Raw genomic sequence first — 61,724 nt, 5'->3', positions numbered from 1 at the left:
CCTGCTCTGTAACCCCGCTCTGGGTGGCTGGAGACTGCGGTGACGTCCCTCCTCCTCTCTCCCAGCCCGAAAATACAATTTCCACAGCCTCTCTTCACACACCGTATGCTCTGGCCCCCCCAACTGTGCCAGTGGCCCCCCTCTGAACTCCCTCCACTTTGTCAACATTGCTCTTCTCTTTCAGTGGCAAAATTGGGCATAATTCCCTACCTTAGCCTTCATTTTTGGGGAAAAGGCCGACAGACAATACTTAAATTGGGTTTTAAATTCTGTGCTATAAGCAATATCATCCCATTCATGAGCGCATCGACCTCGGTTTTACTGGGAATGCAGGAGCATAGGCAATGTCAGCAGTTGGAGCTCTCCTGTTGGATCCTCAATTATGTATCATGGGATTTCTGTTTCTGGCTTCCCAACAAGTCCGGTTTAGTACTTTTCAGGGACAATAACACAGATCTTGAAATGCGACAAGCACCAGAGTCAGGAAATTTTGTCGCACCCAGAGGGCCGTGCGTGCCACAAACAATAAATCCAGAGGAACAATAACAGTATCTTTTTTGTACCTCCTGCTTTTACATCAGTTAGTCAGAGGGAGGAAATCCGAGACACAGTGGAGGCATCCCTTTTCTATCCAACCAGAAAATAAAAGGATTAGCTTTTATTTTTTTTAACGAGATTAAAATTATGGAATGTAACATCAGTTTTAGTTAAGAAAATGCCAGTCTCTGATGATGGGCTGGAACAGCGAGAGAGAAGATATTAAGCTTCAGTTACAGTGTTGATTCTTACTGGGCTATGTCACTCGGCTTTTATATTCACGCTTCACTGTGCACATCGTGCGCTCTGAAGAATTAGCTGAGCCACCCTGAAGCTAGATTTTAAAGGATACCAGATGGTAAGTTCAATGCATGTGGTAAGCTTTTATATGCTTTTCCCCTACGGCCAATCACTGACTGATCATTTATTTCAAAACCCTCATAAAATAAATCACTTTGAAAATGATGCTGTCTCTAGTTAATAAGTGTTCTTTCTCAAGGCAGAGGCTTGTTGCCATGAAGATAAAATCATAAAACTGGTTCAAAGTGCGTTGGGATGGCAAATGCACCCTATTGAAGAGAGGAGATAAACTGGATTGGACTGGAAAGGAAGCATGGCTGCCTGCTTGTTGTGAACTTACGGGCAGGTGAGCTGTCGTTGAAGACGCTTGGGCAGTCACTGGGGGACTGACACGCGGGTTTTCTGTCACAAGGAGCGAAGTCTTTGGGTATGTTTTCCTTCCACAGCGGTGGACATGTAGAGCCTTGAGCATGTGTCAAGCTTGAGTTTGTTTTCAGATTTTGGAGCTAGTGATTACGTCTGGCAGCAGAAGACGGAGCTCTCTTCACTTTTTCTTGTTCTTCAGTAAATAAGAAGTAGAAAATTCCTCTCTGCGTGACGCCAGCCAAACCCACCCCATCGCCTGTCCTCTCAGAGAGGCGCCCACCTTCTCCCCATCCCCAAAGAGAGAACCACGGTTCCCGTGAGGGATCTGAAGCTTTATCCATCCCCTCTCTCTCCTCCCAACTTCCTCCACAGGCCCAATCCCAAACTGTGCTTCCTGCTGCGGTGTTGCAATCCTGGCAGCCTCTCAATGAGTTTTGTGACATTTGCTGTTTGGCCTAGCAGCCACGGCTCCGACAGGCAGTTGATAATAGGAAATTATGGCCCTTCGTTCTCTGAAGGGTCATGTTTTCAAGTGCTCGCTGCTGTGGAGACAAGCTGGAACAATTCTTTTTTCAAAAGCTTGAAAAGCAAATAAAAGGACCCCTTATTTTATTTCGCTCTTATTTTGCAATTGTAAATGAAGCTTTTTTTCTGGAGAGGGAGAAGGAGGTGAGGAGTAGCTGGCTTGTGGAGGCTTTGGCCTGGCAAGGAGGGCAGAGTTGGTTTTTCCTGTAGCCCAGATTCTCTAATGGATATAAACACATAGACACACACACATCCTCGGTGGAGAAACTTAAGAATAGTCATAGCGGGACAGACCAAAGTCCAGCTGGCCTGTGGGCAACACCAAATACTTAGGAAAAGGAGAAAGACAAGAAATGTGGAATGATCCTCCCCCTGCAAAGCCTGCGAGCCCCTAGCAATCGGCAGTCTGGGGTGACATCTGCATCGCCCACAGCCGGAGACCCACCGAAGGCAAGGCCAGCGCTGTACGAAGGCGTCGTTCGTGCCGTGGGGTGCCTGCTGGTTATTATCTCCGCGATCCTGTCAGCAGCTCCCAGCAGGAAGGAGGTGCCCCGGATTGCTAAATCTCAATCGCTCAGTTTTTCATCACTTCCCTATGACGCCATTTGTGGCCGTATCTTTGTGCCTCGTTTTATCTTTCCGTGCAAAGCAGTTGGGATCTGTTTGTTCATCGAGAGATGTTTCTGCGCTCAGGCGCTTCTCTCTGCCTGGCACGCCGCGCTTCCTCTGCAAACCCTCCGAGATCTCCAGTTTTGCACAGCCACTGATGTATGCATTCCTATATATAAAATTAATCGTTCGATACCAAGTTGCTCATGTCTCTACTTCAGATGTATATTGACGGTGTAGCCATACCGCTAAGGTCAATGATCCGCTGATTGGTGCCAAAGAACACATTTACAGTCAAATGGCTTGTAGTAATTCAGGGAATGATGCACGTAAGGATCATTTGAGCTCGTGAAGGATCTGTAAGTCACTGATATGACAAAGGTGCCACTGAGGGGCGTGCGATGAATTATTGACGTGAGTATTCAGTATAAAACGCTGCGTGGCAAGCGTTCCATCCAGCGCTGATCCAGGGGTGCGTGGCAGCGCGGGCTGAGCTGCCCTTTCTGCTTGCATGAGGTTCGGCGGCGAGCCTGGCTCCAGCGGGCTCTTGGTTTACTCACACATCGGGGAGGTTCATAGCAGCTGAACAGAAGCTGACCCAAAATCCTCCAGCTGAAGACCAAGTTGATGCTCACCTGTTAATTTCAGTAGTTTTAGGAATCTCTCGGAGTGGGAGTATTTTCCCCCAACATTTCTATGCTTTTCTAAATGCATTTCTATACATTTCTATACATTTACCCTGGTGCGGCTGAGGAACTTTACTCCATTCCAGGACTAAGGTTTCGTATCTTACCTTTACCCTCCCTGCTCCAGGCAGGGACTTGATGGCCGCAATTGCCTTGGCAGTTTTGGGCTACCCCATCAAAAGAGCAGGAATTTCATCCGCTGCCACTTTAATACAGTAAAATCTTGTCACACCAGCCAACAGTCATTTAACGCTCGGAGAAAATCTGTGGGAATAACACCCATGTCATTCCTCCTCCTTCTCTTCAGGCCCTGATTCAGCAAATAGCTGAAGTGCTGAAGTGGTGCTGTTTAGTTGCTAATGCCATGCAAAAATGCCCTGATAATAAAGCAGTTTTCATGACCACTGCTAAGAATCTGCTTCCTTCTTTGGGTCTTGTTTTTCCATCAGCCTGCTGGAAGAGTACAGCCGGAAAAGAGATTAGCCCGGGAAAGACTTCTTCTGAACTAATAAACATACCGCAAATACCACTTCTTAGTCCTATTTTAAGTCAAATGGATTTGTCAAGTCAGTAGTCGCCCAAGTATGAAGGATTCCTGCAAATAAATGAGACTTAAATATTTTTAATAACTGTCTGACAGAGCTCCTTTAAAGTGCAAATGCAGCTGGAATTAACTGAAGTTGGGATCATTTCAAGCTAGAGTCATTAAAAAAAGAAAAGAAAACAAACATTTGAACTTTTTAACCTTGGGGTTGTTTCCAGCCACATCCCTAGCAATGACAATAAATTCAGAAAATTCCAAGAAAATCTCTATTCTTTGGACTCTTGAGGCATTTAGCATAATGTTCTCAGTTCCTCTTCTCTCTTAGGAAAACAGGAAGAAATTATGCAGGGTAGTAGCTGTTTAAATACTAGAAAGTCTCCCTGGGGAGAATTACAGACATTTCAGTGATAAATTGGAAGCGAGATAACGGAAGGTTTGGAATGAGCCTGATCCAAAGTTCATTTCAAAGCTGGCTCATTGATTTGGGGGCTTTTTGTATGAGGTTTGAGATGAGAAAGACTCAGCCCGGCTGAGTTTGGGTGAGAGGTCTGTCTTTGTGCAGGTTTACCCTAGGGAATTCCCACTGAAGCAGGGCAAAAAAATGTTAATCCGGCACTGGATATTTTTTTTCATGGAAGTCCTACATCCAAACTTCATCCTGAGTCTTCCCAGCAGCCGGGCCGCTCTCCTCCCTGCCAGAGGAGAGCCTTACAGCTCCAGGCTGAGTGAGCGTTATATATGTTACCTCGGTTCTCCCTGCCTGGGGGCGAGCGCTAGCCCTCCCTGTAAATATTTGCAATATTGTCTGAAGAAACAGATTTCAAATCCCCACTGAAAGCTCTTCCCCCCCCCCCCAGGGGTGAATGCATCCTAATTAATTAGCAGAAATACTCCTCCTATACAGCCATTTAGAAAGAAAAAGAACTGGCTATTGTGATAAAGTACGTTGCAAAACATGCTGGGCTCCGCTTGACAATATCACAGGGAGCCGAGGACATAATTGCCTCGTTATTTCGTGCTCCCCAGGGCTGTGCTGGAGGCAGTTTAGCAGAATGGGCACTTAAAAACTGCCTCCAGCAAACTCCAGTCCCGCTGCCTGCTTTCCCAGGCCCCCAGTTGCCTTTGCTCGGCTTGGCAGGAGCTCCTTCTCCTCCGGGAAATTCCCATCCTTTGATTCCCCATCCCACGACTGCTGCCCTGGACTGGGTTAGCAGCACTACTGCAGAGCCCGCTCCCTTCCACCACCTCCCCTATATTCATATATTGTTTCCCATTTTATGCTTAGACTTGAAATTCTTCGGGACACGGAGCATCTCCTTGTTTTAGTTTGGAGGTTAGCATATCGAGCCGCTGTTGCAATACAAATAACGAACAGGAATAACACTTCCTCGGTAATATTTCAGCCCAGCGTCACAGGGTCCAGGCCAGTTGGTGACCTGAGAAAACCAGTCTCGTTCTGGACCGTGTCACACTCCTTCCTTGGCGCTACTTTAGCTAAACACATTCTGGGAAAACAACAAGATGTGCTGCCAAAATAACAGAAAGAACCAACTCCCCAAACAGGAGGCCTTCCCCCAGCTCGCCTCTTTGAACCGCAGGTTTAATGAACTAACAGGAGGTAAAACCAACAAGCGCGATGCTATTTAAACTTATGAACAGCTCCTAATCACACAAATTGTTTCTAAAGAAGGAGCAGGTAGCACGGATTGCAGGATCAGACTCCAAAACGATTATGCTGAAGCGCGGTAAAAACTGAACGGACTCTTTCCCTCCCAGCAAAGATTTAATAGCCAGAACTGTAGTTAAGTCTGATACTGCTAGAAATTACTTTTCTTTTAGACAAAGTATATATTACATGCCTGCTAAAATGTATTTTCATAATTAAAAATGAACTGTAATTGGCAAATGAATTAAGTACACTTCTGTGGAGATCCGCTCTCGTTCATTCACTGATTTGCCGTCGTTTGTTTGCAATGAATCTCCCTACCGTTAGAAATTAAGACACGCTATCAGATTTAGACTGTAAAAACACCGGCGTGCAGCCATTTAGAGCCTCATTCAAAATAACTTCAGAACATTTTCACTACTAGCAAAGCTTATTTTGAGACAAGTAAAGCAGCCAGTGCTGAATTGGGGTGGCCACTACGTGAGCTGCTCTTCCTTGAGCCTTCACTTGTGGCCACTGTCGGGGACTTTTGGCCCAGCCTAGCATGGCCGTTCACATGTTCTGCTTCTATATAAAAATAAGTAAGCGTAGAAGTCTTGTATTAGAGTACAAATACAACGAAGCCGAAGCTGGCAGAGGCAGCAAAAGACAGAATTTTGGATGCTCGTGACAGTACCCCAGCCAGCGCGAGGTGGACAGAGGTGTACGCCTTTTTGCTTTACTGCCTACCACTGTGCATTTCAGGTTAAGGTGGATAAGCTACACTTGTGCTTTCAGCTGCTACAACACTAAATTTCATTTGCTAATGCCATATGTTATTTGTGTGATAACAAATGTGCCATTTTTAGCTCATAAAGCATTGAACAAATTTATCTGGAATGATTTCTGCCCTAACGTGGCCAAACATTTGACAAACAGGGTTCCAAAATGTGCTTTCGGGAGTGCTATTTGATTACAGCGTGTGGGTATCACAGCAGTTAAGAGTAAAACCTGGGGGAAGGAGGCCAGGAGATGAAAGAGCAGGGGCCCAACGCTTGGCTTGGGAAGCCCTTGGAAACGGGCGACTCCGGTTCCCCAGTTTCCCGGCCTCCCCCTTCCTTCCCTTTCGGTCTTCTCCAGCCTCCCCTTTCCCTTCCCCCTCAATAACCCCGCCTGCCCGCAATCACAATAAAGCAGCGCATCAGATAAAGCAAGGGATTATTTACTTGTGCTTTTGCTATTAAACGAAGAACAGCAGCAAAGTACGCAGCGCGTCCCCCCGGCTCGTGCGACAGAAAGGCTCCTTTTATTCGGTGGCTAGTCTTTTGTCGAGCCAAGAACCTGCCGCCCACTCAGGTAATTTGTGCCCACAGATCGTACCTGTGGTAGCAGAAGATCCTGTCAGGAGGGAACCTCCAGCAGAAGCCAAGCGCTGCTCGTGCGTGGGAAAGGCTGGCGGGGAAGGGGCGAGAGCCGATTTCTTTTTGGACTCACTTGGAGGAGAGGGGGACGCAGGAAGAGGCATTTGCTCAAGCAGGGAATGCTTTGGGTTTTTTTTTTGGCTTATCTTAACAAACACGTGTGTTCTCAGTGAATCAACGTAAAAGAGACAAAGGGCAAGTGCCTCATCTGGCTGGCATACCCAAACTCACACCCTCCCACTCGCTGCCACCTTTGGATATATCTTCCCCAATAAAACATCCTCCTATTTCCCCTTTACATTTGCCCTCTCTTTGGGCACGGGACCAAGATTCCTTGTGTACAAGGATACCAGAGCCAGCAGCGTCACACCAAGATATAATTTGGCTCGGGAAGTATAAAAATGACAGGAGTATAAAAATGACAGGATGTCCCCCTCGCCAACCCTGCGTTACCTTGGCGGCAGCGAGATCTCAGGCATCTTCTAGTCTAATGCCAGCGGTTTTGCTGTCAAGAGAAGGACAAGAAAAGCCTTCAGCTTGCCCTCGGCCTCCAGCTTGCCAGGTCAAAGGTGTCCTGAAAAAGGAGGAATTTCTGGGGAGATCACACAGAGATATTCCTTGTCAAAAACCACCAGGGCGGAGATTTCCCGTTCCTGCTGATGAGAGGTCGTAGCCAGCCAGACAGAGAAGAGTCTCTGAAGCGGCCTGCCTGGCGTCCTTCCTCGGTTCAGCCGTCACCCCAAATTCCCCTTTCGTGCTGCGCTTTCCCACTCAGGTCACCCTTCGTGCTCCTGCAGACACCCTTCCCTCGGGCTGACGGCACCCTTTGCCTCTTTGAAGCATTAGATGCCTCTGGAATAACACTAAGGTGCTGATAAAGTAAAGAAATTAAGTTTTGGGGGCTGCTCATTTCTAATGTGCTAAAACCATCAGAAAAAAATATCCACCAGCCTGAAATTATCTGATTTTGCAACTGTGCTGGTGGAGAAAACCACGACATCAGATTTAGTAGAGCTCTCCGCTTCCCCCTGCCCCTCTCTCCCCCAGAATTTTCTCGAGACCTTTCCTCCTTTCCCTAAGTCGGAGGACGCGACGTTTTGGGTGGCTCCGACCAAGCTGTATAGCGACACAGCCAGCGCTCAGATTGATTTTTCTTGACTAAATTTGCTTGATCTTTTTTTCAGGCTTCGGATATCAATTAAAAGAACACTACTCTTTTGTCTTGTGTGTTGCTCCCCTACAAAATAATGAACTGTTTAATACACTAGAGGCAATTTCAAATTATCTAGTTTAATGAGGAAGGTTGTGACAGAAGATTTATTACCTTTTCTGATCTGCTAATGTATTTTCCCAACCATCCCAGCAGAACCAATCACCGTATTTTCATTATACTCTCTATTTTCAGGGGTTCATTAGTTGTAGACTAAAAATAACAGCGAAGGTCTCCGTCTGAGAGCTAATCCAATTTTTTTAATTGGAAACAAAATTTGATTAGACAACTTTCTAATCATAACAGCGTCAAGCATCAAGACCCTTACTGGGTGTTTTGTCCAAGTTGAAACTTCATGTGACTACACATAAAGACCTGACCTAGAAATACAACCACATAACTGCTAGGAAGGACAAACCCAGCCTTTTCCTTGAACAAAAAGCCCCGCGTTAGCACAAGCGAAGGACTGCAGTCTATTCCAACTGATGCGCATTAAAAAAAAAAAGGTCTGGCAATGAACCCGTTCAACTGAGACAAACTCAGAGATGCTCTTTGCTACTGGCTGAACGTGAGACTTGAGAAATAACGAAGATTATTTTTTCCCCCCAAAGAATTAAAAAGAAGGAAAATAAGATGGAAGAGCTCCCAGATAGCCAAGAGGGCCTCCTGCTTCAAAGCTGGATTCAAATCTTTCTTAAGTTGGTGCTTTCCAGCAATGGCTTTGTGCTGTTGGATTACAGTACCTAACATCAGCCCGGCGTTCTTCCTGCTGCACCATTTGGATATGCAAGAGCCACAAGCATAATGAAGAAGACGGGCAGACAAACGTTTTTGGATTTTACAGGGCACGCTTTTTGCGAAAAAGCATCACCACTGTGGTGGGAACGTGGATCTGATCCCGACATCCCTCTGACCGGTCCCAAACACACGCCGTTCAAGGGATTCTCCCCAGCAAGACCATGACCGGAGTGCTCACGCGAGGACATCCTTGGGGCGCTCGGCGGTCTCTCCCAGCCCTGCAAGGATCCCCGCAGGAAGGTGTTCGTAACGGCCCGCCTGCGGGCAGGCTGGCCTGAGGACGCATTTTGGCCAGATAAGGTATCACTCAGACACCCAGGGGATTTTTAAAATGGATGTAGGGAAGTTATTGCAACGCACGTCAGCCCCATGCTATATAGATTTTAGATGCATAAATTATATATTTACGTTCAAAACTCTATTATTCATAGAGTTGAGTAAACAAGTATTGATTTTTACACTGTAGCACAGATGAATATTTCTAATGATGCAGACAGAGGCTCTTCTTCCATCCTCCGTAACTCTGACCTCATCGGCGCTTCCTGAGAGTAGTATTTAACAAGGACGATCAAGTTTAAAACCAGTTAGCTGCTGCTGCTTGGAATGGAAATCAATGTGCATTTCTTTCTGAATGGCCAACTTCTCCACCCGCACCACATCACGAGCGGCTCGTCCTACGACTGTTTTAGATGCTGAACCAGGCAGAAGGCCAGGAGATGAAAGAGCAGGGGCCCAACGCTTGGCTTGGGAAGCCCTTGGAAACGGGCGACTCCGGTTCCCCAGTTTCCCGGCCTCCCCCTTCCTTCCCTTTCGGTCTTCTCCAGCCTCCCCTTTCCCTTCCCCCTCAATAACCCCGCCTGCCCGCAATCACAATAAAGCAGCGCATCAGATAAAGCAAGGGATTATTTACTTGCGCTTTTGCTATTAAACGAAGAACAGCAGCAAAGTACGCAGCGCGTCCCCCCGGCTCGTGCGACAGAAAGGCTCCTTTTATTCGGTGGCTAGTCTTTTGTCGAGCCAAGAACCTGCCGCCCACTCAGGTAATTTGTGCCCACAGATCGTACCTGTGGTAGCAGAAGATCCTGTCAGGAGGGAACCTCCAGCAGAAGCCAAGCGCTGCTCGTGCGTGGGAAAGGCTGGCGGGGAAGGGGCGAGAGCCGATTTCTTTTTGGACTCACTTGGAGGAGAGGGGGACCGCATCACGTGCGCCTCGGCCTACGACCGTTTTAGGTGCTGAACCGGACGGATGCAGACGGAAAGGAAGCGAGGAAAGGATGCGCGAAACGCTCCCGGCTCACAGAGTAACCTTAGCTCTCCCGCCTTACGGGAAGAGGCGAGGACGTACTGGCTGTGTGAATATAGCAGAAAGAGTAAGCTGCAACGTATTAAAAAAGTCATAGGACTGCCGAGCTCATATTAAACCTTTTGAGAAAGGTCCTGCTATCAGTATGGGAGCTTGCGTCGAGATTTCTCTCTATTAAATGTATGATACTACCGTGCACATTTAGGGGTGGCAGGAAAAATCCTTTAACTGCGTTTTCCAGTACTATGTTATTTCAAAGGTTAACCAAAATCACTTACTTCATGGCTAACTTTGCTATATTGAATCAATGTACAAGTTCCTTATTGGATTTTTATTGCAGATAAAATTGACAGAGAAAATCACTAGGATATACTTAAAAATGGGAAGGAAATGTACGTTTACAATAAAAAGGTCTCTGAAGGTCTCTTGTTTCATAGGAAGGAAGCTGTCTTTATATTGCATGAACTATAAAAAATGATTAAAACCGAAGAGAGACAGGAAGCTGATAATTTGATTTATCATCTTAATGGCTATGATTCATGAATAAATAATATAATGGTTTATGTCTCTCTTGTAAAAGAAGTAGAGAAGAGCAATTTGTCTAATAAATGACTTCAAAAATTACAGCTGAGTCTTGTTTGCCACATTTGTTCTATTTAAAAAGAATGAGCGAGTATCTTATTTCTTATTACTTACTAGGACATTTGTTGTATTATTTATAAGAGTCAAAAACCTTAACTAAAAGCCACTCATCTCAGACCACAGTCTCCCATTAGCTTTAAATTCAGGAAAGAGAAAAGGATTGATCACTAGATCAATAAATCTAACCTTAGAGATGACTAAAAGCTTCCTTTAACCTCCTTCCTCCAGCATCCTTTTTCAAAATTAAAGTATCCCCCTTTTTAATTATTTAAGAGCATGTCAATTTTACAGTGAGGCCATGTATGACTGCATCATACAAGGATTTCTGCTTTGTATTGGAAACACACCAGCATCTTTAAAAGGAAAGCATTTAAATTATGATCACTAGTTTATTTTTTTTCCAAGTTGGATATGCTACTATAGATAAACAGATCCTGTTGCAAACGTGCCCTGGATCGCATCAAGACAAGTGCCGAGAATAGGAAAATCGAGAAGGAATGCGTGCTCGCAATTATCGGACACACAAACCACCCCAAATCCATCAATGATTCTGATGGAGTTGAGGTTGCTCTCTATTGACGGCACTGGGCCAACAGCTGACATTACTACAGAGCTGCAAAAAGTCACTTCAGGCAAAAGCAAACTCCACAGAACATTATTAATGGAAAGAGTGTTGAATTTTTTTAAACCATCCTGTAAAAATAGCTTGTATGTGTAGTTTGCCCAGTGTGCATCAAGAGCCTGACCTTTTTTTCCCGCCTTACATCAAAATAATTTACCAAAATCAGATCCTTTTTCTTACCAGAAGCTGTTCACACTGATTCAATGTGCTGCGTTTCTACTGTCCTCCTATGGAACTGCCTCCAAAACGATACAAAGCGCGGCCCGCAGACAAAATTCCTGATGCAAAACTGGCTGGGTGCCCCAAAACAGGGGGGCTGTGGCCAGGGCCACCTCTGGATTGTGTCCTCGCTCCGCCACTGACCTGCTGCACAATCTCGAGCACGTGTTTTTCCGCACATCTCCGTACCTTTCCTTGTTCCACATTTGATCTTCAGCCTGAAGAACTTGGGATCTCTGTCTTGCAAGAGCTTGGGCTTAGAAAATGGAAGTTCTTACCCTGTTTCTGAGGTTAATTTTTTAGAGGGCTTCAACACTGAACTTCAACGCTTGGTTATCTTCGGATCATACTTCAGATGCAAGGTGTTATGAAGTATTCTTGGAGGGAGCGGCACTGGTGAGGCTGTTAATGACAGCAGCGGGAGGAAAACTTTAGGATGACAATTCTTGGCATGCTGTAAAGCCAGTTAATTTCTACAAGGCTTATTAAAAAAAGAAAAAAAGAGAAAAAAAGGGTACATGGATTTAAGCAAAATAGATATTTCGAGTTCTCATGTTTCATAAAAAAAGCGTATACTTCGTGAAATGGATCCTTCTCGCAGACTGCACACGTATGCACACCTCGCTGTCACTAGGTACAAAAGGCACACAGGTATGAATGATCTGGACAAACAAAACAAGAAAAAATAGGGTGAACTTCCACAAAACCCCGTTCGTCAATATTTTCTACATATGATTTCTCTAAATAAATGCAATTAACTGGCCCACGGTCCAAAAGCACAATTTTTATGTGCCGCACCTTCTTCCCCCAACTGCAATATTATATAGGTCTCCTAAAATTGGAGTGCTCAAGACATTTTTGGGGTAAGTGATGCATCAACAAATGTCAAAACAATGTAGGCTGCATACAGAATGACACTGAAAACACAGCGTGTTGGGGAACTATACCCCAAAAAAGGTTCTTTCGTGCCCTTTCATTTTGAAGGGACAAAATCTGGGCTGGTTTTGAAAGCAATGGTGGCCTTCGCTAACTTCCAAAGCAAGTACAACTTTTGGTCGAAATCTACTTTTTGTGGTCTTGCGATAAAAATAATAACAATGCTAATCTCTGTCTAAAATGATGAGCTTTTTGCCCTGATTAAGAGTTTCTGAAAGAGAATTTTAATCAAGCAGACTGCAAATATCTCTGACGTCACTCTGTGAAGTCAGATTTTGAGCCAGGTACTATTACTTCGTACCGGAGTCACACAAGTCACAGGCCACCGTTCCACCACGACAGGCACGGCGTAAGAGAGCAGAGCAAAGACGATCCCTGCTGCTCGCTCACTTTGCATTTGGAAAATGGCGGCGATAGATAGAGGGAAAAATAGATTTACCAGCATGAAGCTGTCCTTGATAAAATACAGTTTACGCAAAAGGCAATGTCAGTGGAATGGAAGCAGCTCGAGGAAAAGATTACAGAAAAAAAGGGTCATTTTTCTGATATCAGTCATACAATTAGCATTTTCATATGGAGGAGGGAGAATCTCAGCTGGTATAAGCTGTTATAAGCGTATCAATAAAGCCACGCTGATTTATAGCAGCTGAGAGTTTGTCCTGCAGCGTATTCATCCATGTGCGATGCGATAGATGATTGATGCGTTAGCATTTTCTCCCTGGAGACTTTGGTTCAAAACCTATTTAAAAACACAGTGAAAACAACCGGGCTGGTCTCTAAGCAGATGTCCCTGGAAATCTGTTTGCATCATCACAGTGACAGCAGTTTAGTGGAAAGGGTATTCTCTGCTCGGGGGGGCAAGGGCAGGGCAGCAGGGCCCCAGTGGAGCTGCATGGCAAAGCTTCCGTGGTAATTCCCGAGCGCCCAGCTTGCAGGACGGATTTGATGGCCGCAAATCCATAGGATTCTGTACCAGGTGGAATTAAGAGAGTCAAATAGCAATATTGCTGAGTCTTAGGCTACAATCTGGGAGCGAGACCCTACAGCTCTGTGCTCCGCCGCTCCCAGCCTGCACACGTACGTAACCTCACGTGCACAGGTAATTGCTGATTTTTGATGAGATGCATGAAATTAAACACATTTGTAACGTGCAGGCTCGGGGTCTCAGTTTCAAGAGCATTTCAAGAGGATCCAAACGCGATCAAAGGAGAGGAAACAGCGCAGTTGTTGTAGTTACAATTACATCATCTCGCAGACTTTTGGCAGGGTAGTTCTGGGCCCAGTTTTGCGGGAGGAGATAAAGCACAGGCGAGCGACAGCAGAACTGCAGGGCACTCCTGCACCTCCCCGAGCTGCGCCCCGAGGCCGGCCGGGAGAGCCAGAGAGTTTCTTGCCCGAACCCAGCCCTGCTGAGTCTCACTGGGATTTCACCAATAATTCAGCAGCAGATCTGCCTATCCATGTAATGTAAGTAATGCTTTTAGGAGCATTATCCATGCATGGTTTTCCCGTACATGGAATTTGGCAGGAGGCCATTCGACCAAATGCTTCACACTGCAAGAAAAATCTGCAGACTTTTTTTTTTAACTATACTTCTTAAAAAAACAACCCTCCCACTAACAAAGTAAGGAAGTTATTCATTATCACCTCAGGATCAACCATGCAAGACCAGATAGTTTAATAAGCAGATTTTTAAGGAAATATCTTCCTTCTCACCCTCCCACCCCACGCTTTATCATTCCAGCAGCAGCAGCTCCTATAGAGAAAACTGGGTATTTCATGATACGAAATAGTAACATAGAAACAGAGCTACCAGCTCCAAGCCCCATCTCTCATGAGAAACTACATCCTTATCCCTTCCAGACCCTGATCAGATCCCAGTTTCCAAGGAGCTTGCTTTTTACTGCTATTATACAAAACGGAAAGCTGTTCCAGAACCCCGCTGCTCTGACGATTACGAGCCTTCCTCTTTTCCAACCAAAATCTTTTCACGACCAGTTTATACATGTTTGTTCCTGTACTGAGCGCTGTCCTTAACTTGAATTGTTTTTCCCCTCCCTGGTGTTTGGTCCCCTGATGTATTTATAGAAGGATCATATCCTCTTTCAAACTTCATTTTGCTAGGAATAGTTATGTTAGAAATAGACTGATGAATCTACTGTATTAGATATGGACGGACGGACATACACACAGACACAGAGGCTAGAGCACTCATTTTAAAAGAAATGCAGAAAATACAGATGAGTCAATCTTTAGTTAACAGTGCGCTATTTCAAACATGTCAGCAACATATGTAAATTACAATATAAAAGACAGATCAAGTTCAAAACTGATTTTTAGGGTTTTTTTAGATCTAAAGACTATCCATCTATAGAAATACCAGAAAGCCTACCTGAAATTCTGTAAAACTCTAGTTTGGGAACAGTACCAAAAGCCCACAATGAATATCATTTCTAAAAAAGAGAGCTGGGAAGACTCAAAGTACATTTGGATAAAAAAAGCCTTAGACAGAGGCTAGTTTGGGTGGTAAATAATCCACAGAAAAAGAAAAAACAATACAATTGCTATTAAACAAAACCCTAGAAGGAAGAAAGACTGAACATACTATTTGTCTGTTTAGAGACAATTTCATTCTTTCATAAAAATATTTTCTAGCTTTGCTGCTCTGGTACATCGATCCTGAGTACTCTAACTTTCGACTTATAGTGATATTCCTTCAGATACAGCTTCACCGATGGAGGAATGGGAAGTGCGTCAATACCATCGTAAGTTGTACAGTTGCAAATAACTGTTCTACATATATGTTGAAGAGAAAAAGGAAAAGTCCTGTTTAGCGGAGTGGATAAAAGCGGTTCAAAGAACATACAGGAACTTGGATCTTTGTAGTGCTCTAGGAGTCCCGTGATGTCAGGAGAATGGAAGACACAAGGATCGTGGGCATCGAAGCTGAAGTTGTGATTCCACTGCTCTATCCGCGCGTGGAGGGAACGACTGTAGCGCCTGAAGCTTACAGAAAACAAATAGTCTTCTTGGGCAGAGTCTCGTAACAAAAACGTTCCCTCTGGCTTTCCTTCTAGCAGCGCCTCAGCTGCGTATTTATCCATGACTCCCCAGTAGCAGGGATTGTTATTGATCTGAAGGAGGTCTGGGACGAGGCAGTGGACATAGTCAATCTGCGTGTGGTATTTCGGAGGCGTTTCCATCCGTAGCAGCTCATCATCCGTTTCCCATTTGGGCTTGTTTCTTTTTCTAGAACTTGTGCACAGTGTTATAACTTCATCGTCGGAGTCCATATCGCTCTCATCTTTACTGCTCCTTACCACCTTACCTGTAACCAGCTCAGACCTCGAATCACCCCTAGAGGAACCGCTGTCGGTAAAGTCGCAGGACCGGGAGGGAGAGTCCGTTCCCCCGTTGGCAATCTCATCGTCTCGCAGCTGATCCTCCCTTTCCTCATGCTGGGATAAATCAGCAATTATCCAGTCTTCCGCCTTTGGACTTATAGGGGCTGTATGTCGTTTGATCAAGTGCCACCGAAAAGCTAGCTCTGAGCGCGGAGGGAAAGGACACTTATCTAGCATTAACTCACTGATATGAATTTTTCTTTTTGATGGCAGTCCTGAGCCGTGCCGACTGCTACAGTTCTTTATGGGAAAGCACTGACCCACAGCATCTTGCAGCTTCTGTTTGAGAGACCGGCCTAAAAACCTGTGACCGCACGAACGGTCTAGATCCAGCTCAATAGAAGAGCAGCTATATTTCCTCTCTTGGCTCCTTAAATTAGTCCCTGATCTTCCTGCAGCACTTGCTGTTTCAGCGTCAGAACAGTGCTCACTCTTTTTAGACCAGGAGAGCTTCTTTCCGCTCCAGACGTAACCATCCTTTCTGTCCGCACTTCTGCTCCGGCTGCTTTTGGGTCTCACGTCTGCGTTTTTAATATTACTGTCCTTATTTTCTGCCATTTTGACAGCTTTGCTTCACAAGTTGCCAGAAAGCGCACTGTGTTTTTCTTGTAAGGTTTTTCTACGTAAGGAAGCTTCCTCGAGGAACTTTCTGGAATTATCTAAGGAAAAAGAACACACAGCTAAGTTAACAGTTATGCACGCACACAACACAAGACCAATGCAGGTGTATACAGGACAACAGCGACAATTAATTGCTAACCATGTAAAAATATGATCAAGCTGAATTCACCACAACACCCCACAAATACTGGCCTGATCCCAGACAAGGCTCTTTTAACCCTTCCCTGGGAAAAGCATCCTCCAGAACACACCATCTTAGGTGTTTTTAGAGCATCCATTCTGACTACGCAGCCGAGCAGACAGTTTTAGGTGCTGGCAATCCTATCGTGCCAGGGTCCATTTTAAGGGGAAGCACTTCACGTGGCAGGTGAGACTGCTTTAGCTGTTTACTGAGCAAATTCTGCATCTCTTCCAAATAACCTTTCAAGAAGGAACAAGGCAGAACAGAAACAACTAGGTCAGAGTACAAAGAGCTACTGTACCTAGATGATATGCCTGTTTGCTACTAATCCACAGGGTGGGATGCCAGAGATCTTTTTCTTAACTGACACTTTTGGGTCACTTTCTGGATAAAAAAAAAATTAAATTATATCAGTCACAGATTCCGTCAGTTTCTGAAAGCTGTTTTCCTCTGCCTTTTCAATCGGAGCTAGAAAATACTGAGCCCCTAAAGGATTGAAATATCTGGGGCTTTACATACTGAAAAGGATTAAAACAAATCCAGTCCCTTACTAAAAGCAATTTTAAAAGGCCATGAAAGATGGAACTGCTTATTACTCATTAGAGAAGAAAGTTTACATTATTAAAATCACTGTTGCTCTGAGACCTACGGTTGCTGATTTAATTCTCTTTTGTTTCCAAAAGTGTATTGAATTCTCAAATGGATAAGAGGCTTCCTTTTGAATGTTGCGCTTTAAGGAGGAAAAAAAAAAATCCTCTTTTGATTACTCAGCTGAAAGTAGAGCAGAATTTTTTCAAGGTACATAGACAGCAATATGTTATGTGTACTACACTCTCCCAAGGCATGGCAGAACATAGAAATATTTCTCATCACGTACCATGATGCTTTTGCACCAAAACGATGTACAGCTCCTCTATTCCACTGGGTTTTTTTGGCTGTGGTTTTTTTGTTGTGTTGTTTGTTTTGTTGTTTTTTTTTTTTTTTTTTTTTTTAAACTAATTGACATGGTAAATACTAAGCAGGAAAAGAAAAGGGCATCCACTTCCTCTCTCCATTCAATCCATTCTCATCATCAGGATTAGCCAGCATGACACAACCTCTCTGCCGTCCCCCGGGGCTGCACAGGCTGAGTTCTAGCCTCTGCTTTCAGTAAAAGAATAAGGCTGCGGTGCCAAAAGGCTTACATGCAATCTGTGGGCCAAATGCATCCCAGATGTAACTCTCACCCAGGAATTTTTGACATTGCATTCCTTCTTTCCAACCCACAAACCTGAGAGCTGTGGGGGAAAGGAAAAGGGAGGGAAAGGGAGGAGATGCAGAAATGTAGAATGAGGGTAAGACAGGTTAAATATTGCAAATATGTTGCAAAAACCTGGCATTAGAGCAATCGAGATGACTAGTACCTCACTGGTACCAAGTGGAATCACAGAACGGGGTCCATATTCCAGCAATTACCAACTGAAGATTAAAATAAAGATTTCTTTTTCTTCTCTCAGGATTTTGCAAACCACTGGTTTCCAGCAAAAACACTGCAGGATGCAGTACAGCTAGGAGAAAGGCAACATTCGTATATGAGACCCAAACCACCTTTATTTAGACCAAGATTCATTGATTGCTTTTGTAACATTGGTATTTTTCATCCAGAAACAACTAGAGTGGAGCACTGAATTTTCTCCACCATTAAAAAAAGAGGGAAAAAAGCAACCTCATTTACCCTGGTGATAATCTGAAGTATCAGACAAAAAGTTATTCTAGATTCATCCTGTGGTAAAATACATTAACTCTCTGTATATGGGATTTTTAATTGGACAGAGAGATATCATTGAGGTTGCAAAGTCAAGTACTTAAAAATTAGGATACGACAGTTTGTAATTGCTTTTGAAACCTTCAATTATCTCATTCTGCACATCCAGCCCGTATAAGGAATAAGAATACGCAGAATATGGGCTTTGAATTAAAAACTGCAAAACGTACAAAACCCCGCAGTGCTGAAAAGGCCCGTTATCTCCTCACGTCAGCCTTGCCACTGAAATAAGCTCAGCGGTTTATGTCATTTCTGGGTTGTTGTTGTATTTAACTGTAAAACCACTTTCTACTCTGTACCTTTCTTCTGTCGCGAGTCATTAGTGGTACCTGAACCCTGGAACTCAACCTGGAGGAATAGCACGTGATGCTGTAAGACACAGACCATTAGCCAGCAGCACAGAAGGCTGTTTCCCTGGGGTTTGAAGGCTGCTGGAACCGAGGCGCCAATGCTGCCACGTCAGAGCAGTAATTGCTAATCAGACATAACACTAGACCTGTGAAAAGAGCATGGAATAACTGCAGAAAAAGGGAGGTCATCCACCTAAAGTGGTGGGCTTGGCAGTGCTGGGTTAACGGTTGGACTTGATGATCTTAAAGGTCTTTTCCAACCTTAACAATTCTATGATAAAGCCAGGTTTGAAGTTGACCTTGCAAAGGAAGAGTAAAGGATGGTTCAGTGGTCAGCTTGAGACTCAGGAGACAAAACCTCGGTTTCCAAATCTGCTACAAACGTCTGCATGCTCGCAGGCAAGCTGCCTTCTGAAACAGGCACCAGCCACGGTGTATTTAGGTGCCCAAATCCCACCGGCTGGTGTTACAATAAGGGGTCATGCCTTCATACCTTTCCAAATCCGTGATTCACAGCCCCACCAATAAAACGGGGACCAAAAATAATTTGGGTGTCGGAAAGAAAAAGGCATAAAGGGCAGCGAGGCATTCAGTGCTGTATTACCACTTCAGGCTGTCTACCGAAACGAGCTATTCCTTGCGCTGCAAACGTCCCAGGAAAATGCCGTGTACCGTACATCCATTAATGGCTGGAACGCAACTGGAAGAGCAGGAGAGGAGGGCAAGGATAAAAGAGAGGGAAGACGGAGTGTACTTTTCCCTACAGGGCAAGGTTAAATGGAGGAGTCCAGCACTGTGCAGCTTACACGCATCGGTTCTGAGGTCCTTTGGGTAAGATGTAATTGGTCTCCTGCCTACAAAAGCCGCCTTCTATGCGGGGAGACCTTAGGCATCTCAGAAGCAGGCAGATTTGACAAAACCTTTATGCTTGAAACTCTTCCACCTAAGCAAACGGCAAAGATAAAGCAACGCGTAGGGATAAGCAGAGTTCACTTCGGGCCACGGGATCCGGCTTGTAGTTCAAGGTTATCCAACGCTGTCACAGCTTACAGTCCCTGAGGACAGAGCGCTGGGTGGTTTTTGTTGTTGTTTTTATCATGTGCACGGCTCCCTCCTTCAGAGGCAGGCGGAGGGGGGGCGCAGGCGGCTGCACAAGATGCTCTTTCTTTCAAGCGCTGATGCCTCAACGCTAAGACTTCAAGCCCAAACTAAAAGCAGTATCTAGTAGCTATTTGGAGGCAATATTACCTCCTAGCCAGAGGTAGGCTGCAACTGTGATAAGACAGTATAATTATGTATAATTAAATCAGCAGCAACTACCCAATAACTCCAATAGGAGAATCAAAACCGTAAGCGTAGACAGACCATTTTTTTTATTTATTCAACAAATACTGAATTGCTTTAACTAGATATTTATGTCCTAAGCCACTGGACCCTTGCCTCCAAGTCCTCTTCATCAAGCTGCTTTTGGTTAAGGAAGAAGCAGACGGTGGGGGGTCTCCAGCCCACCCTCCTGCTCGGAGCGGGACCGCTGCCAGCGTGGGCTCAGGGGAGCCACGGCACCGCCTGGCCACGCTCTGAAAACCTCCGAGGACGGAGATCGCACCACCGCTTCGGTGCTCTCACACTGCACGACCCCGCTAGAGAAGGAAATACTTTGAAAGTTTTCTGCTCAAGTACGCAAAAGCCAAAGCATCACTGTGTTATGCCTTTAATTAAATAAGAAAAGGAGACGCATACAAAGAACAGTAAATCAATTCTGGAATTGTTACAGAAGTTGATATCCTTCTAGAGCTGATAAAATCCTGAGAGAGAAGAGCAAGCCGTAATAAATTGGAGTACTTTTTCTTTTTTCTTTCAACTTACATAGAAGTTATTTAAAAAAATTCTCACCGGTCACATGCTGTTTTCATTAATTTCACCCAATTAGATTTTGGCCGCAAGACGGCATTTTAAAACCTGACCTTCCACTGAAGTTGAGCTGTTATTGACTTAATTTGGAAAAAAGCCCAACCTATTAAGGATAACATTAACTCTCAATTCCTCTGTCTTAACTTATTTTTCTTCAGTTTTGACTGTGTTTATTTTGATTTATGATACTGTCCAAAAATACCTAAGCTAGACTCCAGAGGCCTTTCCAGCGAATTAAAGCAATAATCGCACACACACACAAAAGAAAATGACTGTCTAAGGATACCAATGACAACCTACAATACTTCGCACTTGGAAATACCCTTGATTCGTCTTGGGGCTGTAGAGCCCCAGAAGTGTAGCAGGAGGAGGGCATGCGGCCATGCCCGCCTAACCCCAACACCGGGGCTATTTTATTCACACCCAGGAGGTCGAAGCCATCTGGAAGCAGGCGCCAAAGGTGAAGGCTGCTCATATCTACTGCTTTAATGGAGCTCGGCTCTGAAGGAGAGATGCACGCAGCGCTTGGCAGGCCGCGGCAGCACTAAATCAGTAAAAGCTTTATGGTCCGTGACCAACACTTCGTGCTCCACCCAGAAACCGAATAGGAGAGCAGCGCGATTCCCGGCTCCCGCCCCGCCGCTCTGCTCGCAGCCACTTCCATTTATTAATCAAGTCAGCAGCAGGTCGAGTTCCCGACCGGATTTAAAGAATAACCTTGCATTTAATGCCATGCCACTTCAAAGCCTGCAGTCCCTTGGCCAAGTGACCATGGGATCCCCCCACCCCCCAAAAAACCTCTCCCCAGTTTCCCCATGCCGTTCAAAGAGTTATCCCAGCAGGTAGCACCTCCAGACAATGAATTTAATTGTTACATAGAACTGAACTTAAAACGGCTTTGATATTGTAAAATATTTTAGGTGCGGTTTATATGAGAGTTTCTGCAAATTAAAATAATAAAGAAAAATAAATACAGTTGACATGCATTTGTCTCGGTCCCAGGCAGCGGCTTGCAATAAGGCTGCTGCAAGAAGAGCTTGCTCTTCCCACTCATCTGATAAGCGGTTCAGCTCGAAACATTTTGCTAGAACACGTTATCCTCACCAGAAATCACGATTTACTGAAATATGTCAGGATACATCTCTCGAAAACATGTCTCTACACAACTTCCACAAGGTCTAATAATAAAATCTGGTTTGTTTTTTTTTTTTTTTTTTGAAAAAGGAAAGAAGCGTGCCTGCTTTGTAATCCTATCACTTACTCATTCATGAAAGTACCAACAATGTGACTGTTACAGAGAGCCCGACCACATTTCCAATAAAAATAAATCACTCTGCTCACCCTGAGCACTGATAACTCCGCTGCAGAGCAAAACCGAAGATAAAAGGGTTTTGCCTGGAAGCAATTTTTCTTAGAAGCAGGAACAAACTGGGCCAGATCATTAAAGCTACATAAAGGGAAAACAGATAACTGATTTTTTTCTCCCTATTTCAGGTATGTCGAGCTCTAACGTTTTTTGTCGTTCAAGAAATAAACCACGACGGTTTCTTCCTATTTTTCAGCCCACAAAAGCTTAATGATTTTTGCGGTGCAATCGCTACCTGCCTAACTACAACCGCTGTCAACTCTATCTAGCACAGGCATCGGGGTGGCTGTAATTACCGAGTAATTCCCTAATTACCATAACGATCTGCACATGGGTTGGATCCTGCAGCCTTCACTGGGGCCAGAGCCCTCCCCAGCCTCTCCGCAACACTTTGCTGGCATGGGGATGTGGGCGAAGCGGGGAGCGCCCCTCGTTTGGGCTTTCCTTGCCATTCCTATGCTTCTTGAGGCACTGCCATTAAACAGATACGCATAAGTATACACAGTACATATATGTGCGCGCTGTACATTAAGAGATACCCACCGGGCACGCACCCACACGCAGGTTTCCACAGGAGAAGGGAACACCCGCCGAGGACGGAGCCCAGCGCGGTGACAGGGGCGCGGACGCCGCCTCAGCCGCCGGCCCGCCTCCTCCCGACCCCAACTTACGATCGTCCGGAGGGATCGTCCGCCCGAGTCGCTCCCTCACGCCGGGCAGGGCGGCCCGACCGGCGGCAGGAGGAGGAGGAAAGGCCGCCGGCACCTCGGCGGCCGCCGCTGTGCGGGCGGGCTCTCGCAGGCGGCGGGGAGCGCGGCGGCAGCCCCGGCTTCCCCTCACCCGCCGGAGCGGAGTCGCTGTGAGGCGGCCCCGGCCGCGCCTGCCGCCGCCATCCCCGCTCTCCGGCCGGCCGGGGCCGGGCCCCAGCCCCGCCTGCGCTCAGCCCCGCCCCGGGCTCTGACGGGGCAGGCCCGGCCCTCGGGGCGGGCCGGGCGGCGGGGCCGAGCGCGGGAAGGCTCGAAGCGGGCGGCCGGACCGGCGCGGTGAGCGGGCGGGAAGGCGGCGCGGCCCCGGGCCTCCCCCTCGCCCCGGCGGGCGGTGCGGGCCCCTTTCCCGGCGCGGGGGGAGCCGCGGCCTCTGACGGGGAGCGGGGGTCCCTCCCAGGGCCCGGCGGGCGGCCTGGCCTGGCTCGGCCCGGCCTGCTGCGGGCGCTGGGCTGCCTGAGGGACAGGCCCCCGGTGACCGCCGCCTCCGACCCCCCGTAACCCGGGTTTTCCCCCCATTTTCTGTCGTGGTTCGCTTCCACGGGCGGGCCCTCCCCACGCAGCCGCCGTGTCCAGCACCTGCCCGGCCGTGATCCGCTTAGGCCCAGCGGGGCACGCCTGGGGGCTCAGCCCCGTGGGTGGGTGGGTGTCGCAGCAGCTCTGACCTTGCCCTGCCATCTGAGTCTCTTTCCGAAGCTTTTTCTTCTAAAATTTATTTTATTTCTCCCCCTTTTGTCCTCTGTAAATAAACAGGTGAGAGTGAAGATGCCTTCCGCGCAAAAGCCGATGCGGTACGGCCACACCGAGGGCCACACGGACGTCTGCTTCGATGACGCTGGGAGGTAACTGCCCAATTCCTAGAGACCCCGGTGAAGTGTAGCCTGGGGGAGCGATGGGCTCCTTCCCATCTCTTGCCTTCTCAGGGGTTTCTGTACCGGCCACTGCTGTGTGAGACACCAGGATGGATTTATGGCCTTGCTTGGGCTGGCAAATATTTTGGTTTTTGCCTGTGTTGAGACGTGGCTCTGTGACATATTTTGATGCCCTGAGTTTTGAAGTGATTGATTTATAACTTAAATGTAACCATATATATATATATATATAAAATAATAGAATCATAGAATCGTTAAGGTTGGAAAAGACCCTTAAGATCATGGAGTCCAACCGTTAACCCAGCACTGCCAAGCCCACCACTAAACCATGGCCCTAAGCACCACATCTCCCCGGCTTTTAAATACCTCCAGGGATGGGGACTCAACAACTTCCCTGGGCAGCCTATTCCAATGCCTGATATAGATATATATAGATATATATAGTACGTATGAATCATAGAATGGCTTGGGCTGGAAGGGACCTTAAAGATCATCTAACTCCAACCCCCCTGCCATGGGCAGGGATGCCACCCACCAGATCAGGGTGCTCAGGGCCCCGTCCAACCTGGCCTTGAACGCTGCCAGGGACGGGGCATCCACAACCTCTCTGGGCAACCTGTCCCAGTGCCTCACCACCCTCTGAGTAAAGAATTTTTTCCTAACATCTAATCTAAATTTCCCTTTTTTCTCTTTCAGTTTTTTCTCTTTCAGTTTGTAAACTGTTCCCCCTTGTCCTATTGAAATATATATAGTATGTATGTATATATAGTATGTATGTATATATATAAAACCTTTATACGCACTTTTTATAGAGTGACTTCATAGAATCTAGAAGAAATCAGTGTAGCGTGGGAGTAAATATATTCACATATGCACTAAGCAATTAGAAATATAGTTGAAGAAATCCAATATTGGGCTTGCTATCTTTTCTTGTTATTGCGTTAGTTCTTGAATGTATAAATATAAACTGAGTATTTGCCGTTACCTTCGTATTGATTAAAAATAAATGGTAAACCAGAAAATAAGCCCTCTCACAATGAACTCAAGGGGTAAGTCTTATATATTGAGTATGGTTTAAGTCTATGTTCTCTTATTCCTTTCTTTAGTCCATTAGCCTTGGTACAAAGGCTGCTCTTAAGGGTTAGTCTAGTAACAATCCCTCAAAACCACAAAAAGCCATGCTTGCCATTAAAATGCGAATGATTAAAAAAGGGTGCAGACATCTCTGCCAAATAGCACTGGTCCACCACTGTTGGACTCCCCAGCATCAATATATTCAATGTCAACACAGTGTTGCTGTCAAAGTACAGACCTTACAGAACTAAGAAGAGCAACATCACAGCTTCACCACTGGCTTTGTAACATTTTGCTGCTTAATTAGATTTTTTGGGGACTGCAAACAACTTCAGAAAAAAAGAATGCAAGGCTTGGTTAGAGATTCATGATGTCTTTACAGAAGCTTGCATGGGATTTTTAATTATATTTGCTCTGTGACTTCTGGTTATTGTTTACCACATTAAAATTGTGGAAGTTAACTCCAGCAAACTTGAATTCCATATTAGCTATTTTTTAAGGGTTCTGTAGGCCTAGAACACGTTAAGCTTGTTAACTTCAGTCAAGCATGCGTTAACACTCTTAGTTTTGCCCTCGACTTTGTAATCAGCTGCAAGGCAAGTTTTCAAAGTCTTAAGAAGCAATTAAATGCCCAGTTCTTAGATAAATCAGTGCTAACTAACTCCTTTGAAAAATTTGCTCTAGGCCCTGGAAAAAATGGATTGACCGGTAACGTCTAAGGGTTGGTTCAGATGAGTGCCAGGCGTAGGTAGTTATCAGAGACTGGAGGTACTGTGTTATGCTGCCAGAGGTGACTTTTTCCCCCTATTTTTAATAAGTTACTTAGACATAATAAATGTAGGTATTTGCTATATCACATAGTATGTGTTGTGTTTCGATTTAAAAAAACAAAAAACCAAAAAAAACCCCAAACTAACACTTTAGTAACATCTTCATTTTGGGATTGAAAGTCACAGTGGCTGTCCTTTTCATCCCCAAATGTTAACAAGTCCTGTGTCTTTCCACAGCTGCATTGTAACTTGTGGCGGTGATGGAGATGTTAGGATTTGGGAAAACCTGGATGATGATGATCCGAAGTCCATTAATGTGGGAGAAAAGGCCTATTCATGCGCTCTGAAGGTATCATTGTTAACCAAACTCCTCTACATTTTGTCATGCTGGTGTTGGTCCCTGACTGTACAGATGTTGGATTTTCAAGCTCAGGGATGCTGCTCGTGTGCGTAACATTAAACACATACTGGGATAATATACAGAAAAAGGCAAGAATAACACTGTATGTAGCACATCTCAGTCTGATGTATGTTAAGTATGTAGATCTTTGTCTGATGTATGTTAAATATGTAGATCTGTCTTCAGATTAATGTATGGAAAAAGTAAATTGAATGCTGTTCAATGAGCAGCAGGTATTTAAATTTGAGCATATGAATATATTCTACCTTTATGTCCAAGTGAAAATATTAAAGCAGTATGGAAAACAATTTTCTGAAATACGCAGAAATTTAATTGATTAAATGTGCCTATAGACTTCTAAAACATTTAACTAAATTAAGTGTTTTATATAAATTTATATAAATCAAGAATACTTCTGACAGTTCATTTTACCCCATACAGGACTGTAGAGGAATTATTCCTTATACTAAACTTCTGTAATAATTATTTTCCTCCTCTTCCTTCACATTCAGTTATAGTAATTTCTGACTTTGATCTCCTTTCTGAGAAACAAACCCAGCAGATTAAACTAATTGTGCAGTGAACTTTTTAGGCCGTTTCAGTGTTTTCTCACAATGTGAGTTCCAAAAAAGTTTCCCAGTGTAAGATGTAATCGTGAAGTATTAGGAAGAAGAGCCAAGAGGTTGTTTTAGATGGGCCTGTTTTAAGGTCCAAGGAACTATAATCTATATTAGGCAAAAACTACTTTCACAAAGTCAGTGTCTGGTAATGCTTTGGTAATGCTTTTTTATAACTGCTTGATATTTCGCTCTCAAATTGTTGTTTAGCCCAAAGATGCCTCTGACCCGCCGTCCCCAAAGTCAGAACAGGATTCTTGCTTGCATAAGTTGTAAGAACTTGTGAGAATGCTGACTAGGGGCGGTTCTGTAGTCTGACTGACTGGCATTTGAAGCATGACCTGCTCTGTTTGGTTTAATGTTAAGGCGGTTCCTTTTGCATATATCTTGCAGGAGTCATTATTTGTAAATAACAAGGCAAATAAGTTACCTATATGAATTTGTATAATAGAAAATAATTCCTTTTACTATGCGTGCTCATGTATTTAGCTTGAGAATTCTCACAGTATTTCCTTTATGTGCAATTATTCGTATATTACATTAGAATAGAAGGTCTAAAATGTTGTCTTTGTGGCAATTGTAGAAGAGAGGAATTCCAGAAGTTCTTCAGTTCATCGGTTCTTCAGATATTGTGTAGTTGACTTTGCAGTGATAAAGGAAGATTTTAAAATTGTTTTTCAACTCCTTGTGATTTTGGAGCAGAGTACGAAAAAGTAAAATAACTGAGAATTAACATATATGTATTATATTTTAAAAATAATAATTTGAAACCAGATTCAGAACTACTGCCTTAAGTGAAACCTCTTTCTTATATCCCTTTTAACATACCTTCTGCATCTGTTCCTCAATGCCTGTATAATCTATTTTTGTCACTGATTTTTAGGGTATTTTGCTGTTGATTTTCATCACGTTACTTACCTTTTCACAAACCAAGTGAGGTGACTTGAATGAGTTCTCTTAGCAAAGCAGAGGCAGAGTCAGAAATTGCTGTAACTATTAATGAATAGAGGAGGGAAAATCCTGGTTTTAATTTTTGACACCAGTAGGAAAAATCCTATGCTTTTAAGTTTATTGTAAAGTCCTTTAGTTTTGAGGGATTTTTTTATTTTTAAACTGTGAGATTAAGAACACTTTGTGAGACTTAACTTCAGGAAATCTTATTTAAAAAATTATTCTTCATTAATGAAAATGTCATGAGGAACTGATCTGACCTGTTGATATAACCTAGGTAATAAATGTCATCTCTTATTTAGTTAGGTTATTTAGTACTGGCTGCTGCTTTATTTATCTTCAGGATTTTTACTATAAATTTAGGCAACTTAAAAAAAAAAAAAAAGCCACACACTACCCCCACTCCAAACAAAAAAACCCTCAAGGATATAAGGCATTTATTTATATATTTCAAAAACTTACTGTGATGTACAACTGAGGAATAGCATTGTCACTTGAAGAAGAGAGATTACTTTTCCAAGTACAGGATAACTATTTCTTTTGTTTTGCACTGCTTTTAATCTGGATTCATTTTTAGGGAACATCTGTCTTCTGTTTTCTGAAAAGCACTAAGCTATAGTTCATGAACTTCTCATCTTTCCCTGGTGGCATTTAACTGAGAAGTTCAGTCCGAGGCTGCCCTCTCCTGATGCTGCAGCATATTCATTTAAATAGGATGCAAGATTCTTCCTGGTCTCAGAGCTTTCTTGCCTATGTAAAAGGAGTGAATTTTCCATCCACCGGAAGAAGATTGGATAGTTCTCTTTGAAATTCGTTAGTGACTTTCATTATATTAGTAAAGATACAAGTTGGGAAGGTCTTGATGCAGTAAATTGCGATATAGTTGGCATAATGAATTTTAAGTCTGCTGAGGAAACTGAAGTTTCAGTATTAAATCTAGCAGCGTGTTTCTACAGGACTGAAAGTAAGAATAATTTTGTAGTTTTTAATAATTGGGTTAAAGTAATAAAGTATTAAAGTTGCTGTGCTTGTCTGTATTTTTGGGGGAAGAAATAAAAGTTAAAGAGTATTTCCCCTACTATTCTTACTGTCAGACCTCTTTTGGAGCTACTGAAGCTAATCTGCCCAAATATTGGGAACATCAGAGCAATTTTTTTTGGCTTTATGGGCGTAAACGTGTTTTAACTAACAATTTTTATGATGAATTATGTTTTTAGAATGGAAGACTGATCACAGCAGTATCGAACAACACTGTTCAGATCCATACATTTCCTGAAGGAGCTCCAGATGGCATCCTTACTCGTTTCACCATGAATGCAAACCACGTTGTCTTTAATAGTGACGGTACCAAAATTGCTGCTGGATCTAGGTAATCTGTGCATGATAAGGAAAAGCATTGCTATCATTCAAAACCTGGCAACTTCCTCGCTTGCTGATTTTTGCCAATGAGATCATTAATCCATGTACCTCTGAGGGTTTTAAAGTATTGCAAAATGCCTTCAGGGGGTGGAGGGGAAGAAAGGAATGAAAAGGACTTTAGGAAACAATGCTTTGAGAGATACTTGATCCACCAAATAATTTTAAATGGAATTCTGGTGTTGTGAAATAATTCCTTTTCTTTAGGAGACTTGAGTGTTTTCAGCTTTCAGTCTTGTAATGTATAAGCATAAGCGCTCGCCCATATGGATCTCATTGCAGCATCAAGGATTTTGTTACTGTGTGCTAAAGATAATGTCCTGACTGTTCAGGATCACGGTGCTGCAGATGTATATACACACGCAAAAGTTAGATGAGTCCTAATTTGTGCGCGAGCTTTGAGTCATTCGCTGGCATAAGTATCATCACCATTCTGCCAAATGATAACAGATGACAGTTGCAAGACTTGCCTGAGGGGAATTAAATGCGTAGTTTGGTTAATTTCTTAGGGCAGCATGTTTGCTTTTACATAATATATGCTAATCCTTTAACAGAGATGGCAAAATAGCAAGCAGGCAATATTTTTTTTTCCATTTATTTAAGGCTCAGGTGATTCTTAATTGGATTTGGTGAACTCTTTGGGCAGCTGTAGGTAACTCGGGCTGTCTGCTCGCTTCTCTACTGGAATTTGTGCTCCGCAGTAGAGATGGCAGAGTGTTGCATCTGCTCCCCTGGCTCCTCTAAATGTGAATTGAACTAGAAAGCGATTTGGATGAATATGCTGGACTGTGAACTCTGGCAGCTGTGGAGCAGGCACACCAGCTCCACCAAAACTGGGAGGCTGGACAGCTGGGGGCAGTAACCACTCTAATCTCTAAATCTGACAGGGATCATGAGTTTGGGCCCTTTGCCAGTGCTTGTTTCTGAGGGAACAGCTCTGCCCCAGGATCTGACTTTGATTAGAGAGATTAGGCAGACGGCGAACTCCTTTTTGTTTGCTAAAACTTTTAGAAAAACCCAATACTTCTGCAGCCTGGCCAGGGCTCTCGCATTAGGAAAAAGAGGTCATAAGACTGTGAGGCCACCCCTCGATGAGGTCTTCTGTAACATACTGAAGGAGAAGGTGACAGCCATGAAATGAAGGAATGCAGCTAAGAAGAATTGCTTTTAGTTATCCCAGATTTCTCCATTTTTTTACACGAAGTCTGCAAACTTCAGTTTTATAGAAGTTTAACATCCAACTGGCTGCCAGAGTTCGCAGGAACTATTTGAAAAATAGTTGTGTGGCTTCTTAAATAAACAAAAAAATATCCTATTGCCTGTTTGTTGTTTTTTTGTTGTTTTTTTTTTTTTTCCTTTAAAGTTGTTTTGCATTGTTTTAAGAGTGCTAACATAATTTTAGTTGTCTTGCAATACAGCTTAGAGACTTCCTTTCATGACTGTTCGGATAGCATTAGATAGCTGACAAAACTGAGGTGGTGTTTCTGAATATAGTTAAAGTAACGGTTAACCCTATAGAATTAGGTCCTAAAATTAAATTTCTCTCTGAGGGTGTTGCAACGAAGTATGAGAGGGAGTGGTACTGAAAGATTGTCACAAGAGCTCTGTGGCTTAGAAGTTAGCATTGATATTTTGAGTTAAACTGCAGTAATGTCTGTAATTTTGGAGGAGGGAGTACAACTGTAAAAAATCTGTTAATGTATCTCATACACTAACTGATCTTAAAAATCCTGTTAAAAATGTCACAAAATAAATTACTTGCTCTGTCTTTTTTTTTTTTTAAAAACCACATGACCAAATAATTATAGTAATGAATATTGGTCCCATTCAACAGATAGTTCTTGTTAAGTCAGCTCTCTGGTATCTAAGCAGAGGTTTTCATTAAGTCATATAGAATATTATATTAAACAGGTATATGGTCTGTGTGTACATAATATCCCCTTCAAAGAGCAACCCTATTTTATGAACTTTGACGTGAACAAAAATTATGTTCTGATAAAAATAGCCTGGCCTTACTCCTATTGTAGTAAGACTCAAGATTCTCATTTTCCCTTTGATCATACAGTGTTGAGAGCTGTAACTTCCCCAAAAGATAGTTAGTGCCCAATTTTTATTGCCATAAACACATAGTTTGTCATTGTTAATACCAATGTTATACTTTTATGTCTGTGCCCTTGTGATCTGCAGTGACTTTATGGTCAAAGTTGTGGAGGTGACTGATAGCAGCAAGCAGAAAACATTCCGAGGACATGATGCTCCTGTTTTAAGCCTGTCTTTTGACCCCAGGGATGTCTACCTGGTAAAAACACTTTCTTGTTTACTTTCTGCTTTGAATCTCTTTTTCCCTAGGAAAGAAAATAAATATATACTTTTTACACAAAAAAAAAACCAAACCAACCAGTGACAGGGCACATGAGACTGCTTCATTTCAGCTAACCTTACTGGTGATGGAATGTGTGACAACTTGTTGCCTCCCAGGAGAACTCAGTCTTTGCTTTACTACTCAATTACTGTCTATGTTCTTCTGGAATCTAATGCTGATCTGATTTTAGAGGGGAAAAGATGGCTCACTAAAGAAATTTAATACTAATTTTGAGCCTCTTTGCAAATAAGCAGCTCACTTGAAGTATGAGGGTTTGTAATTACAGTAGCTTGGAGTCAAGTACAATTATCAATATGACAGTATAAGAAAATTTTAAGTCTTAAAATGGTTTAAACGGGGAGGCTTTCTTTTTAAAACTGCCTACATATTATATGCCTGGAGCATTGGTTACAGGGATTTTTTTCAATTTTGTAACATTAATTTCTCTATGTCTTCAATTATTAATGTGTTTACAAAAATCTCTTACGTAGGCATCGGCGAGCTGTGATGGTTCTGTCAGAGTATGGAAAATTGCAGATCAGGTAAAAGGCCTGCCTTTCAAAGTGAAGAGTTTCCTAAGAAAGCCAGGATTTCACAGACAGTGAGAAGAGCTGGACTGAAATAACCCTACTGGAACAGGGTTTTCTTTTTGGGGAAGAAATCTAACTACACTTTACAGAATACTTTTATCTACTTCTGGGAGAAATTCCAAAGCCTGATTATGAAATGTTGCCTGGGTAGCTGTGGTTTGTTCTTCCTGTCTGTGGAATCCCTGGTTTCTTCCGTTCGTCTTTCTTCGTTGGCCAATGTTGTGTATTTTGTCCTCGGCACATTCAGAAATAACGCTTCTGTGTAAAGATAGCAATTGACATCAGATTCCTTGGTTCACAATTTCAGCTCGTTGCTTTCAGGGTTAAGGAAGGATTTTTATTCTAATAAACAATTTTCTAGGTATATTTTGGTTTTGTTTATTTTTACCAAGCTTCCTATGAAATAATGAATAATTTTCAGGATTGTAGACTTCCTGGTGAAGGTGGAATAATGGTCTGAGACGCTACACAGTATCTTCTTTTATAAGTGGTCTGGTTGGTTAGTCTTGATCATGGGAACACAGTTACTTTGACCTGAGATTAGGAGGAGAGAGAGATTTCCCATGCCAGGATCACTGAGAGGATGCCCATGATGATAATATTTTCCTTTGATAGGGGACTTAGGACAAAACGTTGCTTCAGTGTTTCCTGCTCTCTGCCTATGACGCACATACACCGTTTTCTAAGGACTCGAGGTTCAGCTCAGTGCATTTCAACCTTTTAGGTCTGAATGAGTTTAAGGTGATTGACAAGGGGCTTGCTATTTCACTTTTTTGTTTGTTTGTTACAAACTTCACCACAGTTTCTCAGGAGGAGGACATAAATTATTAGAAATACAGTCTTTGGGCTCAGCTTGGCAGTATTTGGCTGAAAAAGTTGAAGGCCTGTATGAAATAGGATTTAGTGAGGGAATCTGATTTAGTCTCTGCTCTTGGAACTCTAAGGAGCTTGAAAAGAGGGTTTCAAGTGAACGCCCTAATAAGGCAATTCTGCGTAGGTATGTGGGATTATTTTTGCTAAATGCCATTGACTGGAATAAGAATCCGTGTGGAATTATTCCTCTAAGTACGGTTGAAAATGTACTCCTGCGCTTGTGGATTGCTACTTTTTTAAAACAAAAGCATAATTCTAATGTGAAATCTCGTGTTCCAGACTGACGGTGGGTGCCTTTTGGGGCAATTACACTAACAGTGTCCTAGGATTGTGGCAGTGTGACCTATATATCTGTGCTGTAATTTGAGAATATAGCCATTCATTCTTTATACTGCTGCGGTGAGATTCAGGCTGATGTGTGTAACCTTGCTGCAGTTGATCTGGGTTTGACAGATGCATTTTGGCCAGATTTCTCTATAACCTAAAAATATGTGAGCTCATTTGTTCTGTGCTTGATTAAACACACTTGTTCTGTGATCTTATTTCTGTTACAAGTAGTTGTATTGTCATTAAAATAGTTTCAGGTCTATATTGGCAAGATATTTTTTCCTGTTTGTTTGTTTGGTTGGTTGGTTTTTTTTTAAGTCAGTATGTACGATTGTATTTGGATGAAAGAGATTATTTCAGTTCCAAAAATGGTATATCTTTTAGGTTTTTTTCCATGCTTTTCCTTTAAGAATTTGTACTACACAGTAGATTTTCACAGAGCTAGAAAACTCATTTTTTTAATATTCTGTTTTCAGACATGCACAACAAGCTGGCCGCTGCTGCAGAAATGTAATGATGTGATAAATGCTAAATCAATATGCAGGCTTGGCTGGCAACCTGGCAGTGGGAAGGTAAGAGGTATTGTTTTAGCCACATCTTAATCCTTCTTTGTCTTTGGGAGTGCAACAGTAGAATTCAATCTGGGCAAGCCCAAATTGCAGCTCCTGGGACTAAGGAAAATATTTGGGGTAAAGTTCACTTTTAGGAAAAATAAAAATGTGGAAATGGTTACTTGTTTAAGCTCCAGACTGTGTTTGGCAGTAGTCCAGCTGTCAGCCCAAAACAATGTTAAACAGTCATGTTGCGCTGAATAGGAAGGAACATTGTACACGAGGGAAATAATCAAATTGCTTACAACAGAGCATCAAAGGAGTTCAGTCTTGCTCTACTTGAAGTAAATTTTGCCCCATCAGTAATCTTGCTCTGTAAATATTTCCTTGGTAAGCTGTTCCCTTTCTCTTCACCTGAAGAACAAAGTTGGTTCTGTTGTGACTAAAGGTGGTGCTGATAAATACTACAGGTTTAGTGCATTGTGTATGTATTGCTACAATAGTACTACGTATGGATCACTGGTCAAAATGGGTTGGAGACTTAGTATAGCTGTAGAGATGTCTCTGTAGCCTGTGACCTAGAACACCTCTGCTGCATCTGATAACACAAAGGGGAGAGGAGAAAGGAGCAGATAAATGCGAACCTGTACGAAATGAAGCATGCCCTGCCATGCTTACAGTAAAGGACAGGGAAATGAGTGAAAGTTGGCCGTTTGAAAAAAATGTTTTATGCCTTCTGTTCTTGCCTGTGATAATAGTGTGGCAGAACCTATTCATCCTTTATTGACATTCCAGTATACTGGATCAAAAGAGTATTTTCCAGTGTTTTATCACAGTTCTTACCTGAATAATCCTGCTTCCCCGACTTAGCCTTTGTGTCTGTCTACCTGTGTCTGCTCTTCAAAATACCTGTCTGCTCTGGTAGCATTACGTATCTTTTCCGTGGAAGAGAGAATGTCACCTGCAGTACAAATGGTTTCAATATCCATATTGCATAAAAACAAATACTTTTAAGTTTTAGGCTAATTCTTCACACACAGACACAGACACACGCACACACGCGCGCATACATATTTGAAATGTAAGTAGTTGTCTTGCTTCTCTTACAAAGCAAATTGGTATAAGTCTGTAAAAACTCCAAATTGTAAAAAAATAAACAGGCAGTAACATTTATGTAGTTTTGTGAAAGATGAAATGAGCTATTTCAGGTATCAGCTATTCAAATAAGATTTATTGAGAAATTGTAACCTGATCAAAAGAGGTTTGGGGAGGGAGGGAAAAGGAGAATGTAAGCCTTGTGCTCGGAGCATGGAAAGCTATTTATATGTGTGCGTTAGCTGTTTCATAAATAAGAACTTCAAAGCTTATGTTGCAGCTGTCGTCATCTTCAGTTTTCTGCCAGAAAGAAATGAAGATTAAAATAAAAACAGGCATGCTTTGCTGTGTTGCATGTGGAAAGCATTAAAGAACCTTGTAATTCAAGTTACTTCAGCTTTCTTTACTTTCTCAGTTGGCGTTGCTAGGATGCTAGAGAAGCATTAAATACTGAGGCAGTCACAACTGTAATGCATCTGAATGAAGGAGCTATGCTATTTGAATGTTCTCTTTGAAAGGTAACTTCTTCTAAATTGTCTGATTCTTATTTCCTTTGAACAGTTGCTGGCAGTTCCTGTAGATAAAGTTGTTAAACTATATAGAAGAGAAACCTGGGAGAGTCAGTTTGATCTATCAGATACATTCATCACACAGGTAGGTACATAAACCAGGTGCTTGCTAAATATTCCATAATTTAAATGTTATTCTGCTAGAAATTATCTTCTGGACAGCATCTCCTTTTTCTTCCCCCCACCCCGTAACGATTGCTCACATTTTCTATTTAATTTCTGATCCCGTTACTTTATGTTGGAAAACAAGGCAAGAGATACTAGGTGAGTGTCAAACATGTCCTTATGTGGCTCTGGTTCCCCTCTTTCATTTATAGTAACCCACCAAATCTCTAAGGTCTACTGGTGAGTCACCAGCTGCAGCTGAAGAACATCTGTTTTCACAAATTGCCCTAAATACATAGCTTTTTAGGGAAAACGTCAAGAGTGTTATTTCTGTACAGAACAGAGATATCAGTTGTTCACTTTATATTTTATTAAGTTGAAATTTAGCTGCATAATAGCCCTAACTGTGCCATGTTCTTTCTTTTGACCTCATTATATACTTGGAAATCTTTGTGTTAAAGAGGACCACTTTCCTAGTGTTATTAAGATACAGAACACACAGTCTTGGATTTTAATTTATGGAACTGTATTAAGTTCAAAATAAATAAACCTGTGTTTAGTGCTGTGTTTGCAAAATATACTGTGCTTCTGTCTGCCTGTCTAGAATCAGGTTTTGTTCGACCTCGTGGCAGCGTTTAATGACAGAAGATGGATATTCTTGTAAAAAAAGTGTGCTGCCTTTAAGGAATGGTTCTTGCAGGGAGCTACCTAAAGCCAGCTCTAGTACAGGAGGCCGGATTTGATTTGCTAGAGATCCTTATTTTTTAATTCCAGAATATCTGTCTATTTTAAGCTCCAGAATAAGAATGCTGTGTATGCATTGGTAAAATTTTTTTTTTCTATTTTATATTTTTTCCTTAGCCCTTGAATGTTGTGGCTTGGTCTCCTTGTGGGCAGTATCTGGCAGCTGGAAGTGTGGACGGGAGTATGGTGGTGTGGAATGTGGAAACCCAGGAGTGCATAGAGAGGTATTCAGTGTTGTTCCATAAATCCCTAAGTACATGTTTTTTCTTGAAATAGAATTTTTTTATTTTTTCCGTAAAACTTATTTGTGCAAACGTAGAACCCTGCCTCTTGAAAAGCCTTAACAAGATTTACAGGGCAAATCTGTAAGTTTTCCCCTGAAAACAAGCACCCCAGGAGACAGCGTATGAAGGCTCAGATTGAAGAATAGCATTTACCTGCCCTCGTGGATGGTCTCCCAGCTGCTGGTGGGGCTGGGAGCACATCCACAGAGAGGGAGCCAAAGCACACAGGTCAGAAGAACTGTGTCGGGTCTGGGTGGCGCTGGGAGGCTGGGCCACCGCTCCATCTAGACTTGAGCAAAGAGAGGAAGAGGAGGGCTCTTCTCTTGTGCGACCCAAGTGAGGTGCACAAGTACTGCAGTTCACCTGCTGAAGGGAATTCAAGGGCTGCCATATCGTTTCCGTGTTCTACAAGGAAGCAACTTCCACAAGAGTATAGCTCTTGGTGGTAGGTAGAAATGTGGCATTGTTTTGCCTTCCTCCACCGTATCCAGAATGCACAGAAGTATGTCCTGATTCATGTCATATACTATTTTCCCTTCTGCATAGCTAGAAGGATCTGGAAACATGACATTCCTAGAAATAGAATAGGGAAGGGACATGAATGTGGATTTTGTTCAAATTCCATATCCTACTTTTCTGTGTGCAAGTATCTTATATTACTTTTTAATCTAATAGTTGATTAAAGGATAGTTTTGATGGAAACAAATTTTCCTCAGATCCCAAACCCCAAGATCATTGGCAGTAATATGTATTTTCTAAAGCAAGAGGGAAATACAGATACATCAGTCAGCCATCATTACCTGGAAGCAAAAAAGGACAAACTGACAAATTGCACTTTATCTTTGGTTACTTAAAGCATCTCTCTTTCAAAAAAAAAAGAAAAGAAAAGAAAAAAAAAAAAGGTATGATTAAATGAGGTAGAGAAGAAGAGAAGGGATGATTTATATGTCTGAATATTTTGGGTAAGAAACATGATTGTTACTGTAACGCCTATGTTAAGAATTAAAGACAGATTATGTAAATAATTAATGGGAGGGTTTTTTGTGAGAATAAAGGGTGGAAAAGATAGAGGATTAACTCGTCAGTTTGGTACAAGAGCAACAACTGAATGTTCTTTTTATAACCGGATGATTCTGGAATGTATGACTGCTGGGGAATTACTTTGTCTTTTCTACCTGTATCAGGAAGCTGTTGTTTTAAGAATATGATTCTGTTTGATTTTTAAAGCTTAAATGATTTTCTTCATAGAAAAGGAAGACCTGCTGTATTTTTTTATAGTAGCCATTTATTCGAAATGTGACCTATTAATTATTTTATTATGTGTAACATCCCAGTAACATCACTTTCTAATGCTAGTGAATATTGCCACTTTTTACAATAACTCTTACGGATGTTTCTGCCCTGAGAACCTTACTAAAAGTCCATTATTTTTATATTCTTTTTAGGATGAAGCACGAGAAAAATTACTCAATTTGTGGACTGGCGTGGCACCCCAAATATAGGCAAATTGCTTATACAGATACTGAAGGAAATCTGGGCTTGTTGGAAAATATTGGTGATGGAAAGAAACCAAATGACAAGGTGGTCAGTACCAATTACTTCTTAAATTAACAAGATGATTTAGGTTACCAAATTATATTGAACGCTCTGTATTGTGTGTTGAAAGTTCCCTTTTGTGTGTTAATTCATTCTTTGAATTCCGTGTCCAAAAGAAGTTTTATGATAACTGTTAACCTGGTTTTAGGTTGCCAGTACAGTGACAAAAGACTACAATGATCTCTTTGATGGAGAAGACGATGACTATTTAAATGGAGATATGATTGAACCACAGTCTTCCCCAAAGGCTGGAGCTAATGAAGATGATGGTGGTGATGATGATGATGACCTTATGCCAACTTCAGGCCATCTCAGGCGGGCAATAATTGATGATGATGATAACTCACTAGGTACAGAATGAACTAATTTTCCAGAGCTCTTTAGTGCTGTTATTGGGTTGATCTCTTGGCATCCTCTACTCAGATACATTCTGCCTTATTTTTCCAGAGAAATCTGTACTGTTTTAATTATTTTTACCTATATTCTGTCATAATAATATGTGTAATTTATTATTTTGTTTTAAACTTCTAGATATTGGGATGATAAAAGCTAATTCCAATCTCCTTGAAAAGGAAGATGACGATGATGGTCAGACTGGTGGCTTTCCAGCTTTACCACCGTCGTCTACACAACAGCCTTTCTATGATGGGCCAATGCCGACCCCCAAGCAAAAGCCCTTCCAGTCTGGCTCCACTCCTGCACATCTCATGCATCGTTTCATGGTAAATCGCACTGCTGCGTGGTTAGGTAGATCTAGTTGCTTTGTTACTATTGTCCAGTTCTTGCTGTGTCTTAATCTACTCTTTTCCAAGATTTTTGATTCTGTTAATAATTCACAGTGTGAAGCTAAATGGTGGAAAGTAGCTTTATGTTAGTGCAAAGACTGCATGATGTTATGCTTTATATTTTGGTTGCTTTTGATGTAGAAATAAATACTTGGCTTTAAGACAAAGGCAAGCGATACAGTTTGTACCCGTGCTATTGAATTCTAGGAAATCTTTTTTAAAATTCTGTTTTAGCCAGAACTTGTGGGTATTTTTGTGCTATTAAGACTTGTACGTGAATCACCCACTATTTCTTTCTAACTGCAAGTTCTTCACACTTAATTTTGTAAGGAGAAAGATGGCTAAGCAATGAGGATGAAACTAGTTTCCGCCTAATTCAGCTGTTTTAGCAACTACAAGTCCTGACTGCACAAGTCTTCAGTCTTCCTCCAGCCTCCCACATACTGTTGTTTCAGATGAGAAAGTTGTAGCAGGCTGTGTGCTTGTATAGGGCGGTATGCTTGAGTTGTTGTTGTTGTTGTTGTTGTTCTTTTTAATAGGTATGGAATTCTGTTGGTATCATTCGCTGTTACAATGATGAGCAAGACAATGCTATAGATATAGAATTTCATGATACCTCCATACATCACGCAACACACCTGCCAAACTCTCTGAATCACACGATGGCTGACCTCTCTACTGAAGCTATTTTACTAGCCTGCGAGAGTACAGAGGAACTTGCAAGGTAAGTCATGGCCTTGCTCTGCAAAACCCGTAGGATGGAATTACACTTAGCTTGTTTCAAATATTTCAGCTTTTAATTTCAGCTTCTATCACTTTTTGAGATTTTTGGCTTTTGATCGTGCTTTTTATTTATGGAACCACTTTCGAGGAGGATTTTCACACCCACCCACTTGACACTTCAGGAATATTGAAAGATGTATTTTGTTTCCTGAGGATTTTTTTAAATTCCTTTTTCAAAAATACATATATATATATATATATATATATATACTCGAAACTTCAAGCATTGCTAGCTTAAAGGAAACTGTAAACACGAACAATACTTTTTCAGTCTGCTCAGATCAAAGATAAATCATAAGGGCTGTGCTATTTCTTTTCACACTGTTGCTAAGGAGACATGTTTTGGAGATACCCAAAGAATTATAAGTGTGAAGAACACAAGTTTATGAAAACTGTAGAAAGATTTAAGCAGCTGGGCCAGCTAGACTCTGTTCTTGAATTTAATAACAACAGGAACAACATTGTATTGCTGGTTTCTGTGGAAATACCTCGCAGAAAGAATTTTCTTCTTATTTTCACACGTAACAGCGTTGTGAGAAGTTGAAAAGCATCCTTTACCTTTAAAAGTATTAATTGTATAAATTGGTTGTCTGACTCTGAAAATTTCAATTTTTTTTTCTCAATGGAAGTGGATAATCAATCAAAAGCCGTGGTGACTGTGAATTGGTCACGGGCATTTTTCAATTACTAAGATGGCAGAACTGAAGTTCCTAATTTTTTTTCCCTTTGAAAGATAGCATAATATGACAGACTTGTAATGAGGGCTGATATTCAGGGGTACTGAGCACCTTCAGTTTTTATTAATGTTAATTAAGCAGTACACTTACCTGTTTCCATCTAAAAAATCTCCCCTCAGACCTTTAAACTGTCTCTGCTTCAGGCTTTAGAGGCTTTAAATCTACAGTGTTGGAAGTCGAGCTGGCTCTTCAGTTCTTGAATAATAAGAGTAACACCTTTGCCGACGACCAGTTGTAATTTGTAGTTCCTCTCTATGAGCATCACAGATTCCAGGTCTCTGATAAAAACACAATATATTGGTGTATCTTCAGATACTGTATTTTTCTTCCTGTTGCGATATTTGACTCTTGTTCTTTGTCTTTGCTTTAGCAAGCTCCACTGCATTCATTTTAGCTCATGGGATGCAAACAAGGAGTGGACGGTAGATATGCCAAAGGATGAAGACATTGAGGCTATCTGTCTAGGTCAAGGCTGGGCTGCTTGTGCCACTAGTGCCTTGCTAGTTCGTGTGTTTACGGTTGGAGGAGTTCAGAAGGAGATCTTCAGCCTCCCAGGTCCCGTGGTGTCTATGGCAGGACATGGAGAGCAGTTGATGATTATTTATCACAGAGGTAGTTTTCTCCCTTCTGTCTCTTTGGAACTGGGGTTATGTTGTCAATCCTCATCTGTTACTGGCTTCAAATACTGGTTAATCTGTACATAATCACCAGAAGCATTTCATTCTTCTCTTCCTGATGATGCTTTTACTGTCACAACCCACAGATCTTCGACATCTGACAGCGAAGCCTACATTTTATACTGGGATGCCTGGATTGACCTGTGGGGAAGGGGAGAATTTTATAACAGTGACATTAATAGATTAAACTTGGGTTTCAGATATGCCAGAATGAACTACTATAGGAAACTAAGGAAGTAGTTGTTACGGATGCTTTGTATGTCCAAAATGACATTGCTTGTCTGACAGTGGTATTCATGGATAACTCTGCATTAGAATTAGTTTTCCATTCAAAAATTAAATTTAGCCAAGAGACAAGACAATTCTTTTGTTTTCTAACATAGTCATCGAACAACTTCTTCTTAGGTACGGGGTTTGATGGGGACCAATGCCTCGGAGTACAGCTGATGGAGCTAGGAAAAAAGAAAAAACAAATTTTGCACGGAGACCCTCTTTCTCTTACAAAGAAATCCTATTTGGTATGGGTTGGATTTTCTGCAGAAGGTAAGAAATACCTGCGTGAGTGACACTGAGAAATCATGAAGCTATTGGGGGAATTTTGGAGGAGAGTCTGGCTAATTAATGCTCTTTTAGTTATGGTGATCTTGGGACTTAGACTTTTTTTCAGTCTCCTCAATGCTGAACAAAATTCTATTTTTCTGTTCTTTCAATATATTTATCGGAAATCTTTAATATGTTTCCAGTATTAATAGAATACACTTGAATGTTATCAGAACTTTTTTTTCCCCGATTGATCACTCTGCTCAGCAAAAAGAAATAAACTGTATTAGTACGCCATAATAGGCATATTCAACTATCTTGTCAAAAGCCTTCCCAAAAAAGCTGGTAGCTTGGGGGGAGTTTTTATGATAACCAGAAAAAGTAATTGTAAAAGAGCTAATTCTCCTTGGGAATCTACCCAAGTAGTAGGAATTTGATTTCTTTATAAAATGCTTTAAATTTGAATTTGAGTCAGTTAAGTAGCAGTAGTGTTGACTGTCAGAAGGTGGCGCATCTTTCTAAGGGAACTAGTTTTTCTCAGCTAGGTTGTCCTGTTTGGGTGAGAGAATGTCGTATTTGAAATACCTAAACCATCGTTTCCCAGCAGTATCCAGCAGTTCAGACTTACTCATGTTGTAATTAGTTGCCTGTCAGAATAATTGTTTTCACTTGTAACAAACAGGTACCCCTTGTTACGTGGATTCTGAGGGAGTTGTGCGGATGTTGAATCGAGGACTTGGGAATACTTGGATTCCAGTGTGTAACACGAGAGAGCATTGCAAAGGAAAATCTGATCATTACTGGGTAGTTGGCATCCATGAAAATCCCCAGCAGCTCAGGTCAGATATTTCACAAGGAAGCACTTTGTTTGTCTTGGTTTTAAATTACAGAGCGTTTCTTACTAAGAGAAACTGGAAACAACTTTTACTAAAACAGGTGGCTAGTAAGTATGCACAGTAAATGATCTAGTTCATGAGTGTAATTGTGCATGGATGTTTCATTACTAAACTGGTTTTGAATAAACTCATTAGAGTTTTATAATTTGTAACTGACTAATTGTAGCTTTTTGCCTTGGCTAACAAGGGTGTGCACTTTATAATGGAACCACACATCTGATCCAGACACATTTGTAAGACTGCATTTTGGTAGAGAAACCTACTAAAAAGTTATGGTTGCTGTTAAGAATCTGCTTCTGATGTTGATGGTTCTTTTTGTTTGTTTGTTTTTGCTTAGCTATGCCTTCCCCTTTTGTCCCTTTGAGAAGAATCCAGTCCTGTAACTAATCTACATCATTAGGCAGAAATAAATCAGAACTGTCTGTTATTATATCAATATTTGAACTGTGGCCATGAAGAACAATTTTAAATGTAAAATTGCTCAAATATTTAGCTGAGAGTTAGCTATTACTTCATAAAATGTGATACTGGTGATGTCTAAATAACTCTGTCTTTATTGTAACACACATCCTGGACATTTAGTTGCTAAGCTTTGTTTGTAGTCCTCTTTATTCAGTGTCTGTGTCCTTTTCCTACCATCAGCTCACATATTTTACTGAAATTTAGGCTCTTTTACTTTGCTAGTCATGCACAATTGCAGAGGTTGGTGGGAAACTGCATTTTATTTAAATCAATGTGACATTCTTTGTAATCCTCTGTTTTGTAACAAGGGAAATAATTTGATATCACTGGTAAACGTCAATTCAGTGTCTGTTTCTTCCTCCAAATTATTAATAACGTTGGCCTCCAGAAAATTCACCAAAAATGTGCAGGACACATCACGTTGATGGGATGGTCAACTGTGAGTCTGTCATAATGAGTTTTTTCCTTCTCCTCCAAGAGAGAGAGTGCTACTCTGAGTTGCAAAGAACATTTTATTCAAAGCCACTAGCATATTAAAGATAAGAAGGGGGGGAGGGTTGTAGAAACACCATATGCCTTAATTAACACAGATAGCCAGAACACTAATGCTTCCTGTTCTTTTTTTTTCTAGTGTCTGAAACGGTAGCTTATAAAACCAGACGTTTTTGTCAGTGCTGCATTGGTGCTGCTGGAAATACAGCTCTTCCCCAATCAATGTTTTGTTTAAGTGATCGTTACCAGAAAGTACTAGCTTAAATACAAGGAAACAATAAGCCTACGCTTTTAGTATATGCTTATCTGTTTCACCCCTCTTTTTTTTTCCCCGCTGTGTGTGTCTGAACACAGCACTCTTCTCATGAAGTCCAAAACTCCTCACCAAAATAAATGGTAGACATGCCTGCTCTTTTTCCAGTGGCCTTCAGTTGTTCAGTAGTTTCAGATTTTAATAAATTGCCTTTACATTTTGTAATAGCTGTTGAATCGCGTGTTGTGCGAGATAGAGATCTGTGTCTGTTACGTGCCACATTTGGAGTTTCTGGTGTGAAGAAGAGCAGCATGTGCTTTGCTGGTTTTAAAATCTTCTGTTGGTTACTATGTAAAAATAACCCTTTATAACGCAATCTTACATATTGCTATATTTAAGTCAGCAATTTAATTACTACTTTTTAAAGAACAAATCCTCTTAAAGTATCCTGCTTCTTAGGAGACGTGATTTAGATGTAGAACAACTGGTGACTGTGGGTGATGAGGATTGTATGTGTTTTTTGTTTCCCTTGCGCAGGTGTATTCCTTGTAAAGGAGCCCGATTCCCTCCTACGCTACCACGGCCTGCTGTAGCAATATTATCTTTTAAACTTCCTTACTGTCAAGTTACAACAGAAAAGGGACAGATGGAGGTATGGAATGGTGTTGGGTCCACAGCTGATACTCTCAGATGTCCCCATAGTAGGGATTATACAAGATTCCTATTAATCATCTCTACTATGAAAGAGGGTAGTACAAACTCTGAGTAAGACACGTGGCTAAGGAGGTTATTTGGGTTCAGTGTTTTGTAGAGGTTTTCTGGCTTGGTTTGGTTCATAACTGTTGCTAGAAGAATACAAAATAAAGCTGTTGGAGCTGATGCAAGGTTATATTGACACATAATCTGTTTCTGACCAATGAAGTCTGTCTATCCCCCCCCTTTTTTTTTTTATTTTTTTAGTGGGTAGTGATTAATATTCTAGGAAGCACCACGTTTTGAGATCCAAATCAAGACCTTCTTAAAGGTGCCTGGTTTTTAATATTTTAGGCATAACAAAATTTCTGGAAGATGGTTTTTGGAAAGATGTACTAAGTGCTCCAGTTCATATAATCTCTCCAAAAAACATAGGCCTTCAGGCTTGACTTATTTTCTTAAGGTGGAGGCTGGTTGAAGCAAAATGTACCTGCAGAGAACTTCTAGAAGAATATCTGTATTTATTCTTCAATTTTTTACAGGTTTAAATATTTCAGTCTTGTGGGGTTCAGCTGTAGTGCACAAAATAGAAATGAACATAAGATTCTAACCTCAACCTTAGAGACAGTTTAATGCTATTTGAAATTTATTCTCTTTGATAGAAGTGTAGATAAAAAGTTTCAATAATAAACACTGTGTCATTTTTAATGAATTCTCTTCATTCGGTTCAAGTCTTTTTGTTCTTTATTTGATGGAGTATGTCTTCCACCCCCCCACCCCCCAAATAATAGAAGGGAAACACAAGGAACTATTAATTTAGCTTGAGGGAATAGGTACTTGTGTGTAGGTGAAGAAGCAGATTATTCCAGTACATCTAATGAAAACATACTGGATTTGAATAAGTTTATAATTACTTTGTAACAGAGCTAGCCTGGTCTAATAGCCATACTAGTATTTCCCTGAAGAAATATAACAAGAGTTTTATATTTTCTGTTTGCCTGTCTCACAGATGATGATTACTCCTACAGTTACTGAGTTATTCTGGAATGCTTCCAATTTGCTGTGGGACAGAAGTTTATAAGATAAAATAATCAACTTGTTCTAGAATTGTCTGTCCTGGTAGCATACTGGTGAACATGTAGGTCTCGTCCTGCTGAAAGCCTGTAATATAAATGGAATTTAACATATATGGCAACTGTTTGGATCAGTTTGTATACGGATGGTTGTTAGCGTGGCCTACTTTTTCCTCAGTAGGCATTGGCTTTTAAAGCAAATTGTCTACCCCTCACTATCATTATAAGATGAAAGGAATGTTGAAGAATAAATTGATAAAATAATTTGTAAATTTTTAGGCATTGAGTCGTGGGCTTTTTTTTCCTCCTCTTACCTCCAGCATCCTTCTTTCTCCCTTTTTCAGGAACAGTACTGGCGTTCGGTTGTATTTCACAACCATGTGGATTACTTATCAAAAAATGGCTATGAACTTGATGAAAATACTAAAACTCAGTCAGTGAAAGAACAGCAAGAACTTTTAATGAAACTGTTTGCCGTAAGTACAAATAAATAAAAAATAGAAAGAATCCCCGAGATTTTATTTTGAGTCAATGGCGTTTGATGTAAATTTTGATGCAATTCCTCTTATTAGAAGTCTGGCTAGTGAGTGGCAATCCAGCTAGTTCACAGACTGCGATAAGAGGTGGACTGCAGTTAATATTGTTATTGCTTATTGGTATGAAGGGTGGGAGGATGAAGGAAAAAAAAAAAAAAAAGACCTTTTTCTTTGCTGTGCAGCTCATGATTGTTGGTGATTTGTCTTTGTTCATTCACTCCACCCAGACCATAATATTCTGGTCCTAGAGTCTTGAGAGAGCTGTGTAACTGTGAAGTGTGTAACTCTCAAGGCTTCTTTTCTTTCAGCTTTCTTGTAAACTGGAGCGTGAATTTCGTTGTGTGGAACTTGCTGACCTCATGACACAAAACGTCGTGAATTTAGCTATCAAGTATGCTTCTCGCTCCCGAAAACTAAATTTAGCTCAGCGACTTAGTGAAATGGCTGTAGAGAAAGCAAGTGAGTTGGCAACAGCACTGGAGGATGAAGAGGAGGAAGAGGATTTCCGAAAGCATTTGAGTGCTGGGTAACACAAATTTCTGTGATTAAAAACCTGGGAACATTTTTACCGAGCTATTAATATTTTGATCCAGTTGATGCACTTTTCTGGACCACAGTTTGCAATATTTTTGTTATGAAGTAATGCTTTATGTTGCTCTACTTGTGCACATAAAATGGTACGCTCTTGTTGATATCTTGGGAGGACTCATTGGTACCAGGCTACTAACACAAAGGGAAATATTTCCACTCCTTGCTTGCTGTATGTCTGTGTACAACAGCTTCAGAGTCAAAGCCGACTCAATACCAAGTTGCTCTGGTTAGAATTTTCTCCCCCCGCCCCAGCTTATGCTGGTTTGGTTATTTGACTCCAACCTATTTTTTTTTCCCTCTTTGTCTCAGTCTCTCTATCTCACTTCATTCCACACCTATCTTAAAATCCTTCTATCTTTCTCTAGCCCTCCCCTCTTTTAGTATCTCATCTCAGGGTATCTTATTTAGTCTTATTCTCTCCTAACTAATCTCAGCCCTTCAAAGCTATGGAAATACTGCAGGTTTGCTATGCATTTCCCCCGCCCCGCCCGTATCTGTGCTATCTACCTTTCCTCTCCTACCTGCATCTGCTTTGCAAAGCATGATGAGGCAAAAGATGTGTGCTGTTTTTTAAAAATATAGACTATACAGAAGAGCTGTGTTCTTGCTTGGCCTCTGGATGGTACAGCAGTAAGGAAAGTAATTGCTAACCACCAATCTGATAGTGCAGAAAAGTCATGATGTTTTGTCAGAAGCAATGTCTTCCTATAGCAATTTCATATACGGAGTTTGGAACTTACTTAAGCAAGAGGAAGAGAGAAGTCCCTGAACTTATCTGTAGCCTTTCCCTTATTCGTCTGTGTGAAACTACACATTTAAAACTCCTTTCTAAATGCTCTACCTTATTCTTCTGGATCATGAATGGAACCTATAATCCCATCTCTGTGACTTCAGCCACTCCGAGGGTTAAAATTAATCCCAAATACTATATTGTTCTCTGTGCCAGATTAATCACTGACACTGTGGTTGAAATAAAGGAACCTTTAGTTTATGTATGCACGGATTTTAGTAATCAGCAAAGATTAGGAGGGAAATGCAAGAAACGCACATGCTACTATACTGGGAATTTAGAGAATAATCAGATTAAACGTTAAAACTCGCTTCCTAAGCTTCAGACTGAAAATATGATCCATGTTACCACCTGTGTATTTATTCATGTATGCAGAAAAGTAATCTAGTAGTATTTATGATATTGGAGGTATACGTGTTTAAATGGAGATCACAGAAGATGCTTTACGTTTGCATTTATATTTGCGGCAAAGTGTTCTGGCAGCAATAGTGATGCATTCTGAAGGTGGAAAAAGGTTGCTGTTTCTGTGCGGGTGCTTGCTCTCGTGAGCGGAGCTCTTAGAAGGCCAGTGCGTGTACTTTTAGCTAAGTGTGAATTTCAGGCAGTTTAGTACCCGTGTGTGGTCTTTCTTAAAACTACGTGAGTACCACTTCAGGTGACTGCGCTTGGTGTTTCAGGGTGAACTGAAGTGGTTAATGAATCTTCATTTTATTTTTAGTAATCACCACAGTTTAATCAACAGTATAATGCAAATCAAATGCCAAATGTTATTGTTCTTATTTCCTAAATTAGATAAGTAAGTTAGCCTTCCTTTGTTCCAGTTTTCTTTCCGAGTGTGGCGAGCACTTCCTTTCTGATGAATTCCTCCCATTTAGTTACAGCAACTCTGCCACGGAGTGGAGTCGGCTGCCAGTCAGAAATGTTCAGCAGGACCAAGAAATGGAAGATGCTGAGGAAACTGATGCCTATGAGGAAGCAGAAGAAACACCAGAAGTGCATAAACAGAGTAAGAAAAATGTCTTCTCTAAGTAGGCTGGAAGTTATCTAGATGTGTCTTTCCCAGACTTAATAAGGAATTCTGGAAAATTCACAGATAATTTGTAGTTTGGATAACTCAGTCTATAGGACTATGCAAAGAATGGGGTTTTCTGTCTATTGTTTTGTTCTTTTGACATAAAATTTAGGAAAGACAGGCACACCACCTGTCAAGGGGCACCGCAAGTGAGGTACAGGAGGTTTGATTTAGAAGCCATTTACGTAAATAGAAAATAATCCCATTTGTTTCACTGACTTGTGAAACCCTGCAACTGTAGCAGGGACTAGGTTTTCTGCTCCCGAGTTAGAACAGGTCTGGTAGTTTCTGATCTGTCTTATTTGGGTGTCGACATGTGAAAAACTACACAGCAGGAATAACGGGGTGACGTGCAGTAACTCCTGCCTCTGAGCTTCCCGTTACCTGGAATTCCCTGTGGGAGATGAGTGGTAGTGCCTACCTGAGCAAGCCTGTGCCTGCAGTCGCTGCAGAGTAACAAATTTAGTGTATGTCATCTGCTCTGTAGCAGCTCGCTCGTGCATTGTACTTAGTACCTGAGGGACCTTTGGGGAGTTTTTCTCTTGTCTGATACTATTTCTAACGGACTGGGTCACCTTGTGAAACAGTTACTTTGGTTTCAGCTCAGATCTTGCAGGAGTTGAATTGATAGACACGGAGTTTGCTGGGCACGCTTTAAGGAATAAGTTTAAGGTTTAGGGAATAAGTATACAACTCTTTAAGTTAAATGTAGGTAAAGATAACAGATGGTTTTGTATAAGTGTATGGACAATTTGAAAATGAGAATCATGCTTTAAAATTGCTTTACTACAACTTGCTTGTGTGTTTGCGGTTTTGTTTTTTAACAAGTTATGCTATTACATTTTATTGCACTTAAATACCATCCCCTTTCTTTGTTCTGAAGGGCCAAATCCTTTCTCCAAAGGTGTCACTTCAGCAGAGGTGACTACTCCGAAGTCTGGTGAGTAAATCTCCATTTATTCCAGGCCAAGAATTCTGTCATGCTTCACAATACCTGCTCCTGTTTTTATCCTCCATTCTCCCATAACTACTAAAATGCAGTGCATAACAGTGTTGTCAAGTGGTGACTTGCACTGATTATTGCTGTCACGTTTTTAAGAGGTTCCCTATTCCTGTTGATGTCTTCATTAGCTAATGATGTTCCATAACACTATGCTGATGGCCTTAGCTGTGCCAAATGCTGAATCAGTTGTCTGCCTGGCTGTGTCATGAAGGCATTCTTTGGGACGGGGGAAGAATGAGAACAATGATCAGTTGATTTGTTTTACTAATCACAGGCACATTTATGGGTTGCACTTACAGGGCAGAATTAATAACCCTGCCGTAGAACTGTGAGTCGGAGCAGGCAGGGGCAGAATGCGACCTCTTGCTGCTTCTTGCTTCTTCCCTCCTGCCAACCCTCTAGCAAGAATAATAGGAGTGGAAACGGATTTGGGAGTGGAGGAAGTGCTGGGTCTTCCTGTGGATTTGTATTTTAAGCTGTTGGTCCTGTGTGTCATTTCTGATGACTAATAATAGCTGAGCATCTATAGTGTAACCTTCATGGGCTTATTAAAGTGTCTTTCTCTTTATCCGACCACTTTCAAGCCTGGTGGGATCTTCTTTTCTTTGGTGTGGAATAGTTGGTGCCTTTGGTTTAGTTCTCCTCTTCAATTTTCAATGAACAGAGGTTGGAACATGCAAAAGGAGTGTTAGCCTTGTTCTTTGGAAATGAGGCTAATGTTGTTTCATCTACTCATCTAAAATATGCATGTTGCTTCATAGATTTATATATGTGTGTGTGTGTGTGTGTACGCACACACACGCACACGTTTTTACGTTCTTTTTTCTTTCCTATTAAATAGTTCTAATTGCATCAAGCAGCCAAGGACGAGTGAATCCCTTTAAGGTAAGAATTTTGCAGCTGGTTTGATTGCAGTGTTCTGAAAATCACAACAGATTATTATATCCAAAGTTTACAGTATAACTATGATGGATATCTTGGAGGGACAGAGGAGAAGAACATGACAGAAAATAAATAAAATGTCTATTTATTTGTTTTGCTAGGTGTCATCTAACAAAAAGGACACAGTGGTCCCCTCAGCAAATGTTCTAGACACTATGAGCAAATACTCAAAGAAAACTACTTTGTCTAGCGGTCGAGCTGTAAACAAGCAGAACCCTCCAGTTATAAAGCCTCTGATTCCCAAACCCAAGTCCAAGCAGGTAATGTTTCTACCCTTTTTACGTTGTCTCAGTGAGCAAAGAACACTAAATTGAATTTTACCAGCTTTTATCAAGTACGAAACCCTGTTGACTGAGTAAAGCATCTTAGATGGCAAAGTTCATTTAAGCATACTGCAGAAACTATAAAAGCACATGAAACAGCAAAAAAAAAAAAATTCAGTTGCAGAAATTACATTCTGCACTGAATCTTTTGCTTTTATTTTAAATAGTGTTAACTAAACATCTGCTGTGCTGAAATTGGATGGACTAGAGGCTATATTAATGCAAGTGATGATTGTGTCTTTAGGAAAGGCTTGGGTTTTGTTAGGCTGCATGGTACGTGTTGCCTGAGAGTGAGCTGTGGTGGGTGTGTTTTGTTTTGTTGGTTTTTTTTGTCTAACCTCTGTTTTTATAGGCTTTAGCAGCCTCCTTCTTCCAGGCTCGCACACCTAACTCTAGTGAAAAAACAGTGGAAGAAAGAGAAGAAAAAGCAGGAAGCGAGTCCCATGAAGTCAAAGTCCCTGCACAGGAGAACACTGAAAACAAAAGGTGAGTGGACACTTGCATCTCAATGCCATATGCCAATTTTGATGGAATAGCAAGTCCAAAAACTATTTTGGACTGGTTGAAGTAGCACGACATCAAGATTCAAGTGCTAGCTCACAAGTTGTCACGTTTGTGATCTCGCTTCAGAAATTTAGTAAACTGCTACTTACACTGTACATATTATCAAGCAAACCTGCATAAAACACATGGGTTGGATTTCCAAATGGCCACATTACAATCACAGTGAAAGAACGGAGAAAAGCATTGTGTTCGTTAAATCTTTCCCAGTGTGCATGGCAGTGTTATTCAAAGTAGAAGTTTTGCGGCAGCCTGAGACAAATACATGTATGAGTGAATAGTAAATGAACAATGCAAAATGTAATTTTGGAGCTCTAAGCAGCAAGTTTTGCCTTGATGCTACTTATGCATCTGATAACGACCTTGGAATGATAAATGAAACCACGCTGCTGTGCCCGTTCCAAGTATAGGAAATACTTAAAGTTTAAACATCTCTAGCAAATCTCAAAGGAGGTCTAAAAGCTAAGGGGTTTATGTGGAAGTGTAAAAGCTTTATTTCAGCGTGTTTTTTAAAAAAGAAAACAAACAAAAAACTTTCATCACCTAAGGAGCATGTCTCTCCTTAGCTAAGACTCTAATCTGTCTTCCTCTGGAGCAGATGTATTCTCTAACAATCCCAATCCTCATGAAACGTGCATTATTATAATCATGTTTCATTTAGACTTCATTTAACTGAGGAAGATGAAGGTAATTATTAGTCATTTGGACTAGCATTCTTTTCATTAACCTTTACAGATAATGTTATAAAACAAGCGGCAAGGAGAATTGTGAAGAGGATTAGCTGAAACATGCTAATATATGTGCTCTATTTTTAGGTTGATGGGACCCTGTCAGAAAGGAAGAGAACCATTATGCTTTGTCATTCTAAAACCGAAATGTTAATCTCCGTATATATCACAGCTTTAATAAAAATGCTTGACTTAGTCTTGCCTTGTCAGCATGTTCTTTAAGCATACTGCAATAGGAGAAAGCAAACTGCTGACTATATATATGTCTTTTCTTTCAAGAACAAAAAAGTCCAGTTAGGTGTTGTTTAGAAATGTTGGTTTGGGGGATATGGTTTTCCTATAACCTTCTTAAACGCACAATTTTTGTGTGCTTGTTTCAGACCAAAGACAGGATTCCAGATGTGGCTAGAAGAGAACAGAGCAAACATTTTGACGGGTAATCCTGATCTGAATGAAGCAGAAGTAATAAAAGAAGGCATGAGTCGATTTAGAATGCTGTCGTCAGAAGAAAGAATGGTAAGAAAGCATTCCCTAATTCTGGGGGGTTTTTTGAGAATTGTTTTCCCCCGCGGAATCCCTTGGCTATTTTTGGTTAGGAATTTTTTCTTTAAATTCCACTGTTCTCCATCTTCATGGACTTCAGTTTTGAATTGGGCCATGATCTATGACATAGTTTATAGTTTCATAAAGTACATCGGAATAACAAGTAGTAGCAGAAAGCAGCTTTTCCAAAGTGGGGCATGTGAGAGAAAAGTAATCAATGAAGAAATAACAAAAGGCAAGGGAAGGAGTTAAAAGTGACATAGCCAGGCTTAATTCATTGGGGCTTAAATTTGTTTTAAGGCCTTCTGGGTTTCTTATTTGTCGAGAAAGACAACTAAGAGCTTCAATTTAATATACAGGCTCAAATGAAGTATAATTTTGAAGGAGAATGCTGTTACAAACAAGGAAAGTGAGGAAATTATTCCTAACTTGATCCTTACTAGTTCTTAACAGGAATTATTTCGGTGGTTCCTTATAATCGGAGAAAGAAGGTGTATAAAATAAAGTGGTGAAGTTTGTGGCCTAACTTGTAGTTTCCTGTTTAATGATGTACTTTCTTCCAAGGTGTGGACCGAGAAAGCAAAAGGAGGAATGGTTAATGATATAACAGAAGATAAAAAGCGAAAGCGTCCCACAGCTGATGAAGATGAAGCGAAAAAGAACCAGGAGCAAAAATCAGAGGACTCAAATTCATCCAAAAAACCAAAGCCTTTAGATCAATCTACAAATGTCAGATTGTCAGCTTTTGCGTTCAAGCAGAGCTAAGTAATGTGGTGCCCTCTCAGCGCCTGGTTTCTGAAAACATTAGCTAGTTCTGTATTGAGAAATTTGCTGCTGTGCTCAAAGAGTACTTAGCAAACAGAGTGCCTTGCTCCAAATAGTCTTTTAGAAAGTATTTTATAATCAGTTCTTGAGAGTTGAGTCCACTCTCCTAATTTTTTGCAAGTTACTAGCATAAAGCTTGAAAGCAAAACTAATACTAATGGACCTGTTACCTAGGAGCACAGTTCCACACAGCGTTGTGTAGCTGTGTGCCTCGATACTTGTAATATTTGATGCTAAATCCAGATCAGTCATTCTGGGGAGGACAAACTACGTCCAAAAGCTGTCCTGTGGTTTTAGAGAGGCAAAGTGATGGCTTCTATCCCATTCCTTCTGCCTGCTGCAAACGCTTCTAAGAGAAAGACGCTCAAAGAAATGGGAGCGAGGGGAAGATAGCTTAACAGGGTGCTGATGTTCAGCTGCATTTTCAACATCGGTGGCTGTGATGGTGGCAGAGAGCAGCCTGATAGGGTCAAGGAGAGAAAACCAGGACAGCAGCTGAATTAGGAAGGTCAAGTGTGCAAAAATGAGCCATTCCAGTTTGTGCAAATGTACTTTCCCAATCTGTGCCTCAGCAGGGTCCAGAAAGTGCTCAGAACTTGAAAATCTCTGTATTGTTTTATGTAATGTTTGTTTTTAAAATAAAATGTGGATGTTTCTTCGTTTTAAGGTGCTGGTCTTGGCAATTTTTATAACTAAAGTAAACAGACTCCTACCTACAAGTCATAAGGCAGCTGTGTTTACCTTCTCTGGAGAAAAGACAGTATGTCTAATAAATGTGTTTGAAGCAAACTCAAAGTCTGAAACCTTTTTAAGGATAAGGTAAAATAATTTAACTTTAGCATAACAACTGAGACCGAAGAGCTCTAATTCAGGGTTTTTTTCTCCCTGGGTTTGCACGTCCTTTCATCATTTGCTTTCTTTCATTCTTTGTCTTCACATTATTACTGAAAAGGCCAATGACTGTCCATTTAGAACACATTTTTAACACTGAAATCCGTAGATTGAAGATTCAGTGAGATTTCTGTAAAAGCCACTAGACTTCTTTAGCAATTGTTGTGGGTTATTTTGGAAAAAACAGCTCCTGTTTTCACTGTATGTAAAAAAAACCAACCAAACAAACCAAAAACGGGGTCATGATGTCAGCCAGGGATGGTAAATACAAATAGAGAAAGACCTGAAGACCTGTCAATTTAAATGCTTTTTTTAATCCACAGTTCTTACATATTGTTACACGTTTTATTTGCTTAATGCTGATAGTAGACAGCAAGCAAAAATTAATGTGAGTAATAATTTTCTGTATTGCCATAATGCAGGAAGTTCAGGAGAGTAGTGGCATATTTGTCTACATTCTTTGGAAAGAAATTATTGTGTTGGAGACTGGAATTTATTTTAAGGCAGTAAAGCATATTTCCACATTTGGGTGCATTGGAGACAAATGGAATTGCATTGGTAGGAACAACATGCTGATAGAAAATTCACTGTGAGCTTGGTGAACTGTGCAATGTTTTCTTTCTGCCAGACTAGGTTGCTCTGATGATGACTTGAGCATCTTGACCGCGGTGCTGCGAGACGGGCTGGGTGTGAACGGATGGCCTTTCTCTTAATCTGTATACATATTACCCATATTCGAGCCGAGCTGCCTGCCAGGTATGCTTTCTACAGGCCAAACACGAGAAGTTAAATCCGCCTCTGCCGTAAGTAAGCAAGCTTTTTGAGTGACTCCTCAGGGCTTCTGTATAAAGGCTGCATAAAATTACCCGAGCAAGATATTTATACCTTGGGCTCGGGACATTGAAGCCAGTTGTGCTTCTGGCTGTTGGGAGCGTGTCTGTCCGCCGTCCCGCCCTGCTGCGCAGGCTGTGCTTTGCTTCAAACTGCAGGCACAAATCCGGTACGGTTCCTGTTCTACAACAGAGGCATCCGCTGCTGCAAAGAGCTGGTCCCGCAAAGCATCCAAAGTTCTTCTGGCTCCTGTAGGAGGGAGGAAATGTCCAAAGTAAACTTCCATGAGAGTTTTCTGAGAGCTGGACGTTTGCAATCACGTAGCTCTTCTGAACAAACAGCAAAGGTCTGTTTAAAGGGAGGCTCCTGCCTTTAGCGGAGGGCTTCATGGAAATCTCTGGGGACGTTGGGCACCATCCTGCGTGTCCCTGGTTCCTGTTTGCTTTTCTCCTGGCTTCATTTTTCGCTTGGTAATGCTTCTGGGTTTCATCAGACCCGATGTCTGCAGCCCTGGGGTCACAGTCTGGATCTCCCTGCTAGCCCCACAGCTGGTTAGAGGTGGCAAAACTGTTTCCAGCATCAGATTGGAAGTTTTACATCGGAGCTGCATGGCTGGTGATGGTCATTGCAGCAGTGATTTTTAATTATGACAGTTGCCACCGTCCACAGCAATAAAATAAAGAGCCAACAGGGGCTATCGAGATCATGGAAGTGTGTACCCGGCTGCTTTTATGCTGGGAGGATCATCTCCCACTAGGCTGTTATGTTTCTTTCATCAAAGATGAAATTTGCTCTATTACACAGCTCCAGGCCGAGCTACAAATACACCCTCCGTCACCTGGAGCCTTCCAGGGAGCTGCGCTGAGCCAGCCGGGAACGGGGCGCGCTCATCCAGCAAAAGCACCAGCAGGACAGCGCTAAGTATAACTTTGAATTCGGGTGGAAATGAAATGCCAAACCAAAAACGAATAGAAAACATGGAATGGATTTTCAAGTGAAAACAGTTTAAGTCTTGACTATTTTTTTTTTTTTAAAGATGTTCCCCAAAGAATTTAATAGAATTTCACCGAATTCTTCAGAAATGCTTGTTTGTCCTGAATTTGCTTTCTTTTCAATGAAAAACCAGGTATTTTAAAAAACCCAATCTGGCAACTGTGTCAAGGAACTTGCCTGATGTTTGTGGTTCCTACTGTGCTCAGAAAACCAGAGAGGGAGGGTTGCACCGCTGAAATAGCCGACCTTGGGATCAGATTTGAAAGGCTCCAGCTATTGACCTGCTGCCGGGGCTCTGCTGTGACCCTGCTCTTCATGTTGCCGTGCCAAAAAGCTTCGCTGCGTCTGAACCCAGCCCCGACTCCCCTACCTGATTTGTTGCCATTCCTCTTCAAATCCTGGGAACACAAAGCACCTTCTCTTCCTCGCTCTCTGAGCCTGTTGTCCTCTTCTGTTTCATTGCGTTATTTGACCTTAAAAAAAAAAAAAAAATCCCTTTCTCGTGCACTTTTTCTGAAGAAGAAACTCATGTTAAAAAAGTAGCATAAGAAAACAGGTAGCAGGTGCTGGAATCTGCAAAAGAGAATATTGTTGAATGTTTGTGCATGTGGCATTTTGTTCAGTTGCCTCTGTCGCTCCATATTTAACCCAGAGACGCTCCTTGCTGGAAAGGTACGGCTACTAAAACCCAACAAAAATAGTCTTAAAATGATGGGCGGAGTCTGACAGCTTTTCATGGGGGATATAATCCAAAGTAGCAAACACCTACCTCCCTTGTTCTGCAGCTGACAGAGCATTTCAAGCCCTTTATCTTACAAAAACATCTATAAATTACCTACTAGGGCGCGTTGGAGTGTTGCTAACCTGTTGGACTTCAGAGGGAGTGCCGGATCTGCAGGAAGCTTGGTATTTATTCAAAGAACATTTGTACTATAAATAAATAAACTATCCGGTCATCTCCTAAAGAATATTTTCTTTGGCTTTCCCAGCACTTGCTCCATAATATAACTTTGCTACGAAAGAAAACAACAACGCTGTGACACCGCCGAGCTGAGCTGATAAAACCAATGCAAAAAGCCTTGTTCGCCTTTGGAGCATCGTGTTGCTGTATTGGGCGCGAGCTGAGCGTGGAAGATGATAACAGGTACGTTGGGGGAGGAAAGTGCCCTTCCCGTGATGTTTTGTTTTCTACCTGAGCTACTTGCTGCTGCCTGTCCCTCGCTGCCGGGCTCGGACCCGCGGGCTGGCAGCCGACAAGGCGGGCGATGCTGCAGCTGGGCTGCAACGACATCGCTGAAATCCTATTTTGCATACTCTGCTCTTTTTTTTTAATGACCTGCAATGCCCAATCCTGACAAGAAAAATCTCTCTGCCCTTCGCGTGCCATGAATCTGCGTCAACTTGTGTTATTTTGGATTCGGAGAGTTTCTTTCACTGCACTTTAAATCCTAGCGCCAAGCAGCCTCTGGTGAGGATGCTGAATACGTGTGGTGCAGAGCACGGAGCGGCAGCTGTTTTCAGGCAAGCGGTGTAAAGCTGATCGCTGCCTTTCATAGCAGGAGTTCTAACTTTTGTTGTTGTTGTTGTCACTGTAGGCAGTGGGTGAGATTAGAAGGTCTATTTGCAGCACGACACCCAGCAAGTTTATCTCAAGCATTTGGTACTGGAGTGTGATAGCAAATATCTCTGGGCAATGCAATTGCAATTAAGATACTCATCTCCAACAGAGAAGAAAGATGTCTTCTCCTGACTTCTGGGGATGTCCTGTGTCTTCAGTTTCCATAGCAAACCTGGTCCATCCTTGGGTTAGCTCTGCTGGCGTTGGTTAGGGACCTGTCGGTTCTCCAGGGATTCTCCTGTGTCCCTCGCTGAGGATTTGCATCCACCTAAAGCGACGTTCCCGTGGCTTGCTTGGAATTGCATCCCCTGATTAGAAAATTAACAACCGTTGGTTATAGCTTCTCCCTTTGTCACTGCAGGAGTGAGTAATGCCATCAGACTCGAAGACCCTGTGTTTGGACAAAACATCTTCTGGCTATGAAACGCACCTCAACTTCTTTCCAAAGAACCGAACTGTGTTGGTCATGCAGTGACTCAGCTTGGTGGTCCCGGATGGCTAGTCCAAGGAGAAGACACCAGCGGTGAGAATTGCCTATGAGAAGGTTGAGTGTCTCATGCAGTAGAGTTTTTGGATGGAGAACAGCAGAGCTGGCTGCTTCTCTCTCCTCCCGGCTGATGTGCTGCCGTATAAACGCAATAGTCCTTTATTTACTTAAAGGCAGGCAAAGCACGAATACCTACCCGTCCAAGAGCCACTTGATGCTGGACTCAATTGGAGATGAATGACAGAGGAAATTTGCAGGAATAGTTTTAAGCCGCATGTTGCCAGGGAACAGCCCGGTCTACAAATCACATTATCGATCTCGGGGTAATAACGGTGAGAAGCAACCGAGGGGAGCGATGCGGGGACACAGCTGCTGTTCCTGTCCACCCGGTGTGTGAAGCAAAAGCCGTCCTTGGTTTAGGAATGGGCTGGAGGGACCTAGAGATCGCCCTGGCCGATGTCAGCGCCTGTCGGAAACGGGGTACAGGTCCACAGGAGCCTGGAGACTTGTCTTATACGGCTGTTTTCACTTTCTTAAAAGCATAAATATGAATTTACCTCCTACAGCCTGCCTGGGCCATCCCTCTGAGGTTTTCCAAATTTCGGGGAGCAAAGGCTGGAGGAGTCCATCGGCATGAGATCCTGCGTCCTTGCTCTGTGAAAGCATGAAGAGAAAGCCGAGGCAGGGCAAAACTGCCTTTTTCATTTCCAGTTTCAGCTCTAAAATGTGAGACCTCCCCAGGGAAGTTAAAATACAGATCACATCTGAAGACGACCCCTCAGACCTTGGGGATCCTCTGTCCTTACAGAGCAACAAATCCCCCTATACGAGATCAGTATTTTAGAAGCCTGTAATCAATTTTGCTTGTTATTCTGGGTAATAGAATTAAATTGCTCATGATTCACTCTTTAAATTGACATACTGTGATTCCAGGGGCTGATAAATCCCAAGCCGTATTTCCAGGGCACGGGAAGGATGTCAGTAGGCTGCGACATTGCCATCCATCGCCACCGTGGGCACAGCTATTATTTGAGGATCGCGTTTGGGTCACGTTCTGGCTTGGTGTTAATAGCAGGATCGATGTGCATTGCTCTTTTCCTGCTTGAGCTGTTAATGATACGCTGGGTCGACGCAGATGGTTTGAGAAGGTGGAATTCATCATCTCTAACTTTAAGCTCTGAGCCCAGTCCCAAACGCTCCTGCTTTATAGTCAATGGAGGTAAAATAGGTGTCTTTTGTCCGTGGTTTCTCTCTCAGCCTTTTAGCAGCTGTCAGCGCAGAAATTGCCCTTGAAATACCTTTTAGATGGCTTCACCTGACCCAGTGAGGACTGCCCAGGGTCTCCTCGTCCTTAGCCAGCTTGGCGCGGAGAGGTTTCTTTCGAGAGCCCGCTCTTCAAACCCTGAGGAGCACCTCGGGCACACAGGGAGCGACGCTCCAGCCCTTCCCCACCAGCTCCCGCTCAATGCCACTGAAACCGCACGGAAGTTCAGCTGACTAAAAGGAGTCAAGGAGCTGGAGCCTGAATACAAAGCTGCTCCGTTCTGTCCCTATTCTGTATTTCCCCTACTTTCAAAGGCGAGAGAGGCCTCTGATGGGCTTTACCACGGACCACGCGCCTGCGTGCCCCCGCCCCGGCACCCAGCGGCATCCCCCGGCTCTCCCAGGGACCCCCAGGTACCCGCAGAGGATGTGCTGGGCTCTCACCTGCTCTAGACCTTATTCTAGACTTGCAAATAATTCAAGTTACAGCCTCAGGGCTTTTTGCACTCCCTGTTTCGTTGCTTTTTAAGAATCTCTCTTCAATCTTTGAACAGTGAAAATAACCCCCGAGCTCTGAGTGAGTGCAGGAAAGAGAAACAGGGCAGATTCCCTTTAGGAAATTCAGAGTATCTTTTAACAACATTGCACGGTACCGTCTGTCACTCTTCTGTTTTATAGGCTGTGTTGCACTTTTTTGGGATATATTCAGAAATAACAAAGAAAAAATTACTGGGAAGGCTATGTGAGAGCTTGGGAAGGCTACATGAGCATGTAATTAATAAGGAATAATCAATAAAATACTGTCATAAGACACTTTAAAACAACAAAAGGCCAAGCGTTAGTGCTTCTGCTTACCCAGCCGATGTGGGTCTGTGTTTCAGAGGGAGGGGACTTCGCCATGGCTGGAAAACGGCCTGTGTCATAACACATCCTGACACATATCTAAATTACTTAAACCTAATAATTCCGCATTTGCAAACACTGTTAGCAGAACTGCCGGCATCGGCTCCCGCCTGTGCAGCCTCTGCTCAAACGTACCCAGAAAAAGTGGTTTTCTGCGAAGCCACGCAGTGCTCACCCTAGCAAATAAGCTGGCAACTGCCCTTCTCCCCACATCAATAGGAGGAAAATTAAAACCAGCTCCCACAGCTGATGAGTTCAGATCATTATAAAGTCCAGGGTGACTCCGAGGAAGCTTATCTTCTTTTCGAAGAGAAGAAAGGTAGCAAAGACTAGGGAGTGCCAAGAAACTTAGATGCCCTTTACTAACCCCTTTTTCATGCGGATGATAAGGTCTCAGTGGTTCGTAGCTCTTAAGAAATGCTACCCAGCCCTTTAAACCGCGTCAGCTTGGTCCGGATCCAAATGAAAGTGGTAGTTGTTGTGCCGAGTTCCATGAACACTTTTTGCACGTTTCTAGTAAGGGAGCCCATCTAGCTTATACAGAGGATTTGGGCATCCTAAGAGGGTTGCAAAATGATGCGAGATACCCAGCTTCACCTCGGTGGGTGTCTGGGGAGGAGCGGGGATGGAGTTCAGGGCTTCAAATCCTCCGGTACAGCAGTTTCTGTTCCTGATCGGAGCCCGGGGCGATAAAACCGCGCTGAAGCCTGGCTGGCTGCAGGCCAGCGCCGGCCCCTTGATTTCACCTGAGTCATCCTGGCTCTCTTCTGGTAAAACCTGTGATCGGAAACCGAATGATAAATGTGGAGTGCGTTACTGCTGCCGGGGTTTTTTGGTTTCTTTTCTTTCTTTTTTTTTTTTTCGCTTGTCTTGGTTAAATGTAGCTCTTGTGCAAGGAGGAGATGGAGGAAAGCCAGTGAGTCATGCTCCGTGCCCCATCCCTCCGACAGCTCCTTCCTTCCTTATCTCCTGGCAATTTACCATTTCCTCGGCACGAGGGGGGAGGATTTGCCCCTGCTGCCTTTCGGACAGACCGCGTGTGAAAAGGGAGGGCTTTGCTGCGTCCCTTAGCATCTCGGTCATTTATTTGGATGGCAATCCAGAAAATATTAGTTACCCTGCTCGCGTTTGGGGTGACGGAGCATATACCCTATGCTCAGCTGAACCTTAAGACTCAGTTTCCATCTCATAAAATCCCAGAATAGCTTCGGCCGGAGGCGACCACCGAACCACCCACCCCGGCATTTATTTGTTTGACGTCATTTGAACCCTACGTGAGGCAGAAAGGCCTGACGGCTGCCGTTGGCAAAGACAAGCTGCGGAGGACGCGGGGTGCTCAAACCATGGGCAGGGGTGCCATCCCAGCCAGATCCCCACGGACACCCCGAAATATTTGGTTTCGATCATCAGAGACGGCGTGTTCCCAGCGCCACGGGTGGGAGTGGGAAGGCATTGGGGCACGGGAGCCGTGCA

General features: G+C 42.3%; 2 protein-coding genes across 2 annotated transcripts; one reads left to right on the top strand and one right to left on the bottom strand.

The window, feature by feature from the left end:
* Nucleotides 1–14,713: 14,713 nt before the first annotated feature.
* SOCS4 (suppressor of cytokine signaling 4) lies at nt 14,714–22,374 on the bottom strand. Its single transcript, XM_082317354.1, has 2 exons — nt 22,316–22,374; nt 14,714–16,426 (listed from the first exon to the last, which is right to left on the bottom strand). The coding sequence occupies exon 2, from the start codon at nt 16,323–16,325 to the stop codon at nt 15,015–15,017; it is 1,311 nt and encodes a 436-aa protein (XP_082173480.1). The 5' UTR covers nt 16,326–16,426; nt 22,316–22,374; the 3' UTR covers nt 14,714–15,014.
* A 626-nt stretch (nt 22,375–23,000) lies between these two features.
* Nucleotides 23,001–53,205, top strand: WDHD1 (WD repeat and HMG-box DNA binding protein 1; the record flags this gene model as incomplete). The annotated part of the gene is made up of 26 exons (XM_082316850.1): nt 23,001–23,043; nt 23,518–23,606; nt 25,718–25,829; nt 28,666–28,817; nt 31,052–31,163; nt 31,718–31,768; nt 33,493–33,588; nt 35,224–35,316; nt 36,198–36,304; nt 37,810–37,945; nt 38,109–38,310; nt 38,492–38,682; nt 39,285–39,469; nt 40,636–40,877; nt 41,348–41,485; nt 42,165–42,321; nt 44,123–44,237; nt 45,696–45,827; nt 46,196–46,413; nt 48,144–48,274; nt 49,224–49,280; nt 50,185–50,228; nt 50,387–50,545; nt 50,961–51,094; nt 52,278–52,413; nt 53,005–53,205. The coding sequence occupies exons 2-26, from the start codon at nt 23,530–23,532 to the stop codon at nt 53,203–53,205; spliced, it is 3,378 nt and encodes a 1,125-aa protein (XP_082172976.1). The 5' UTR covers nt 23,001–23,043; nt 23,518–23,529.
* Between the last annotated feature and the right edge of the window lie 8,519 nt (nt 53,206–61,724).

This window comes from Platalea leucorodia, assembly GCF_965183815.1.
Source record: "Platalea leucorodia genome assembly, chromosome: 7".
Classification (NCBI taxonomy): Eukaryota; Metazoa; Chordata; class Aves; order Pelecaniformes; family Threskiornithidae; genus Platalea; species Platalea leucorodia.
Note: the sequence above shows the minus strand (reverse complement) of the source record. Positions and strands in the feature narration are given on the sequence as shown.

Bases quoted from the DNA above. Each gene is read 5' to 3' on its own strand.
- SOCS4 (XM_082317354.1), bottom strand. From the start codon at position 16,325: ATGGCAGAAAATAAGGACAGTAATATTAAAAACGCAGACGTGAGACCC.